This window comes from Electrophorus electricus, chromosome 21 (assembly GCF_013358815.1).
Source record: "Electrophorus electricus isolate fEleEle1 chromosome 21, fEleEle1.pri, whole genome shotgun sequence".
In the NCBI taxonomy this organism is placed as follows: Eukaryota; Metazoa; Chordata; class Actinopteri; order Gymnotiformes; family Gymnotidae; genus Electrophorus; species Electrophorus electricus.
The window spans coordinates 5,659,239-5,722,878 of NC_049555.1; the positions used below are offsets into that span (position 1 = coordinate 5,659,239).

The window sequence follows — 63,640 nt, forward strand, 5'->3', positions numbered from 1 at the left end:
TTGAAATAGCAATTTTTTAAAATAAATGTTATTCTAAAACTGCATCAGTGATATAAACAATTTCATTAAAATACAACATCAGATTAAGTACAGATATAGTATATCTGGAATTTTACACTTATGATAAGGAGTAATGCTACTCTTCCACATGTGTAATAATGTAAGCACACAGGTAAAGAACTGCAAAAATGTATCATTCTATTTAAAATAAAACACCACAGGAAGTAACAGCAAGGTTAGAAAGGCACTTTGAAGTTCTTTAAGAAATCAAATAATCTAAATATTAAGACACATATTATGCTGATTACAGTCTGATGGAGTCTGATGGAGTGGTTGAAATGTGTGACAGTGGGTGATGTTATAGGTGGAAGTGTTGGAGTGTGATGGTAGGTGATGTTATATGTGGAGTGGTTGGAGTGTGATAGTGGGTGATGTTATATCTTGAGGAGTTGGGGTCTGATGGTGGGTGATGTTATATCTGGAGGGGTTGGAGTCTGATGGTGGGTCATGTTATATCTGGAGAGGTTGGAGTCTGATGGTGGGTGATGTTATATCTGGACAGGTTGGAGTCTGATGGTGGGTGATGTTATATCTGGAGCGGTTGGAGTCTGATGGTGGGTGATGTTATATCTGGAGAGGTTGGAGTCTGATGGTGGGTGATGTTATATCTGGAAGTGTTGGAGTCTGAAGGTGGGTGAAGCTTTTCTCAGGTTCTTGGACTGTGCTGTAGATTGGAGTTTAGTCCTTGCTGGGCAATTTCACAAGACTAAGGTCATGTTATCCCCTGAGCAAATGTACTAACTCATGTAGCTTTACATGGATAAAAAAAACTGCATTCAGCACAAAAAACCCCCAACATATTTTCAAGACTTTAATTTTGAATAAAAAGTTTATGCTTACCATCTAAAGCCACATTAGGACATGTCAAGTTTTAAATGGGCAGCAGGAGTTCCTCAAATACTTTTGTTTTGATCAAATTCACAATGTCAGTTATTTTTACAGACTGCTGCCTCATCAATATTCTGGCACCTTTTACCTAAACTGACCAGTAGAAATAACACCAGGTTACTCTAATCCCATGGGAACAGCCATCAGTGGCGGATATAGAAAGTTTTACATGAGTTGGCAATGGAGTGGCAGAGAATATTAGGAGGGTGGAATGTATGGGGACTACAGATAAGTGAGTGAGGAATTTAGACCAAATTCAAGTCTCCTGTTTTATAAAGCACTAGACTGATAACAATATTTCATACAGCAGTAATGTTTTGTAGTTCTGATCAGTAAAAGCTACATGACAGCAATGTATAAAATGAGTAGCCATTATCATCTCTGTAATTTATATTGCAATTTCATATCCTGTACGAATTTATCATAAATATTACAAAAATTACAAAAATATTACAAAATATTACAAAGGTCTTGCAGTAAAGGATATATGACAGGAAGAATAATCCCAGTATTTAAAGCAAGCATTTACCAGTACAGTATAGACCATACTCACCTCATGAGAAAATAAAAATTCAGACTGAAAATCAAAATTACACCACTTTCAAATGCAACAATACAAACATACTTTATATATAGAATTATTTAAAGATGGATAATAACATTATTTGCTGTTGTTTTCAGATAATTTATGTTGTTTGCTAAAGAAGAACTTAGGAAAAGGGCTGTAATTATATTTATTTATTCAGTTGACTTTATTATATTATTTGCTTCAGAAATAACTTACACTCCATGTGTAACAGTGATACAGACATAATGAACTATGCCATTTGCATAGCCTACTGTGGGGAGACTTTTGTTTTGGTGATGTTCACTGTGGCGTACTCTACTTCCTCTCCTTGAATAAGAGCCTTTGGCAGTTGAACAGTGGAGTAGAGCACTTCCTGTGTGTGGGAGTGTGTGAAATGAACACTGGAGTAGTGAACTTCATCCTGATCATCTGAAGATACTGTGGAGTCACAGGTCTTAGCCAGGGCAGAGATATTATCATATACAGGAGCAGAGTCATGCTGAAGGAGAGAGAGAGAGAGAGAGAGAGAGAGAGAGAGAGAGAGAGAGAGAATGAAAAGGTTTCTCTGGAAGTAACAATAATCAACATAAGCACTAATGCTGGCTGCACAGTCCACTATGACATGAGACCCATTAAGAACAACTGCAGTGATCTGTTGAGTCCCTCATTTAAACTCACATTTGTGCTGGTCTCCTCACTCCTTCTGCTGACAGCTGCAGATCCCCTCCTGGTGGAGAACCACAGTAATAACATCACCAGCATCACACTCAATTCTCCTGCATTAATCTAAGCCCTCTACAGTTACTACAGTCTGGGGAAAGTGAATTTAATCCTGTTGATACTGTGTGACCCTATACTGTAAACATCAGAGCAAAGATTCTTTGGACTGAGCAGGAAACAGCCTAAAGCATTGGCAGGGTGTGTAATATCAATGTGGCTTCAGCTTCTTACCTCACCCATAGACAGACAGCAATGAGAGTCAGAAAGAAAACCACAGTGACTCCAGAAGCTGCGTATGTCCCAGCTGGGTTCCCTGCATCAGGAAGGAGAGGGCAGCATGTTACACAGACGTGTGAACATTCTCGCGATAGAGAGGTGAAAACAAACCAGAACAGATGCTCTATGAAACTGCTCATTAGTGTGCTAGTAACATTTCTTTCTTTAACCACTGTAGCCATTGAATTCGACCCATAATGTACCTGTTGGAACTGAATATTCTGATGAGTCCATTGATCCAAATTGGTTCTGAGCTGTGCAAAAGAAAAGTCCAACTGCTCCTGTAGCCAAAGTTAAATTGGTGCTGTTTCCCAACAGTATAACACCACTTCCTGTCTTCTTGTACCAGGAGTAATTACTGATGGGGTTGGAGTCACTGTAGCACAGCAGTGTCACCGAGTCACCAGACACACGGTCAGTAACAGACGGGACTCTGGGAGGGTCTGAGTAGGAGAACAGGAATTAAAATAAATACACTTAAAATGTCATTTAACTTATTATATTCATAACACAAGAGGATAACACAAAGCAAACTGCACCTACATAACACATCCAGCAGGGTGGTGGTGGAGTTGTGCTGTCCCAGCTGGTTGTGAGCGGTGCAGTAGTAGAGTCCACTGTGCTGGGAGCTGATGCTGGAGATGCTGTAATTCTGGCCTGTTGCCAGCAGTGTGTCTGCAGCTGCTCTCTGCTTAAACCAGGAGTAGGTGAGAACAGGAGGGTTTGCCTCACTGCTGCAGGTCAGAGTCACTGAATCTCCCTCCACTCTCTCTCCAGAGGAAACCATCAATGCTCTGGTGTTTCTAGGGGGATCTGAAAACAAACACTCAGTGTTAAAACTAAAGCTCAACTCTAAATCCAAACAAACCTTAATATCTGTAACTTTATATATACATATATATTAATGGCCCTATTTTTGGGGTGTTTATCAACTATCCTGATAAGTGTCATCTGTGTCATGAACTCGGGTCACCTTCCTAATGTGCAGATAGCCATACACCTACCTGGAAACTCACCAGCTTCTGATTCACACTCTATTCAACACACGCGATCCAGTTCTCCTGAATGATCACCTGTCCTACCTCTGCCCCGCCTTCCACCCTCTCTCCTCCAATCACCTTCCTCCCTTTCTCCTCCAATCAGCTTCCTCCCTCTCTCCTACAATGATGTTCCTCCCTCCCTCATCCAATCATCTTCCTTCCTCAGCTCTTCATATACCATTGGAAGGTTGCTGGTTCAAGCCCCACCACTGCCAGGCTTCAACTGTTGGGCCCCTGAGCAAAACCTTTAATCCTCAATTGCTCACGTTGTACTCAGTCATAATTGTAAGTTGCTTTGGATAAAAGCGTCAGCTAAATGTAAAATGAAAGAACATTCGACTATTCCGACTTGCTTTGTTGCAGCCGCACTGTTTACCTTTGTAGCTCATTTTCGTGTTTAGACTGCCGCTATTTGATCTCTCAGTGTCCTCAGGTTTTGTCTGCGTTACACTCTCTCTCTGTAGGGGGGCTTCTACTCTCTACAATTGTCCGTGTTTTTCGATGCAGCCTGTCTGTGTTTAATTAATGTCAGGGGTTTTATAGCATCAACTGTCATTCAGAACTCTGGTAATTCTCTATTTTATATTGATATCGAAGTGCTCATTGTCAGACTTATTTTACAGTGGGCATGTGTTACTAAATGGTGTTGAACCCAGTTTGAGTCAGTTGTAGTTGCTTCCAAAATTAAAGTCGCTTAATGTATTGGCTGTTTTTTCTAGCTTCTTTATAACACTAGACACTCTGACAGTGTTGTGACCTGTGCAGGGTATTTAAATATATAAACACAGCACATATACTGTGCATCCATACATATATACTTCACATGTACAGTATTAATCATACCTTATATGTATTTATATGTTACATTTAAAACATGTTGAATATGTTGTTTCATTAGGGTATAACCTGCACCTACATAACACATCCAGAAGGGTGGTGGTGGAGTTGTGCTGTCCCAGCTGGTTGTGAGCAGTGCAGTAGTAGAGTCCACTGTGCTGGGAGCTGATGTTGGAGATGCTGTAATTCTGGCCTGTTGGCAGCAGTGTGTCTGCAGCTGCTCTCTGCTTAAACCAGGAGTAGGTGAGAACAGGAGGGTTTGCCTCACTGCTGCAGGTCAGAGTCACTGAATCTCCCTCCACTCTCTCTCCAGAGGAAACCATCAATGCTCTGGTGTTTCTAGGGGCATCTGAACACAAACACACACTGTTAACATTAAAACTAAACTCTCATACAGAGTCTGGTTAAGAGATTCTTATAAATTCAGAAGTTATAGTTGATAACTGTGAAACTACAACAAAGAGCATCATCATCATGAGCTGTAGTAGTAAGTATTGATTGTAGTGATGTTTCTGGTTTATGATTAACTGACTTTATTAAATGCATCAAGCCATCATGATTTTCATATGTAAATTCTCCACTCACACACAGGAGGAGAGAGGAGGTTCTCATTGCCTTCAGTAGCACAGCTATAACTGACTGCATCCCTGACAGCAGATACAGAGCAGGAGACAGATGTGCAGTGAGACACACGCTGTCCGTTCTTGTACCAGATGTAGGTGGGGTTGTAGGGCAGAGTGCAGGTGGAGCTGCAGCTCAGTGTTACTGTCTGTCCCTCTGATCCTGGGACTGCTGGAGAGTCCACATTCACCTTCAGGCCTGTATGGGAGACTCTCATAAGTGTCTTCAGGGCTCAACACACAGATGGTGAACCATGTGACACTGCCAGACACAGAAGACTTATCTTACCTGTGACAGAGAGAGACACACCAGCAGAGCTGTCTGTTTGTATCATGTAGGGGGCTTTAAATCGGAGGAGATATTCTGCTGAGTCACTCTCTGTGAGATGTTTCAGTCTTAGTGTGTTCACATTAGCTCTGTGACTGAAAACCTCCACTCGGTCATCAGCATGACTCAGCTCTTTGACCTGTAGGTGGAGTCTGGCGTACCAGGCAGGTTGGGGGGTGGGCTGCTGATCCGGGAAGGTGTAGTAACCGTGTATGTCCACTGATGAACCAATCAGAGCACAGATGCTCTGGGTGACGTAAGTTACACTCCAGCAGCTGTCCTTTCCATAAACACCTGTAACACATAAACTGAGTAAATCATAGCTGAACAAACAGACTACCAGTTCTTTTAAAGTCAGTTGTATATAATCAGAAGCTGGGAGACAAGACTTGTCTTGTGTCACTTGTCTTGTTCTCAGGGAAGTTGTGCCAAGTTTCCAGTGGGCCCTTTCATGAATGACCTGTTTTTAAAAAGGGCAAGTAATGTCAGTATATTTTGTGCATGTTTATACAATTACATAGCAGGTTTTCTTGTGTTCCTAAGTGTCTGCATGAACACTACTTATAAGTGCAGTTACAGTATAGACCCCTCCTTTACGCCCTCATCCATGTGATGCCTCTCGCCATGTTTGATGTGTTGTTGTACTCGGTTAACGTGTCACCGTGTGTGTTGTGTTTACACTCCTTTCCTCACATGTTGCCATGTCCCCCTTTATTACTCATTAGTGTGTCTCCAGCCTCCCCTGTTCCTCATTTCCATCCCTGTGAATATTCCTTCTGTTTCCAGTTTTTATTTACTAAGTAATTTACTGTTTATTTACTAGGTTGTATTACCAGTTATGATTTACTATATGGATGATGATCAATGTGTAAAGGCTTTAGCATTTAGATGGTCCTCTTATTTTTACTTTTACTTTTATTCTTTTACTTAAATTTTTGCCATTAAAAGACTTTTGTGTCTTTGTTTGGTTGTTTGGTTGTTTTGAGACTCACGCCTGCATCCTGTCACAGTAAGAGTCTAATAAACAATGTAACACTTGCTCTTTCGTCAAAACCAGGTCACCCATGAAAGAGGCCAACAGAGGTTATTATTATTATTATTATTATTATTATTATTAGTTACATTTATATAGCACCTTTCTCAAACTCAAGGTTGCTTTACAAATATTGCTTTTTTTTCTTTTTTTTTCCAAGAACAGCAGTGGTTGATTAAAACTTCCAACTGCCAATAATATGTATGTAAACATAAACACAGTGGATTTAAAAATTAAACGCAGTGATTTATGGAAAAACATGTAAAAAAAATAAAAGATTCCAAAAATACCTTAAACACTTGAAAACTCTTAAATTGAAATATATCTAAAAATGCTGTAGTTGTCTTATGTCTTAGCCATATGTGACTCAGCATGAGTTCACTGTAATCTAGTAGAAGTTGCCAGTGACACAGAGTGAGTGCAGTTTAAAGTGAGGACAAGAGCAAGAGACAATGAGAACACAAACAAAACACACTGATGTAGTACTGCTGAACCAGCTAGCCAGTGCCCACAAATGTATAGAGCCCAAAACAGTGAAAGGTGCTTCCCAGCTACTTATAAACATGTAGGCAGAACCAGCAGCAAAAAACAGCAAAAACAAACAACAATCAAACAAACTTTTTATCTGATAGAAGCTGCCAGTGAGATGCGGACAGAGTGATAAGAGTTTAAAGTGAGGATCTTACAGACAGCAGGAGAGCGGAGCTCCTCATATCCTCTTACAGCACAGGAGTAGCTGCCTGCACCACTATAGTCATACATATACAGTTCATTAGTGTTCTGCTTATATACAGGCTGTCCATTCCTGTACCAGATGTAGGTGGGGTTGTTGGGCAGAGTGCAGGTGGAGCTGCAGTGCAGTTTGGTTGTCCATCTATATGTGTTTGGCCTCATAACCTTCAGATCTGCAAGTCATTTTAAATAAGAAGCTTTGGTGTTATATTTATAAATAGTATATAGTTAACTAATCTTATGTGATTACGTGTGACAGACAGAGATGCTCCAGGTTCACCAGTGTATTGACTGTATTAGTAATATTAGTAATGAAAATGTTAGCTTTTAATATTCATATTAGCTTTTAAACCAAGCCCAATAAATGTGTAGGAAATATGCATAAGATTTATTGATCATATATATATATATACTCACTGAGCTCTTTTTTAGAAACACCTGCTTTAGGTAAGTGTACAGTCAGAGACTATATATAACCCATCTGTGGTGATGCACAGTTGGTCTTAACCATCTTCATTATCAGTGGTTATTTTCTGACTGCAGAACCAGATGGATGGTGAACCAGTCTCAACTCAGCAATGACAATGACACATGTAAACCAGTAACACACCCATGTCTGATAAACTTGTACAAACGCAGCACAATCATAACTACATTTATGTCCATCAGTATTCAGTATTAGTCTAACTAAGATCCAACTGCAAGACACGTTTGCTTAGTAAGTTCAGACTATGCTGCTGTGAGTGTAGATGGTACAGTGAAGGGACTGGTGTTTGCTCAGCTCTTGTAAATGGTTTTGTCCAGTTTCTTACATGCACACTATTGTAAATGTAGTCAGTATCACTGCTCTGTTGAAACTGTTTCACCACCTTCCTTCTGTGTGTACTAGTAACAGAGAATCAGGTGAATTATCTCAGCATGAAATATCACACACTCTCATGTCAGCTCTGACCAGACTGGACTGGAAGGGATAAAGTGACTGAATAATTAAAAATGTAATAATATCCATATAAAAAGAATAACACACATGTGGCATGCAAATATGTAGCTTAAGATGGATTGTCTTATGGCGAATATTGAATAATACTGAACTTCTGTATTAGCATTGAGATTTCTTGCATACTTTGTGTGTGTGTGTGAGAGAGAGAGAGAGAGAGAGAGAGAGAGAGAGAGAGAGAGAGAAAGAGAGAGAGTGTGTGTGTGTGTTCTATGTTTTATGTTTGTTATTACCTGTAACAGTTAGAATAACTCCAGATGAAGCAGATATCCATTCACTACTCCATATTCTAAATCTGAAGTTATAAACTCCAGAGTCACTTACATTCACGTTGTTCATTGTCAGTGTACAGTCATTCCACCGAGTGCTTACAGACACTCGTCCTAAATATTGAGGGTCTTTACTCAGGTCTTGTGGTTCTCCATCAGGTCTCTGGACCTGATACCACTCTCTCGCTCTGACACTGGAGGAACTAGATGTATATTTGCAGGGGATTTTTACTGTAGATCCAGTAAGAGCACAGAGGCTCCGAGAGGAGAGAGTTACACTCTGCTGAGACTGAGCTCCTGGAACACACACACACACACCAGGATTATAGGGGGGAGTTTACACTCTTATCTTTATCTGAGTGTGACTGTCATGGTGTGAATGCTGCTGTTGCTGCTGCTGCTGCTGCTGATGATGATGATGATGATGATGATGATGATGATGAACACAAACACACATTGGCATTAGAACCACAAACAGGACTCTGCAGTTTAAAGAACATACAAAGCAGTGCACTGTTGCAACATAAACAAATAGATACTGGCGATGGAGGCATGCAATTTAAAGGTGCAAGGAGTTGGATTTTGTAACAAATCTTATATCCATTGTGATCTTTATATATTTATTATTTTCTCAATTTTTTCTGAAGTGATTTTTTAAAAGGCTCAATTCTGGTTGACGTGAATCAGATCTTATCTGAGGAAAATGTTAGAGAAAAATTAAATGGTGGCTTGAAAGGGCAGTGGTGATTTGCAGAGAGATCAGAGAGAAATATAAATAGAGATTTCACAAAAAGGTTTACCTGCCAGTAAGATGAGCAACACTGCTACTGAAATATTTCCTCCCATTACAAATATCACAGTATTCCCCTTTGGACAAAATGTATTTAAGTTTAGTTTTTATTTTTAATCTGTACTGTATTAATATGTAATTAATATATTCTCCAAACTAAGCTTGGTCCTCTGCTAAGACTAGAATGATGATACAGTTACAAATTTGTAAGAATATTTCTAAGAATAAGTCAGAGTTGGGGTTCATTTTAAGGTAAGGACTAATATCAGGGTTCACTTTTGTACTCTTTCTTACAACTTTATTCAAGCAGAATCTAATGACATCTCTCTCACTTGTTGTAATTCCCTGCAGGGTTTTGTGAGATCACGCTCACATCTGTTGGCATGTGCAGTCTGTCACTCCCTTCTACTCTGTTCATCACTGGTCAGTGTGTGACCACAAGACTACTGCTGACAGGAGATTATTGCAATGGCTCATTCTCAGCACAGCAGTTACACAGGCATGAAAGAGGCATGGAAGTGGTATCAGAATCAGAATCAGAATTTGCCAAGTACAAAGTGTACATAGAATTCTCTTGGTGTTTAAATAAGATTAAGTACACTAAGATAAATAAAAAAAGATAAACTTCATAAAAACAAAATCTAAACTATATATACACACTATATGTAACCTGTATATGCATGACTACATATAAACTATATATCTTATACATAAACTATGTATAACATAAAAGACAAGTGCACACACACACACACACACACACACACACAGACACAGTTTGTTCTGCAAAGCAATCTCCATTAATGGCCTTAATGTCACGCCCCCCTCCTCAGCTCTCTCTCTCACGTGATGGGACATTCCACGTGGCTTTGTGTTTGTTTTCCCTCGTGTAGGCGTGTCTCCACGTGCCCTTTGTTTACTTCCCTGTTCCCACATTTCCACACCACCCTTATTACCGATGTTCCTCGCTTTCATCTGTGTCTAGTTCCTTCCTAATCAAATACCACGCTGTTAGTATTTACCCTTGTCCATTATTATTGTCATGTTGTGTAACTGTTGTGTGTCCCTTTGTGTAAGTTCGTACTTGTATGTTGTGTTTTTTTCACGGTGTGCCCCGAGAGCCAAAGGGCGAGGTGCAGGACGCACAGACTCCATCGATGTGGACAAACATTTATTAACACACAAAGACAATGCACTCACATACAACATCAACGATGAACACGAAAACATTTAACAATGACGATGCTAACATTAACATCAACAACGACCAACAACTCTGCACACTATGAAGAGGGTTTAAATACATACAAACAAGGTGCAGGTATGTGCAGGCGTGGTTACAGACAAACAAAACCCTCCCACTGCACGCTGCGGGCCAAACCACGTGATTAGTGAGAGGCGAGCGTTCCGTTACAGTTCTCGACTTCTACTTTCGTTTACATTAAACATTGATTCGCTTGCATCCTGCCTCATCATACTTAAACAAGGTTAGGACCTATTTTATATTCTTTATCCAAGACCATCCAGGGTAATTGTCTTATTATATCAATATACAGTATAAAATATGTTGTTATATAATTCAGATTAGACATTTTGAGTTCATTTCAACGGTTACGCAAAAAAGGAGATTGACCATCAGCAGTTATGTATGTGCATATATGTAGGCTATTAATTTGTTTTAGCCTATTATTAGTAGAATATTAAAGCATATAAAAAATTCAGCAGACTGTGCATGCACATTAACAACACATTGTAGCCACCTCTAGACAACTCTTTGCTACCTCTGGGACTCCCCAGTTAAAACGTCCTAGAACCGCCAATGGCATGAAGGTGTGGTGTGCTGTGATAGCCACAAAGGAATACAATACACTTTAATACAATTAAAATATTCAGTATGGAACTTTGTACAATTTTGAATAGACAAACACACACACACACACACACACACACACACACACTAATATAAAAAATCTTCAGTTTAGATGTGCAGGTAGTGGGAATTTCCAGGTGCAGAAAGTTATTTGAGATCTCAAATTGTTTGCAGTTATTAAAAAATCTGGGATTTTTCTTAAGTAGCTTTTCACATATTTTGGCTATACCCACCTGTTAAAATTAATATAGTTTCTACCCTATTCAAGTTCCCACAAATGTACATCAATTGTGTGTATATATACACGGGATAACATGATGAATATCCGATGCCAATAGAACACCATTAGAGCTTCATATCTTTACTCTCTTCACTCCAGCTAACAACAACATCGCGAGCTCATCAGGTAGGCACCTCCCTTTGGTGGGGATCATTGAATTAAGCCCACGACACCTCCAGGAGGCTCAACAGTGAGATCTGGTGTCTCAGTCTCACCCCCTCTAAGTTCCCTTTAAACCAAGCTCTACCTCTTAAACACTGTGCCACTCACAAAGACACACACCTCTTAAACACTGTGCCACTCACAAAGACACACACGTCTTAAACACTGTGCCACTAATAAACACAGCTGCACTTCTTAAACACTGTGCTAATATTACTGTAAAAACCATGATGGCCTTTCCGGTGACTAAGGCCATACCCAGCCCCACTGGCACCATTAATGCGCGCTCAGTGCTGCCAGTTCCACTTGGCTATTACCTTTAAGCATTCTCTAACACCAATCCACCCTGGGCTGCCTGGTGACTAAAGCTGGCACCATCAATGCCTCCTCAATGCCACCAGTTCCATCTGGATCTACCACTTTACACCATGACATGACAGCCTCATCCATTCTGCCTTTATGGGGCATTACCCCAACCAGACTGAGCTCTCCTTATCCACAACCACTGACTAGCCCTTTCAGCTACTTCTGACAACTCCTTCACAGCTACTGCCAAATCTGTGCCGAACTGCACAAGTTATAATGTGGCAGACTTTGTGACAAATCCCCTAACACCTGTCTCTACTGGTCTTATATGTGCCTCCCACCTGCGTTCTCTCACCTCAGACACTGCATCTTCAAATGAAACTGTAAGCTCTCAAAATTAAAGCATCCAGGTTTTGTAAAAAAAAAAAATTATTATTATTATTTTTTTTTATGAGTACCACACCATGTCCAGCCTCAGCAAGGTTAACACAGTACATTGTGGGACCTGTAGTTTTTTATTTACATCAACAAATAATTTCCAGTCTCGTCCTTCGCCCCATCTACCAATATCTAAAGCCAGTGCTCATTCTCCAACACGCTCCACTTCTCATACAAACTCATACAAATCGCTTTATTAGATATTCCACTGAGCAATGTGTTAATCTCTAGACATTTACTATCAAACACTCTAACACTCTTAAGATCTTGATTGTGTCTCCACATGTGACAAACTAAACTTAGACGCTGATAAAATATGCTTCAGCGTGCCAAACCCCACACATAATTTACACTTAGGGTCTTGGCCTACCCACTGTCCATTGTCAAAGCAATATCATGCGTGCCCAAAAAACAAAGTAAAAAATAAAGGAAATATTCAAAGTTTACCTGCCAGTAACATGACGATTGTTGCTACTGTAATATTTCCTGATGTTCGGAAAGACATGTTTCACACACTGGTTCACACCGGTCACACAGAAGTGATACTTGGAGCTCCAATAAGTAATAACTTTAGGCTAAATACTAAATTTAAGCCTTAAATGAAGGTCTCGGCTACTTTCTTGTGTTCCTGAGTATAACGGCCGTGACCTCAGTCCTGCTCCTCCTCACCCATCCTACACTGGGAAGATGTTGTGATCTTGGTTACTGTCAAACAGCAAAGACACGGAAGGTGTGTTGTGCATTTAGCAGAGCGTTTGTTCATCACACCTCCCCCTTTTAGCTTATAACCTCTTCCTTTTTCTGTTCTCAAGACCACAAAACTCATTTAAGTGTGAGAAACCTTTTTTCCTTTTTGTTTTTCTACTCATTTGCTTTGTTTGTTTGTTTACTGGTAAGTTAAAGATGTACTAGTCTGCCCTGGTATCAGGCTTGGCCTCTCCTGTGTCCTGCATCATCTGTTACACCAGATGCCACATCTATTACTCCTGTCAAAGTCCCTGAGGTCAGGTTTGAGTTTGATCAGACTGACTGGTAATGGAATTCTGGGTATTTCTTCTACAGATTGACCATAAATTATATCTTTGGTCATCATGGCTGCCCAGAGCTCGTAGCCACATACATTAGTCCAGACTTTCGTATAGCAGAAGCTGTGAGTATATTTAGGTCAAATGTCATCAAACAGGAACTCAGCAGCCATATAGATGAGAGGGGAGAATGCAGTGTGAATACAGATTGACATTTGTACCACTTTAGTGTTAACCACATGCCCAACTCGTATCAGTCAAACACACAGCTGCTGTACTGAACATTTAGGTGAAGATACAAGAATTTTTATTTTATGTTATCTTCACTATGGTGAGTAAATAAAGTTTGAAACCACTTTTTCTATTGTAGCCACTTCATTTGATTAAATATAAAATAAAAATGAAATGTAAAATCCAGAGTTTGTTGTTTCCAGATTTTCTTTTGTAAACTGTTTTTGAAGTAAGTAGTAAAACAAGCAATATAAAGACCTTAATCAGCCACAGCGGGGCAACAGTGAACTCAGGAAACTGTACTGAACACTGGAAAGCAACACAGCACAATGAGTCACAGCAAGTGAAGTCAGAGCATTTCATGACAACAGAGTTTATGTTGAATTCATAGAGACAGAGAAACCCCAAAGAATTAATTAATTGTGTCAGGAATCGATATTTCTGAAAATAATCTTTTATAGCAGGTTAAAACACACATTCTTTGGAACTGTGTGACCATCCTTTTAGTCTCTCAATTTTGCTTAAAAATACAGTGATGCTGTAAACCTGTCAGAAATGCCAGTAGCCCACCCAGTGTGTACTGCAGGTAATGCATCATTTATTCATACGTCACTGTGTAGCCTTTAGTCCACAGGACAGGAAATGTGACAGTGATGTACTTCATCCCCAGTGTACTGGTGTAGTGATGCCTGTTGAAATTACATATAATTTGATTTAGTGGCTGTGTAATACTTTCTCATGTATTACTAAATTTGAATACGTTTTTTTCTCTGCTGGTTACACATGTGATAAACAAAACAAACAATAAAAAGTAGGCTCCAGTTAATGTATCTTTTTAACCCAACTTATTTCTATATATAGTTGTTACATTGAGTATTCAGTCTTTTTATATAAAATTACACAGTCACATGTTCTTTCTTCAGAAATATATGAAATATATATATTAATGCATTATAATTTCTTAGATGTCTCTGTACATCATATTCTATGAGAATACGTAAATAAACAAGAACCACGTGGTGGCCCAAACTACACTGACACTGACGAGGAGGACCGTTACACTTTGTAACAGTATGCGAGTAATTAATGAAGCAAACTGACTTTATTGATTTTAAGTTTGTCTGTGCTGGCAAACTCAGAAAACAAATATTGACTTGTCACTACCACAATCTTTAGCGGTTGCTTCACAATTAGATTTTATTTTTAATTATAAGGTTTTCATAAAAGAATTGTACTTAAAAATGTTGTTTCTAATGTTCTCTTTCTTTAAGGTAATGATTTTTATTCTGATTAAAACAATATGTAACGGTCAGGGCCACCTGCTAGACTGCCCTCGGTGGCCAGAAGAAGGCAGAGACTTCCGTAACGGTAATAACGGACAACCAGCAGCCCGAGTCTGATGTTCCTTAAGGGACGTGCTCCCTCTGCTGGGGGAGGAGAGGAACGTTCCTTGATTAATGGCTGGTGGATTCTGATTGGTTGTGCTGTCCTGTGTAAAGAAGCGCATTGTTTGGAAGTGGCTGCTTGCCCGCCCACTGACCAGACTAAACTCAGTTCCGCTATAATTTAGAAACGAATAGTCAGCAATCTAAAATCTGTTGTTAGCAAGTCTACCGCTGAGGGCCCAATTTTGTTTACCTCTCATTTTCTCTTTTTTTATGTTGGCTGTTATGTTAGATGTTATGGTATTTGTTGTCTTGATCTTGCAATTGGATGGCATCTTTTTTTTTAACCTAAAATTTAGTTTTTAATACATACTCCTTCTCTCTCTCTCTCTCTCTCTCTCTCTCTCTCTCTCTCTCTCTCTCTCTCTCTCTCTCTCTCTCTCTTATATTTGATTTGTAGTCTGCCACAATCAGAGCATTAGCTATAGACGTACACTAACCTACTGGAGAATAAAATTAACTTTATAGAACTAAAGACAAACAAACACAGGCGTAAGGAATATATATTGGAAAGTGACTATATTCAGTCGCCATCAAATAGAAATGATCCAGCAGTTTATTATTTGTGTGTAAAAAGAGCTACAGCTCTCAGTTTGTTTGGTAGTGAGATAAAATTTACAAAGTGAGCCTGAACAATTTTATTCCACTACATGTATTAGTACATTTGTTACAATTGGAATCAATTTTAGTATGTGTTAGAATTTGTATTAGATCTAGAATATGTTTGAAATCAGTCTTATAAGTGTACTATAGATATTTATTTGGGGTATAGATTTGTGTCAAGCTGTTCGATTATACCTTGTTTAGATTGTCCAGGATGAGCTGGTACAGTGAGGTTTTTATTTCCCTCTAAAATCACAAGCTGCATGTACCTCACATGATGAAGCGTACACCATGTATTACTGATATATGAAAGCAGCCTATCACAGATGGTGCTTCATATTTTTGATGGAGATTCTTCCTGGAAATAATTCCACACCACAGAATGGACTTTCTTAAGTGATCCTTCCATTATGTTATGGTTTGTCATTTTCCAACTTGGCTTATTATTTGCTGTTATCTCTCCACTCACTGAAACCCTTGAACTGGGATTCATTTATAATACTTTCAAACTATCTGGGAATTTGTAGGTGAACTATTCTGGTATTTGGGATCAGAGGATTAACTTGGTCTATGTAGCAATCACAGGTTGAAGCAGCAGGCTTCAGTAACATTTTTGACATGTTTTAACACCTTGTCTAAAACAGATCAGCCTTGATTTTGAGATTGATTCTGAGTGTGGTCCAGGGTTCTGAGTGTGCTTCAGGGCTGGACTCTGAGGAGTCTTACGGACCCACATCGGACTACCGTGACTGGTACAATGAAGTCCAGTATTTGGAGTCGGAGTCCGCAGGGTCCTACTACCCTTCCATGGACTACAACGAGGGCTACATGGATTATGAAAGGAATGAGTACAGCGACGTTAGTCTGCCGTCAGACTCTGAGTTCAACTGCGGAAATGATCCTTCGATGGAGGTGCAGGAGGTCCTCTATGGAGACGCTCCCTTGGACAGCGACACAACGTCTGCAGACTACCAGCGCGACGGGCCTCTGGTACCCAAGCTTCCCTCCAAGGCTCCGCCCAGGGCACGCCGCTCTGAGGCATGCAAGCTGCCTCATGTGACTTTCAGAGAGGTGTCGTCGTTGTCCGAGGAGGAAACTCCCGGAGACAAGCAAAGTAGCTGGTGCGCCTGCTGAAATGAGTGCGCAGAAGTCACCGCCCCTAAATCGGTGAGGGGCGATCTCCCACAGGTAGGTTGGACTTCAACAGGCTTGGGTTCTTGCCGGCTTCCCTGGACTCTCTAGCAATCCTCGATGTAGTTTAATACGTGTCCCTGTCAGTGTGTCTGTCCCCATCACATTGTCTGTGCCAATCACTTTGTCCCCCTTTGTGTCAGTGCCTGTACCTGTCAGTGTGTCTGTTCCCGTGTCTGTTGTTGTCCTGGTACATGTCCTTCGCCCCTCTGTCCTGTTCGCGCTGGCCTGTATCGGGTCGCTCGGTCCTCCGGCTTCGCCATTTGGCGTTGTTTTCGGGGCTGTAGCCCGATAGGCTGGCACGTTGCTGGCAAGACGCGCCATTGGGGAGGGGCTCTGTCACGGTATGGCCCCTCCTCCAAAACATCTCCCCGTGTGTGTTTGTGGGTGTGTGTGTATGTTTGTCCATGAGTCCACACGCTCCCTCTGTTCCACACCTGATCCTTCTTGGGTGTCATAAAAGTCTATCGTTTACGTGTTACTGTGTCAGTCTTTAACAATGATAGCGTGTGTGCTGTGTGTTCTCTGTTTTATGTGTTAATAAACATACACTGCAGATTAAAATTTGAGAACACACAATTTCCTAAATGTCAAGGTCACTGTGTAGTCCTATGTGAATTTATCCTAACAGGAGTAAAAGAGCAGTATTTTAGATAATTGAAAAAGAACAATAATCAAATTTAGAGAACACTTACACGCAAGCCTAGTTAAACTCTCTGTTTACACACCAGTGAATGAATGTGCATGTGTTTGTGTCAGTATATGCAAGTGTAAGTTATCACCCAAACCTCATCCAAACATGCAAATCCTCTCTCTCTCTCTCTCCCTCTCCCTCTCTCTCTCTCTCTGTGTTTGTGTGTGTGTTTAGGGGATCTCAGGTTGGACGTCCCTCACGGTGGAGCTCATGGTCTCTGCATCTAATGGACGGTTGCCTGTATTGAGAAGCTGTATTTGTTGCCTGTATTGAGAATAAAAATTGGGAACTGTATTGAGAAGCTTGGCTTATATTTACTGGGGTTTTTATAGGTTCCTCTGAATCATTATGAAACAGAACTTTCCTTCTGTTTATTTAAATAATGAGGAAGGAAACCAGTGACCTCCCCCTGAGAATTCAGGAGGTCTGATCAGATATTTTCATTCCCATGCAACCACATGACAGACAACAGCTTGTAAGTATGCTTGTGTGTTTTAACCGATATTACATTCAAGTACTCTGCATTTATAATTAGGCTGTTTGAAAAGCTTGTGATTTCTGGATTTTGTCATTAATTATGTAACAGTATGGAATAATCCAGTGTCTTTTATTGAGGCAGATTTAGCACTTCTTTATTTCCTTTCACTTCTAAAAATTGCAACATTAAAATATCCTTGAAACATTGTTTAGGAGTACACTTGCACAGGCATGCACAGTTTGGCAGGTTCAGCATCTTGCTAGTTTACCATCTCACACATCATCTCACAGATTCATCTCACATGTTCACAATCTTACATGCTTGCTATTTCACTGGTACGCCATCTCACATGTTCACCATCTCATAGGATCACTATCACAGGTTCATCTCTCAGGTTCACCATGTCTCATGCTCACCATCTCATAGGTTCACCATCTCTCATGTTCACAATGTCACAGGATCACCATCTCTCATGTTCACCGTCTCACAGGTTCACCATCTCACAGGTTCACCATCTCTCATGTTCACCATCTCACAGCTCCTCCACAGTGTTCTATTACTGACCACAGGGCTGCTGCTGTTGCAGTTATTTGAGTGACAGGATCTTCTCAGCCCAGTAGGGACATTGACAGCAACATCGCTGTGCTTGATACACTCTTCACCTCACAACATCCACTGCCATGCTACTGCAATACCTCTACCATACCTGGTCACACTATATGTGTAGCTCAGCACCCCAGTACTTGTCGTCTCGTCTGTACCTATCTCACACTGCACACACTTGCTGCTGTTTGCACACTTGTCTTTTATGTTTAGACATAGTTTATGTATAAGATATATAGTTTATATATATATATATATATATATATTACATATAGTTTATATTTTGTTTTTATGAAGTTTCTTTCTCTATTTATCTTATTGAAACACCAAGAGAATTCTTGTACTTGGCAAATTCTGATTCTGATACCACTTCCATGCCTCTATCATGGCTGTGTAACTGCTGTGCTGAGAATGAGCCATTGCAATAATGTCCTGTCAGCAGTAGTCTTGTGGTCACACACTGACCAGTGATGAACAGGGTAGAAGGGAGTGACAGACTGCGCATGCCAAGAGATGTGAGCGTGATCTCACAAAACCCTGCAGGGAATTACAACAAGTGAGAGAGATGTCATTAGATTCTGCTTGAATAAAGTTGTAAGAGAGTACAAAAGTGAACCCTGATATTAGTCCTGACCTTAAAATGAACCCTGATTCCAGTCCTTACCTTAAAATGAATCCCAACTCCAGTCCTTAAAGAACCCCAATTCTTACTTATTCTTACAAATATTCTTACACATTTGTAACTGTATCATCATTCTAGTCTTAGCAGAGGACCAAGCTTAGTTTGGAGAATATATTAATTACATATTAATACAATACATATCAAAAATAATAACGAAACTTAAATACATTTTGTCCAAAGGGGAATACTGTGATACTTGTAATGGGAGGAAATATTTCAGTAGCAGTGTTGCTCATCTTACTGGCTGGTAAACCTTTTTGTCAAATCTCTATTAATATTTTTCTATGATTGTGCCTGTGAGAGTTAAAGGTGCATTAAGGGGATCTCTACAAATCACCATGGCCATTTTAAGCCACCATTTTATATTTCCCTAACACTTACCTGAGAATTGAGTCTTGTAAAAAAATCACTTTATGGAAAAAGAGAAAATATGAAATACATGAAGACCACAACGGATTTAAGATTTGTCACTAAATCCACCTCCTTGCACCTTTAAATTGCATGCCTCCATCACCAGTATCTGTTTGTTTATGTTGCAACAGTGCACTGCTTTGTATGTTTTAAAACTGCAGAGTCCTGTTTGTGGTTCTAATGCCAATGTGTGTTTGTGTGGGTTTCATTAAGTTCAACTTCATCATCAGCGTCATTAGCATTCACACCATGACAGTCAGACTCAGTTAAAGAGAAGAGATATTGATAAGAGTGTACACACACACACACACACACACACACACACACACACACACACACACACACACACACACACACACACATTATAGGGGTGAGTTTTCTCAGAGCTTTTGTGTTATTGGATCTGAAGTAAAAATCCCCTGCAAATATACACCTGATTCCTCTAATGTCATAGAGGGAGAGTGGTATCATATCCAGAGATCTGATGGAGAACCACAACACCCTTGACGAGTTTCTATAAGCACATTGTGGAATGACTGTACACTGATAATGTACAATGTGAAAGTAAGTGACTCTGGAATTTATAACTTCAGATTTAAAACATGGAGTAGTGAATGGATATCTGCTTCATCTGGAGTTACTCTCACTGTTACAGGTAATATAAAGCAAACAACAACACCCCCCCCCCACACACACACACACATCAATACACACCCACTGACACACACACACACACACACACACACACACGCGCACACACACACACATCAATACACACACACACACACACACACACACACACACACACACACACACACACACACACACACACATCAATACACACCCACTCACACACACACAGTCACTGTCCTTTTTCAGCATGCAAGAGTTGGCCTTTACAGAACTCTGGTGTGGTGTCTACAGTGTAGTAAAAGGTGAATTAACTATATTATGTATATAGAGTTCAAGGAAGAGGATAAAACAAAGTTTTCATAATTGTATTCATATCAATAAATAAATGAAAACATTTAAAGTTACCATCAACTTCCTTCAAAGGAAGAGACGTAGATTGTTTAGGTAACTGCGCCCAAATTAAAGGGCCTTTTAGATTAGGGGCACTTTTGAAACAGAAACAGGGAGGGTTCAGTTGCAATTGTATACTCTTTGAAATGGGGGGCCAGGCTGGGGCCAGTGGCTATGTTAGAGGGGCCATGTGTTCATAAGAGCAAGGAAACTCACTCCTCATTTACTCCTCGTACTGTGAAAAAACAATACTGGAATACGTATAATAATGTTCAAATATATATATATATATATATATATATATATATATATATATATATATATATATATATATATATATATATATATATATATATATATATTCACAATTTGGGGAAACCAGTTATCCCAGAGAACGTGAATCTGTAAATAACATTTGTTACAGAACATAACATTTTTTTTTTTGTCAAATTTCTTGTGTGAGTTATACTAAGAATTCTAGTATCACACTTGATACATCCATGGTACATAATCATCTTGACTAATGTTGTAAAGTTCATTCCATTTATTGAGGAAATCAGTAGTATCTTTAAGGAAGGAAGGTAACTGGTAAACTAACTCCATATTGAGAGAGAGGCTCTGTTAGGAATAGACTGCCTGAAACAATGGGATGTCCTGGTGGATATTTATAGGCAGGTGTTTCTAAAATTGAGTTCAGTGAGTATATATACATGATGGATAAATATTATGCAGATTTCCTCTGCATTTATCTGGCTTGGTTTAAAAGCAAATATTAATATTAAAAGCTAACATAATTAATTATTAATATTCATTCATATTTTATGAATTACCAGAATTTATTTTTTCCTGAATGTGACTGTATCTGTGTTTTAGGGTGTGACATACACTTGTGTGCTCTGAAAGGCTCAAATGTTGATCTATCCTGCTCTTATAAATACCCTGGAGGACAAACGGTGACAGAATCATTCTGGTTCATTACAGAGCAGCAGGTTGGTGTTGAAGCTGTGGATGTGAGAGAGGAAGAGGAGTATGAGGGGAGAGTGCAGTATAGACAGAGCTCCCAGAATGACTGTAGTATGACAATCACTCACCTGAGAGAGAGTGATGCTCACTCTGTGTCACTGGCAACTTCTACTAGATTACAGTGAACTCATGCTGAGTCACATATGGCTAAGACATAAGACAACTACAGCATTTTTAGATATATTTCAATTTAAGAGTTTTCAGTGTTTAAGGTATTTTGGGAAATTTTTTTTTTTTTTCGTTTTTCCATAAATCACTGCGTTTAATTTTTAAATCCACTGTGTTTATGTTTACATACATATTATTGGCAGTTGGAAGTTTTAATCAACCACTGCTGTTCTTGGAAAAAAAAAGAAAAAAAAGCAATATTTGTAAAGCAACCTTGAGTTTGAGAAAGGTGCTATATAAATGCAACTAATAATAATAATAATAATAATAATAATAATAATAATAATAATAATAATAATAATAATAATAACCTCTGTTGGCCTCCTTCATGGGTGGCCTGGTTTTGACCAAAGAGCAAGTGTTACATTTTTTATTAGACTCTTACTGTGACAGGATGCAGGCGTGAGTCTCAAAACAACCAAACAATCAAACAAAGACACAAAAGTCTTTTAATGGCAAAAATTTAAGTAAAAGAATAAAAGTAAAAGTAAAAATAAGAGGACCATTTAAATGCTAAAGCCTTTACACATTGACCATCATCCACATAGTCAATTATAACTGGTAATAAAACCTAGTAAATAAACAGTAAATTACTTAGTAAATAAAAACTGGAAACAGAAGGAATATTCACAGGGATGGAAATGAGGAACAGGGGAGGCTGGAGACACACTAATGAGTAATAAAGGGGGACATGGCAACATGTGAGGAAAGGAGTGTAAACACAACACACACGGTGACACGTTAACCGAGGACAACAACACATCAAACATGGCGAGAGGCATCACATGGATGAGGGCGTAAAGGAGGGGTCTATACTGTAACTGCACTTATAAGTAGTGTTCATGCAGACACTTAGGAACACAATAAAGCCTGATATGTAATTGTATAAACATGCACAAAATATACTGACATTACTTGCCCTTTTTAAAAACAGGTCATTCATGAAAGGGCCCACTGGAAACTTGGCACAACTTCCCTGAGAACAAGACAAGTGACACAAGACAAGTCTTGTCTCCCAGCTTCTGATTATATACAACTGACTTTAAAAGAACTGGTAGTCTGCTTGTTCAGCTATGATTTACTCAGTTTATGTGTTACAGGTGTTTATGGAAAGGACAGCTGCTGGAGTGTAACTTACGTCACCCAGAGCATCTGTGCTCTGATTGGTTCATCAGTGGACATACGCGGTTACTACACCTTCCCGGATCAGCAGCCCACCCCCCAACCTGCCTGGTACGCCAGACTCCACCCACAGGTCAAAGAGCTGAGTCATGCTGATGACCGAGTGGAGGTTTTCAGTCACAGAGCTAATGTGAACACACTAAGCCTGAAACATCTCACAGAGAGTGACTCAGCAGAATATCTCCTCCGATTTAAAGCCCCCTACATGATACACACAGAGAGCTCTGCTGGTGTGTCTCTCTCTGTCACAGGTAAGATAAGTCTTCTGTGTCTGGCAGTGTCACATGGTTCACCATCTGTGTGTTGAGCCCTGAAGACACTTATGAGAGTCTCCCATACAGGCCTGAAGGTGAATGTGGACTCTCCAGCAGTCCCAGGATCAGAGGGACAGACAGTAAGACTGAGCTGCAGCTCCACCTGCACGCTGCCCAACAACCCCACCTACATCTGGTACAGGAATGGACAGCCTGTATATAACCAGAACACTAATGGACTGTATGTGTATGACAGTAGTGAGGATGCAGGCAGCTACTCCTGTGCTGTAAGAGGATATGAGGAGCTCCGCTCTACTGCTGTCTGTAAGATCCTCACATCTATTAGATTCTAGAAAAAAACATTTGTTTGTTTGAGTGTTGTTTGTTTGTTTTTGCTGCTGGTTCTGCCTACATGTTTATAAGTAGCTGGGAAGCACCTTTCACTGTTGAGGGCTCTATACATTTGTGGGCACTGGCTAGCTGGTTCAGCAGTACTACATCAGTGTGTTTTGTTTGTGTTCTCATTGTCTCTTGCTCTTGTCCTCACTTTAAACTGCACTCACTCTGTGTCACTGGCAACTTCTACTAGATTACAGTGAACTCATGCTGAGTCACATATGGCTAAGACATAAGACAACTACAGCATTTTTAGATATATTTCAATTTAAGAGTTTTCAGTGTTTAAGGTATTTTTGGAGTCTATTTTGTTGTTTTTTGTTTGTTTTTTAAATGTTTGCCCATAATTCACGTTTAATATTTAAATCTACTGGGTTTATGTTTAAATCCATGTTGTTATACTCAGTGCTAAGTCATTACACTGTGGCTATGCAACTGTTTTATTCATTTTACTGATAGTCTTACAAATATTCTTTTTACAGTTATTGTGTTCATTCAAGTTATATACTGAATGTTACTGTTTTCGTAAATATTTCTATAGTTGACTGATATTGGCTACTTTCAAACACGAACACTTAAAATAAAAAAAGATTAAGTGTATTAATTTTCATTCCTGCTCTCCTGTTCAGACCCTCCCAGAGTCCCGTCTGTTACTGACCGTGTGTCTGGTGACTCGGTGATACTGCTGTGCTACAGTGACTCCAACCCCATCAGTAATTACTCCTGGTACAAGAAGACAGGAAGTGATGTCTTACTGTTAGGAAATGGCACCAATTTAACTATATCTACAGGAACAAGTGGACGTTTCTACTGTGTGGTGCAGAATCAATTTGGATCATCTAACTCATCAGAATGGTCATTTACTTCAGGTACAGTCTGGGTTGAATTCACTGCCTTATTGTCTACATGGTGATTAAAGAAAGTGAGACAACTATCCTGCACTTCCAGTGTCAGTTTGATGAGATCATACAGCAAGACTTCTGTGACTGTTCACACGTCTGTGTAACATGCTGCCCTCTCCTTCCTGATGCAGGGAACCCAGCTGGGACATACGCAGCTTCTGGAGTCACTGTGGGTTTGTTTCTGACTCTCATTGCTGTCTGTCTATGGATGAGGTAAGAAGCTGAAGCCGCATTTATATGACACACCCTGCCAATGCTGTAGGCTGTTTACTGCTCAGTCCAGAGAGTCTTTGCTCTGATATTTACAGTATAGGGTCACAAAGTACCATCAGGTCACTGTACAAAAGAGCAAAGAAAATAAACAATGACAATTAGACTGAAGTAAAAAAACAAAACAAAACAACAACAAGAACAAATTGAAGATGCAATAAAATTTCAAAACATGAGATATGTTATTCTGGAATTGTTAAAAAAAGAGAAAAATAGAGTTGCAAAGGCATAGTAATTACATCACTCAGACAGCAAGCTGGTGGTTGGAAGAAAATATCAGTCAGGCAATCAACTAGGCTGAGAGGAGGCAGCCTGTATGAGAGGACTGGATGAGCAGAAAATTGCATATAATGCATACAGCAGTGAAACTGGAGACCATGCTGTCTAGTAATGATGCCAAGGTGGAGAATTATTAATAAAAAGTAGAGGACCAAGTATTCAGGCCTTGAGAACACCATGAGATAGGATTGATGGGTATGACTTTAACCTACCAAAGGAGATAAATTGCTGTCTGTCAGTGACATATGATTTAAACCACATAAGTATAATTTCAGTGATGTCAACAAGGTTTTAACACAAATCATTTTAACTAGAGTTTGATTAACACAGAAGCTATTGAGCCTATTGATGTTATTACTGTGGTTCACCACCAGGGGGCGAACCACAGCTGTCAGCAGCAGGAGTGAGGAGACCAGCGCAAAAGTGAGTTTGAAGAAGAGTCGACAGAGGATTGAGATTTCAGTCCAACTCAAAATCCCTGCAAAGTTTTCCTTAAAGGGTCCAATGACCAAAGTAACAGAGTTAAGCCTGTATTTTGATTATTAATTACATAAATCATTAATCACCATGTCCCAATTCTCTTTTTCAGCATGATTCTACTCCTGTAGATGATAACTTTTCAGCCTTGGACATGCCCTCTGACCCCACAAATCACGACGTTCACTACTCCAACATTAATTTCACACGCTGCCACACACAGGAAGTATCTCTCTACTCTACTGTCCAACTAACAATGGCTCTTAGTCAAGAAGAAGAAGTCGAGTATGCCAGAGTGAATTTCTCTGCCTGGTAGGCAATGCAAATGGTTTAGTTAACCATATTTCTGTCACACTTAGACACACCTTCACACATACACATGCACTCACAAAAACATGCATGCACACTAATGCTGATGAGATACCCCTCCCTCTAAAAATAAATAAAACTAAAAATCTTGACAGAGGCCAAAACTATTTTAATAGTTATAGAAAATGCTTATACCTATTGGCCAGCTATTTTAAATCCTAAAATTTTACATGCTTTATTCAATTTTAAAATTTGGTTTCATGTTAAGACTTAAAAAATTTAAAAAATAATTACTGCAAGTGTATAGGTTAAGTAAACTCAAAGATGAAGAATTCACTGTTTTGGAAAGCATGCATCAGTAAAACAATTGTTCGAAACATCAGTTTGTTAAATAAAATATCTCTCAATATATCAAAACCATAAAATTGCACTTTTTGGAAGGAAATGTCTAGTTGTCCTTTTAGCTAAAAGATTGCGCTATTCAAACAGGATTTACTCCTCTCCACTCCCATCACACATGGCTTACCTAAAGATTCAGTCTTGGGCTTGATTTTATTGTCTTTACACATGCATCCAGTAGTTACAATTTTTCCAGAAATAGAACTATATTAAAAATAAACTTTAAATAGCATTCCTCACACTTTATTTTGAGTAGTCCTTTGGAGATAACTAATAAACTCTCAAACTCTCTGAAGTGGCAGTAATGAATCATCTAAAACATTCAAGTTAATATCTTTATTGTCACGTTACAGCCCCGCCCCATCTTCAAACGTCTTGGTGTGTGTGTGTGTGTGTGTGTGTGTTCGTCTGCGTTGCCACGCCCTTTTGTGTCGTCCACCTGTTCTGTATTAGGTGTAATCCTCTTGTGTGTGTATGTGTGCATATGTCTCCTGTGTTGTAGTACGTGTTGTTGGTGTTTGAAAGGTGTTTACTCAGCTGTGCAGTGTTAGATGTGTCGTCTGTGCGTTAATAAAAACGTATGTTTGAACGTGCCCCTTCTCTGCATCCTGTTAAGCCTTGAAGCGTGCCCCACAGCGAGAAGCAGTTGCAGTTAACTGTGCTTTCACCAAGGTTTTGTTTTAGTTGTGTATTCATGCACATTGAAGCAGATCTACACTTAGATCTAATTAGCAGAAGCCTAACACTGACCCATAACCGCACATTTTTCACTCTGGAAAGGCATCAACATTTAAAACTTATTAAATAAACCTGTTTGGAGAATTCCACAAAACCTTTCCACAAAAATGTGCCTCACAGAAGGTTTACAAGCCACTTTGTAAGCAACTTTGTCCTTTTCTTAGTACAGGGAAACAAGTTAAAATGATCTGTGCTAATTGGCCATTCACTAACGACCACACACTAGACAGAGATTAGGTTAAAAACAATATAATTTTCCTGAAGAGTTACAGTAAATGATTTTTTATTTTAGATTATGTTCTTTGTGTTTTAAAATTTTGCAGCAAGGACGAAACCCACATCTACAGCACAATCTCAAGAACATGAGAAGAAAATCCTCCACCAACCATCAATCTCCAGTCCTGCGTGAAAATGAGAAAAGTGCCAACAGTCTTCCACCTCCTCCAAACACATATGAAATTGGTACAAACTACATTTAAAATCTTGCTGGTGATTTTGATTTATTTTAGGGATCAGTCAGACAGGGTATTATTACCAACTGGACCAAGATACACATTATAAAATGTTTATGACATTATTTTATGTATCATTTATTACATTTAGCCACAGATTGCTTACCACTGCAAGAAGGATGGTTAGAAACTCTGCATGTTATATACATATACAAACATGTCATAAACATGTATTTCATGTCATAGACATGTAGAATAATAATGATACACCAGCCCACAGTAACAGGACAGACTTTAATTCACTTCACTGCATTCAAGGATCTCGGTTCTCTTTGTAATATTACCACACATGAAGATGTTCTCTGCAGTGCAGTGACCAGTGTCCAGTGACCACTGTACATACACAGTACTGCATAATTCACTGTCCATGACATTATGATGATGTTTCCCTACCATTGTTTCATTCTCATTGATTAGTTTTTAGTACAATATGGTACCTTGAGAGGTGACTGGCTAGAATGAATGTCCTTGAAGGTTTTAATTTTAATTATTTATTCAGACAAATATTTTTAACACAGCATTCCCAGGTCACAGAGTAACATTCCCAGGTCCCAGGTCACAGAGCAGGGGGTCTAATAGCCTTCATTCTTGAATCCTGTACAACAAGTGACTGTTCCACTTATAGTTGTTGGGTAGCTGAACACTGTACTTTAAATTCAGAACGAGAGATCTAAATCGTCCTTTCGCCCAGTCGGCCCTGGAAACAGAACTCAGCACAGATGTAATGGCACGATCTACTCACTGGGTGGCAGCAGCGATGTGATAAGACCCTCAAAGCCGATTGTGCAGAGCGTGCCCCATATGGATAAGATTTAACATTTGCTTGTTTATATTACAGTACATTTTCCATGGCTACTCTGTATTTGCACCGAAGGCAAAGTTACATTATGCCTGAAATATTTCTGTTACATTTATCACAAAAGGCTTCACACTTCTTGCACTCAGTAAATGATTTAAAAATTGTAAAAATGACTTTTGTGGAATTCATTCTTTATTCTTGTTGGCTCCTTATCTGGTTCGCCAGCATGTTGCTTGCCCCAGAGCCATGATGATGTTTCCTCCAGACAATTAGTCGTCACTCCTAACATCTGAGTTACTGTTAAGAACTTTAGCCAAATATTTAGCAATTTTAGTCAGAATGAGACTACCAGAGCCCAGACTAAGAGCAAACGTGGCGGCTGACTTCCTGACTACAGAAAACACCTGCATTCATGTAAAAGGAAGTGCATCTCACCATCTGATTATCTATCAAAAGGTACTTACATGATGGACCGCCAGAGTCCATCTTTGCACATTATAGTTTCCTAATTTACCTCATACCTGGACATGCCTAATAATCTATTCTCTCGTTCTGCCGAGATACACCAACCCCTAAATCTCATGTTGTTACTGAGCCTCAACCCGTCTCAGCTGCCATGGCTCCTCCCACCACCCCCTGACGCCCCCTGCTGTAGCCCACCACACCTCCACACCAGCCAACTACTTCTCCGTTGCGCTTGATGGACGTTCTCATGCGGGATGGGTTTCGGACATGCGCATGCCGTCGTGATCAGACTTGGACTTCTAGAAAACTGGTCTAGAAATTGATTGCTCATTTCTTTATTTTTCTTATTTATTTGTTTTCTCTCTCTCACTCACTACTTACTTCACTCTTTACTGTTTATATTGTTACTATTGTAGTGTCTGTTACTGGTCAGAGGAGGACGGGCCCCCCTTTGAGTCTTAGTTCCTTTCAAAGATTCTTCCTCGTGCTCTAGGGAGTTTTTCAAATTATGAATTTGGATTTCTTTTTCCATTTTGATTTGATGAAGCAATGATTTCATACAAGGTAATGTAAGCCTATAAAATTTGTAAATTGCAAGGCAAACTTGGCCAACTGAATATTTGCTGTCTAACACTGAAGCTTGAATATTTCTACAGTTAACCAGGCTTGAATATCTCTACAGTTAACCAGGTCTTCCTTGCACTTGGTCTGCTTGGCTTACCACACATTATTGGCTTTCAAAGTTTTCTTCCAGTATATCATATAACAAATTGCACATTCTTGTTTATGTGTATAAGGTTGTATAAGGTTTCTTCTTCAGTGTCCAGACTGTCCTATTTCAACCATTGTATTAATTTCATCTACATTGTTCAGGTTTTAGACACAGGAGGATGTTTCCAGTATAGTTTATTCATATAAAGTATGAGCAACATCTGTTTACCGCATTTCTCCACCAAAACACCCGAACCGCCACCACTGCCAAAAAAATACCTGCAGCTCGTCTTACACCTCTCTCTCTCTCTCTCTCTCTCTCTCTCTCTCTCTCTCTAGCATGACCTTGGCTTCCAGTAGCTGCACACATCAGATTTAAAACCTTGATGTTCGCCAAAAGAGCCAAAAATGGACCAGCCCCTCCATACATGAGGTCAATGGTCAAACCCCGATCCGTAACTCGAGTACTTTGAACCTGAAGTATGGATCGGCTTGAAAAATCAAACTTCCAATCTCATGGAAGACAAGCATGGAGTCTATTTTCTGTCCTGGCTCCCAGATGGTGGAATGAACTTCCACTTGCTGTCTGGACAGCAGAGTCATTGTCTGAGATAGAACTCATGTATTTTGTACTTCTAGGCATTAGCACTGATCCCTATATTTCTATTCTAGTTCAGTATGCTAGTTTATTGGTATATTGGACTTTAATCTACTCTACTGGCTAGGATGTATTCTAGGGGTAAATGACAAAGCACTTTTGTAAGTCGATCTGGATAAGAGTGTCTGCTAAATACCATAAATGTAAATATAAATGCAAATGACCTGTTTACTGGACGTATGGATATATCTAGTAAAAGTGATCAGACATCCAAGTTCAGACACACACACACACACTCACCAAATCAAAAAGTACTTTCATCTTTGGCATGAAAATGAATCCCTGTGGATAAACACAAAATGTAACACTCTCAAGAAAAATGTTATAAATAACAACGGCAATGCTGGCATATTTTCATTTTAATGGCAAAATATTATTATTGTATAAACACATAAATGTGGCAGTTTCTTAGTTATGGATGAGGGCAGGTCAAATTACATCTGTGGTATTAATTTCAAATGAAAAGTTATTTTACAGTAACTGAGTATCTCAATTAATTGAAATCTTCGCCATCTAAGACAGCTGAAAGTACAAAGAATAGTCTCTTCTACATAGCTCTAACTGATGCTTCTTAGCTCATCTTTCTTAATGAAGTCTGTCAATTCTATATAAGAGGCAGACAGTTTACTTAATTAGTAATATAACCTGATATCACCCCCCTGTGGATGAAAAGGTGACGTGAAGAAGCTGCTGCTTGGGCTGTTGCTTCAGATTGAGGAGGCCAACAACAGGCTGTGTAAACATTTTTTGTATAATTCCACCCATAATGTTACATCTTATTTTAACAGAAATCATTCAAGAAAAATAAAACATAGTATATTTCATTTATTTAATTAGTCCTTAAATTATATTGATAGAACAATATGTGTGCATTCTTAAATATGTAGGCAAAATAGGTCAGTTTGGCCAGTAAGCTAAGTGTTTATTGTTGATGCGGAGAAACTTTGGAACAGCACTGTGCAGGCTTTCTGTACTTTGTTAGCTAGCTAGCTATAGTGAGTGGTAGATTCACCATTATTTGACATCCCGAATGCCCTCTGAAGCTGAAACTGAACGAGGTGAGAAGCAAACTAAGTGTGCGCAAAGCCTTCACTTTAAAGCTTTCAGAGGATGCCTCCTATGTCCTACAACACGCACTTCTACTACTCACAGATAATAAACCCACTATTCCAATATTCTGCTTGCACCCCTGCAGGATCAGGTTGTCGGCTATGAGGGCGAGATCTATTTGAGATGAAGTGGTCTAAGAACAGAGCAAGAGAACTGGAGTTCATGCTGGTGAGAGAGTTTGAGACAGAGAGGGGGGGTAATGAGTAAAGCAAGATATCCTGAAAGAAAAAAACAACTTACAATGTACTCAGATGACAACACTGTGTGTGTGTGTGTGTGTGTGTGTGTGTGTGTGTGTGTGTGTGTGTGTGTGTGTGTGTGTGTGTGTGTGTGTTCAAGCACACGTACAGAATTACATCTAAGTTAGTAAACTAATACGAGGCTTGTCCACGTGTGCATGTCTGTATAATGTTTACAGGTGTATGATTTTCCCACGACCTCTGTGAGCTGTGTTTATTACCCATTCCTGCACTGTAAATCTCACAGTTTCATGTTTACATAATTCTGGCTCCTAATACTGATTTATGGTGTGACAGGAAATAGAGCACATCATGCACAGAGCGCTGAGTCTCTTCAGGGCCGATGGGACAGGAATGGCGGATTACATGCTGGAGTTGCCAGGTGACGGACTGAAGATCTCAGACATCTGGGTTAACACTTCCTGGCTCCAACAGGCCTGGTTCAACCCACTATGGGTTTAGTACAAGAAGATTTTGGGAAGGACTTTGGTCAAAGGTTTGGTTAAAGGTTCGCAAATGCTTGGTGACAGTTAGGTAGGAATGAGTAAGGGTTTGGTAGAGGCCTATAAGGCTTTGGTAGAGATCTATAAGGGTTTGGTAGGTGCTTGTGGTGTAAACGCTTATCAGCTAATATTACTAATGAATAGACTAAAGCTATTCATCTTTCCAATATCTCTATTATGTCACATTTGAGACACAACACATTTAATAACACATCAAACGTACAGTGTAGCTACAAGTGTTTTTTATAAACATTTATAAACTACATTTCAATTGAAATAGCAATTTTTTAAAATAAATGTTATTCTAAAACTGCATCAGTGATATAAACAATTTCATTAAAATACAACATCAGATTAAGTACAGATATAGTATATCTGGAATTTTACACTTATGATAAGGAGTAATGCTACTCTTCCACATGTGTAATAATGTAAGCACACAGGTAAAGAACTGCAAAAATGTATCATTCTATTTAAAATAAAACATCACAGGAAGTAACAGCAAGGTTAGAAAGGCACTTTGAAGTTCTTTAAGAAATCAAATAATCTAAATATTAAGACACATATTATGCTGATTACAGTCTGATGGAGTCTGATGGAGTGGTTGAAATGTGTGACAGTGGGTGATGTTATAGGTGGAAGTGTTGGAGTGTGATGGTAGGTGATGTTATATGTGGAGTGGTTGGAGTGTGATAGTGGGTGATGTTATATCTTGAGGAGTTGGGGTCTGATGGTGGGTGATGTTATATCTGGAGGGGTTGGAGTCTGATGGTGGGTCATGTTATATCTGGAGAGGTTGGAGTCTGATGGTGGGTGATGTTATATCTGGACAGGTTGGAGTCTGATGGTGGGTGATGTTATATCTGGAGCAGTTGGAGTCTGATGGTGGGTGATGTTATATCTGGAGAGGTTGGAGTCTGATGGTGGGTGATGTTATATCTGGAAGTGTTGGAGTCTGAAGGTGGGTGAAGCTTTTCTCAGGTTCTTGGACTGTGCTGTAGATTGGAGTTTAGTCCTTGCTGGGCAATTTCACAAGACTAAGGTCATGTTATCCCCTGAGCAAATGTACTAACTCATGTAGCTTTACATGGATAAAAAAAACTGCATTCAGCACAAAAAACCCCCAACATATTTTCAAGACTTTAATTTTGAATAAAAAGTTTATGCTTACCATCTAAAGCCACATTAGGACATGTCAAGTTTTAAATGGGCAGCAGGAGTTCCTCAAATACTTTTGTTTTGATCAAATTCACAATGTCAGTTATTTTTACAGACTGCTGCCTCATCAATATTCTGGCACCTTTTACCTAAACTGACCAGTAGAAATAACACCAGGTTACTCTAATCCCATGGGAACAGCCATCAGTGGCGGATATAGAAAGTTTTACATGAGTTGGCAATGGAGTGGCAGAGAATATTAGGAGGGTGGAATGTATGGGGACTACAGATAAGTGAGTGAGGAATTTAGACCAAATTCAAGTCTCCTGTTTTATAAAGCACTAGACTGATAACAATATTTCATACAGCAGTAATGTTTTGTAGTTCTGATCAGTAAAAGCTACATGACAGCAATGTATAAAATGAGTAGCCATTATCATCTCTGTAATTTATATTGCAATTTCATATCCTGTACGAATTTATCATAAATATTACAAAAATTACAAAAATATTACAAAATATTACAAAGGTCTTGCAGTAAAGGATATATGACAGGAAGAATAATCCCAGTATTTAAAGCAAGCATTTACCAGTACAGTATAGACCATACTCACCTCATGAGAAAATAAAAATTCAGACTGAAAATCAAAATTACACCACTTTCAAATGCAACAATACAAACATACTTTATATATAGAATTATTTAAAGATGGATAATAACATTATTTGCTGTTGTTTTCAGATAATTTATGTTGTTTGCTAAAGAAGAACTTAGGAAAAGGGCTGTAATTATATTTATTTATTCAGTTGACTTTATTATATTATTTGCTTCAGAAATAACTTACACTCCATGTGTAACAGTGATACAGACATAATGAACTATGCCATTTGCATAGCCTACTGTGGGGAGACTTTTGTTTTGGTGATGTTCACTGTGGCGTACTCTACTTCCTCTCCTTGAATAAGAGCCTTTGGCAGTTGAACAGTGGAGTAGAGCACTTCCTGTGTGTGGGAGTGTGTGAAATGAACACTGGAGTAGTGAACTTCATCCTGATCATCTGAAGATACTGTGGAGTCACAGGTCTTAGCCAGGGCAGAGATATTATCATATACAGGAGCAGAGTCATGCTGAAGGAGAGAGAGAGAGAGAGAGAGAGAGAGAGAGAGAGAGAGAGAGAGAGAGAGAATGAAAAGGTTTCTCTGGAAGTAACAATAATCAACATAAGCACTAATGCTGGCTGCACAGTCCACTATGACATGAGACCCATTAAGAACAACTGCAGTGATCTGTTGAGTCCCTCATTTAAACTCACATTTGTGCTGGTCTCCTCACTCCTTCTGCTGACAGCTGCAGATCCCCTCCTGGTGGAGAACCACAGTAATAACATCACCAGCATCACACTCAATTCTCCTGCATTAATCTAAGCCCTCTACAGTTACTACAGTCTGGGGAAAGTGAATTTAATCCTGTTGATACTGTGTGACCCTATACTGTAAACATCAGAGCAAAGATTCTCTGGACTGAGCAGGAAACAGCCTAAAGCATTGGCAGGGTGTGTAATATCAATGTGGCTTCAGCTTCTTACCTCACCCATAGACAGACAGCAATGAGAGTCAGAAAGAAAACCACAGTGACTCCAGAAGCTGCGTATGTCCCAGCTGGGTTCCCTGCATCAGGAAGGAGAGGGCAGCATGTTACACAGACGTGTGAACATTCTCGCGATAGAGAGGTGAAAACAAACCAGAACAGATGCTCTATGAAACTGCTCATTAGTGTGCTAGTAACATTTCTTTCTTTAACCACTGTAGCCATTGAATTCGACCCATAATGTACCTGTTGGAACTGAATATTCTGATGAGTCCATTGATCCAAATTGGTTCTGAGCTGTGCAAAAGAAAAGTCCAACTGCTCCTGTAGCCAAAGTTAAATTGGTGCTGTTTCCCAACAGTATAACACCACTTCCTGTCTTCTTGTACCAGGAGTAATTACTGATGGGGTTGGAGTCACTGTAGCACAGCAGTGTCACCGAGTCACCAGACACACGGTCAGTAACAGACGGGACTCTGGGAGGGTCTGAGTAGGAGAACAGGAATTAAAATAAATACACTTAAAATGTCATTTAACTTATTATATTCATAACACAAGAGGATAACACAAAGCAAACTGCACCTACATAACACATCCAGCAGGGTGGTGGTGGAGTTGTGCTGTCCCAGCTGGTTGTGAGCGGTGCAGTAGTAGAGTCCACTGTGCTGGGAGCTGATGCTGGAGATGCTGTAATTCTGGCCTGTTGGCAGCAGTGTGTCTGCAGCTGCTCTCTGCTTAAACCAGGAGTAGGTGAGAACAGGAGGGTTTGCCTCACTGCTGCAGGTCAGAGTCACTGAATCTCCCTCCACTCTCTCTCCAGAGGAAACCATCAATGCTCTGGTGTTTCTAGGGGGATCTGAAAACAAACACTCAGTGTTAAAACTAAAGCTCAACTCTAAATCCAAACAAACCTTAATATCTGTAACTTTATATATACATATATATTAATGGCCCTATTTTTGGGGTGTTTATCAACTATCCTGATAAGTGTCATCTGTGTCATGAACTCGGGTCACCTTCCTAATGTGCAGATAGCCATACACCTACCTGGAAACTCACCAGCTTCTGATTCACACTCTATTCAACACACGCGATCCAGTTCTCCTGAATGATCACCTGTCCTACCTCTGCCCCGCCTTCCACCCTCTCTCCTCCAATCACCTTCCTCCCTTTCTCCTCCAATCAGCTTCCTCCCTCTCTCCTACAATGATGTTCCTCCCTCCCTCATCCAATCATCTTCCTTCCTCAGCTCTTCATATACCATTGGAAGGTTGCTGGTTCAAGCCCCACCACTGCCAGGCTTCAACTGTTGGGCCCCTGAGCAAAACCTTTAATCCTCAATTGCTCACGTTGTACTCAGTCATAATTGTAAGTTGCTTTGGATAAAAGCGTCAGCTAAATGTAAAATGAAAGAACATTCGACTATTCCGACTTGCTTTGTTGCAGCCGCACTGTTTACCTTTGTAGCTCATTTTCGTGTTTAGACTGCCGCTATTTGATCTCTCAGTGTCCTCAGGTTTTGTCTGCGTTACACTCTCTCTCTGTAGGGGGGCTTCTACTCTCTACAATTGTCCGTGTTTTTCGATGCAGCCTGTCTGTGTTTAATTAATGTCAGGGGTTTTATAGCATCAACTGTCATTCAGAACTCTGGTAATTCTCTATTTTATATTGATATCGAAGTGCTCATTGTCAGACTTATTTTACAGTGGGCATGTGTTACTAAATGGTGTTGAACCCAGTTTGAGTCAGTTGTAGTTGCTTCCAAAATTAAAGTCGCTTAATGTATTGGCTGTTTTTTCTAGCCTCTTTATAACACTAGACACTCTGACAGTGTTGTGACCTGTGCAGGGTATTTAAATATATAAACACAGCACATATACTGTGCATCCATACATATATACTTCACATGTACAGTATTAATCATACCTTATATGTATTTATATGTTACATTTAAAACATGTTGAATATGTTGTTTCATTAGGGTATAACCTGCACCTACATAACACATCCAGAAGGGTGGTGGTGGAGTTGTGCTGTCCCAGCTGGTTGTGAGCAGTGCAGTAGTAGAGTCCACTGTGCTGGGAGCTGATGTTGGAGATGCTGTAATTCTGGCCTGTTGGCAGCAGTGTGTCTGCAGCTGCTCTCTGCTTAAACCAGGAGTAGATGAGAACAGGAGGGTTTGCCTCACTGCTGCAGGTCAGAGTCACTGAATCTCCCTCCACTCTCTCTCCAGAGGAAACCATCAATGCTCTGGTGTTTCTAGGGGCATCTGAACACAAACACACACTGTTAACATTAAAACTAAACTCTCATACACAGTCTGGTTAAGAGATTCTTATAAATTCAGAAGTTATAGTTGATAACTGTGAAACTACAACAAAGAGCATCATCATCATGAGCTGTAGTAGTAAGTATTGATTGTAGTGATGTTTCTGGTTTATGATTAACTGACTTTATTAAATGCATCAAGCCATCATGATTTTCATATGTAAATTCTCCACTCACACACAGGAGGAGAGAGGAGGTTCTCATTGCCTTCAGTAGCACAGCTATAACTGACTGCATCCCTGACTGCAGATACAGAGCAGGAGACAGATGTGCAGTGAGACACACGCTGTCCGTTCTTGTACCAGATGTAGGTGGGGTTGTAGGGCAGAGTGCAGGTGGAGCTGCAGCTCAGTGTTACTGTCTGTCCCTCTGATCCTGGGACTGCTGGAGAGTCCACATTCACCTTCAGGCCTGTATGGGAGACTCTCATAAGTGTCTTCAGGGCTCAACACACAGATGGTGAACCATGTGACACTGCCAGACACAGAAGACTTATCTTACCTGTGACAGAGAGAGACACACCAGCAGAGCTGTCTGTTTGTATCATGTAGGGGGCTTTAAATCGGAGGAGATATTCTGCTGAGTCACTCTCTGTGAGATGTTTCAGTCTTAGTGTGTTCACATTAGCTCTGTGACTGAAAACCTCCACTCGGTCATCAGCATGACTCAGCTCTTTGACCTGTAGGTGGAGTCTGGCGTACCAGGCAGGTTGGGGGGTGGGCTGCTGATCCGGGAAGGTGTAGTAACCGTGTATGTCCACTGATGAACCAATCAGAGCACAGATGCTCTGGGTGACGTAAGTTACACTCCAGCAGCTGTCCTTTCCATAAACACCTGTAACACATAAACTGAGTAAATCATAGCTGAACAAACAGACTACCAGTTCTTTTAAAGTCAGTTGTATATAATCAGAAGCTGGGAGACAAGACTTGTCTTGTGTCACTTGTCTTGTTCTCAGGGAAGTTGTGCCAAGTTTCCAGTGGGCCCTTTCATGAATGACCTGTTTTTAAAAAGGGCAAGTAATGTCAGTATATTTTGTGCATGTTTATACAATTACATAGCAGGTTTTCTTGTGTTCCTAAGTGTCTGCATGAACACTACTTATAAGTGCAGTTACAGTATAGACCCCTCCTTTACGCCCTCATCCATGTGATGCCTCTCGCCATGTTTGATGTGTTGTTGTACTCGGTTAACGTGTCACCGTGTGTGTTGTGTTTACACTCCTTTCCTCACATGTTGCCATGTCCCCCTTTATTACTCATTAGTGTGTCTCCAGCCTCCCCTGTTCCTCATTTCCATCCCTGTGAATATTCCTTCTGTTTCCAGTTTTTATTTACTAAGTAATTTACTGTTTATTTACTAGGTTTTATTACCAGTTATGATTTACTATATGGATGATGATCAATGTGTAAAGGCTTTAGCATTTAGATGGTCCTCTTATTTTTACTTTTACTTTTATTCTTTTACTTAAATTTTTGCCATTAAAAGACTTTTGTGTCTTTGTTTGGTTGTTTGGTTGTTTTGAGACTCACGCCTGCATCCTGTCACAGTAAGAGTCTAATAAACAATGTAACACTTGCTCTTTCGTCAAAACCAGGTCACCCATGAAAGAGGCCAACAGAGGTTATTATTATTATTATTATTATTATTATTAGTTACATTTATATAGCACCTTTCTCAAACTCAAGGTTGCTTTACAAATATTGCTTTTTTTTCTTTTTTTTTCCAAGAACAGCAGTGGTTGATTAAAACTTCCAACTGCCAATAATATGTATGTAAACATAAACACAGTGGATTTAAAAATTAAACGCAGTGATTTATGGAAAAACATGTAAAAAAAATAAAAGATTCCAAAAATACCTTAAACACTTGAAAACTCTTAAATTGAAATATATCTAAAAATGCTGTAGTTGTCTTATGTCTTAGCCATATGTGACTCAGCATGAGTTCACTGTAATCTAGTAGAAGTTGCCAGTGACACAGAGTGAGTGCAGTTTAAAGTGAGGACAAGAGCAAGAGACAATGAGAACACAAACAAAACACACTGATGTAGTACTGCTGAACCAGCTAGCCAGTGCCCACAAATGTATAGAGCCCTCAACAGTGAAAGGTGCTTCCCAGCTACTTATAAACATGTAGGCAGAACCAGCAGCAAAAAACAGCAAAAACAAACAACAATCAAACAAACTTTTTATCTGATAGAAGCTGCCAGTGAGATGCGGACAGAGTGATGAGAGTTTAAAGTGAGGATCTTACAGACAGCAGGAGAGCGGAGCTCCTCATATCCTCTTACAGCACAGGAGTAGCTGCCTGCATCCTCACTACTAACATACACATACAGTCCATTAGTGTTCTGGTTATATACAGGCTGTCCATTCCTGTACCAGATGTAGGTGGGGTTGTTGGGCAGCGTGCAGGTGGAGCTGCAGATCAGGTGCTTTCGACTACTTCTGTCTGATACTGTAATCTTCAGATCTGCAAGTGATTATAAAAAATGTCTGGTGCTATTTTTAATCAAAAGACAATTATTATAGCTTACTAAACTTATTTTTAAATTATACAACATTACCTGTGACAGAGAGAGATACTCCAGGACGTCCAGTGTATTTCCCTGCAGTACTATCAGTGTGGAATCTGAACCTGTATGTGTGAGCGTCACTCTCTCTCAGGTGAGTGACTGTCATACTACAGTCATTCTGGGAGCTCTGTCTATACTGCACTCTCCCCTCATACTCCTCTTCCTCTCTCACATCCACAGGTTCAACACCAACCTGCTGCTCTGTAATGAACCAGAATGATTTTGTGACCTTCTGGTTATTAGGGTAGGTATAGTAACAGTGCAGTTCCACAGATGAGCCAATCAGAGAGCAGATTTTCTGGCTATAGTAAGTCACACTCCAGCATCTCCAATTATCTGTAGAAACACCTGAAACAGAAACACTAAATGAAAAACAACTGAAACACATCAGTGTTATAGCAATAATACTCTGAAACCAGTACCAGTCAGCAATGTACCATATAAGTGTTTCCTCTAATCAGATACTGTTAGTGAGACAATGAGAATGCAGTTTAAAATAAGGCCCAGAATTCATAAGTATTTTCCTAAGAAGTATTTATAAGAGCATATACAGCATAAAAATCTTATAAAAGTGTGTTACTAACAACTGCTCTTTGATCAAAACCAGGTCACCCATGAAAGAGGCCAGTAGAGGTTGACTAAATGTACACAGGGAACAGGATTGTAGTACAGTCAGTCAGCTGGCCTAAGAGAACAGTAGCAATACCAGCAGTGATACATTATAGCTAACTGACTGTGAAATGTTAGGTACAGATATGCAGTAGATGTATTTAATAAAGTGATCATTTAGTGTGTAAATAAAACATACATACATGACTGAAATATACTTACCGACACCTGCAAAACAGAAACTAAAATATATCAGCAATTAAGTAGCATCAAGGTCTCCCAGCCATTGTTAATCTAACAGTAGATGCTAGTGAGTTTCTGACAGAGTGATGAGAGTTTAAAGTGAGGATCTTACAGACAGCAGGAGAGCGGAGCTCCTCATATCCTCTTACAGCACAGGAGTAGCTGCCTGCATCCTCACTACTGACATACACATACAGTCCATTAGTGTTCTGGTTATATACAGGCTGTCCATTCCTGTACCAGATGTAGGTGGGGTTGTTGGGCAGTGTGCAGGTGGAGCTGCAGATCAGGTGCTTTCGACTACTTCTGTCTGATACTGTAATCTTCAGATCTGCAAGTGATTATAAAAAATGTCTGGTGCTATTTTTAATCAAAAGACAATTATTATAGCTTACTAAACTTATTTTTAAATTATACAACATTACCTGTGACAGAGAGAGATACTCCAGGACGTCCAGTGTATTTCCCTGCAGTACTATCAGTGTGGAATCTGAACCTGTATGTGTGAGCGTCACTCTCTCTCAGGTGAGTGACTGTCATACTACAGTCATTCTGGGAGCTCTGTCTATACTGCACTCTCCCCTCATACTCCTCTTCCTCTCTCACATCCACAGGTTCAACACCAACCTGCTGCTCTGTAATGAACCAGAATGATTTTGTGACCTTCTGGTTATTAGGGTAGGTATAGTAACAGTGCAGTTCCACAGATGAGCCAATCAGAGAGCAGATTTTCTGACTATAGTAAGTCACACTCCAGCATCTCCAATTATCTGTAGAAACACCTGAAACAGAAACACTAAATGAAAAACAACTGAAACACATCAGTGTTATAGCAATAATACTCTGAAACCAGTACCAGTCAGCAATGTACCATATAAGTGTTTCCTCTAATCAGATACTGTTAGTGAGACAATGAGAATGCAGTTTAAAATAAGGCCCAGAATTCATAAGTATTTTCCTAAGAAGTATTTATAAGAGCATATACAGCATAAAAATCTTATAAAAGTGTGTTACTAACAACTGCTCTTTGATCAAAACCAGGTCACCCATGAAAGAGGCCAGTAGAGGTTGACTAAATGTACACAGGGAACAGGATTGTAGTACAGTCAGTCAGCTGGCCTAAGAGAACAGTAGCAATACCAGCAGTGATACATTATAGCTAACTGACTGTGAAATGTTAGGTACAGATATGCAGTAGATGTATTTAATAAAGTGATCATTTAGTGTGTAAATAAAACATACATACATGACTGAAATATACTTACCGACACCTGCAAAACAGAAACTAAAATATATCAGCAATTAAGTAGCATCAAGGTCTCCCAGCCATTGTTAATCTAACAGTAGATGCTAGTGAGTTTCTGACAGAGTGATGAGAGTTTAAAGTGAGGATCTTACAGACAGCAGGAGAGCGGAGCTCCTCATATCCTCTTACAGCACAGGAGTAGCTGCCTGCATCCTCACTACTGTCATACACATACAGTTCATAAGTGTTCTGGTTATATACAGGCTGTCCATTCCTGTACCAGATGTAGGTGGGGTTGTTGGGCAGCGTGCAGGTGGAGCTGCAGATCAGGTGCTTTCGACTACTTCTGTCTGATACTGTAATCTTCAGATCTGCAAGTGATTATAAAAAATGTATGGTGCTATTTTTAATCAAAAGAAAATTATTATAGCTTACTAAACTTATTTTTAAATTATACAACATTACCTGTGACAGAGAGAGATACTCCAGGACGTCCAGTGTATTTCCCCGCAGTACTATCAGTGTGGAATCTGAACCTGTATGTGTGAGCGTCACTCTCTCTCAGGTGAGTGACTGTCATACTACAGTCATTCTGGGAGCTCTGTCTATACTGCACTCTCCCCTCATACTCCTCTTCCACTCTCACATCCACAGGTTCAACACCAACCTGCTGCTCTGTAATGAACCAGAATGATTTTGTGACCTTCTGGTTATTAGGGTAGGTATAGTAACAGTGCAGGTCCACAGATGAGCCAATCAGAGAGCAGATTTTCTGGCTATAGTAAGTCACACTCCAGCAGCTCCAATTATCTGTAGAAACACCTGAAACGGAAACACTAAATGAAAAACAACTGAAACACATCAGTGTTATAGCAATAATACTCTGAAACCAGTACCAGTCAGCAATATACCACATGAGTGTTTCCTCTAATCAGATACTTTTAGTGAGACAATGAGAATGCAGTTTAAAGTAAGGCCCAGAATTCATAAGTTTAAAGTGAGGCTCTTACAGACAGCAGGAGAGCGGAGCTCCTCATATCCTCTTACAGCACAGGAGTAGCTGCCTGCACCACTATAGTCATACATATACAGTTCATTAGTGTCCTGGTTATATACAGGCTGTCCATTCCTGTACCAGATGTAGGTGGGGTTGTTGGGCAGCGTGCAGGTGGAGCTGCAGTTCAGTGTGGTTCTCCATCTATATGTGTTTGGTCTCGTAACCTTCAGATCTGCAAGTCATTTTAATTAAGAAGCTTTGGTGTTATATTTATAAATAGTATATAGTCAACTAATCTTATGTGATTACGTGTGACAGACAGAGATGCTCCAGGTTCACCAGTGTATTGACTGTATTAGTAATATTAGTAATGAAAATGTTAGCTTTTAATATTCATATTAGCTTTTAAACCAAGCCCAATAAATGTGTAGGAAATATGCATAAGATTTATTGATCATATATATATATACTCACTGAGCTCTTTTTTAGAAACACCTGCTTTAGGTAAGTGTACAGTCAGAGACTATATATAACCCATCTGTGGTGATGCACAGTTGGTCTTAACCATCTTCATTATCAGTGGTTATTTTCTGACTGCAGAACCAGATGGATAGTGAACCAGTCTCAACTCAGCAATGACAATGACACATGTAAACCAGTAACACAGCCATGTCTGATAAACTTGTACAAACGCAGCACAATCATAACTACATTTATGTCCATCAGTATTCAGTATTAGTCTAACTAAGATCCAACTGCAAGACACGTTTGCTTAGTAAGTTCAGACTATGCTGCTGTGAGTGCAGATGGTACAGTGAAGGGACTGGTGTTTGCTCAGCTCTTGTAAATGGTTCTGTCCAGTTTCTTACATACACACTATTGTAAATGTAGTCAGTATCACTGCTCTGTTGAAACTGTTTCACCACCTTCCTTCTGTGTGTACTAGTAACAGAGAATCAGGTGAATTATCCGAGCATGAAATATCACACAATCTCATGTCAGCTCTGACCAGACTAGACTGGAAGGGATAAAATGACTGAATAATTAAAAATGTAATAATATCCATATAAAAAGAATAACACACTTGTGGCATGCAAATATGTAGTTTAAGATGGATTGTCTTAATATGGCGAATATTGAATAATACTGAACTTCTGTATTAGCATTGAGATTTCTTGCATACTTTGTGTGTGTGTGTGTGTGTGTGTGTGTGTGTGTGTGTGTGTGTGTGTGTGTGTGTGTGTGAGTGAGTGAGAGAGAGAGAGAGAGAGAGAGAGAGAGAGAGAGAGAGAGAGAAAGAGAGAGAGTGTGTGTGTGTGTGTGTGTTCTATGTTTTATGTTTGTTATTACCTGTAACAGTTAGAGTAATTCCAGATGAAGCAGATATCCATTCACTACTCCATGTTCTAAATCTGAAGTTATAAACTCCAGAGTCACTTACATTCACGTTGTTCATTGTCAGTGTACAGTCATTCCACCAAGTGCTTACAGACACTCGTCCTAAATATTGAGGATCTTTACTCAGGTCTTGCGGTTCTCCATCAGATCTCTGGACCTGATACCACTCTCTCGCTCTGACACTGGAAGAACTAGATGTATATTTGCAGGGGATTTTTACTGTAGATCCAGTAAGAGCACAGAGGCTCCGAGAGGAGAGAGCTACACTGTGCTGAGACTGAGCTCCTGAAACACACACACACACACACACCAGGATTATAGGGGTGAGTTTACACTCTTATCTTTATCTGAGTGTGACTGTCATGGTGTGAATGCTGCTGCTGCTGCTGCTGCTGCTGCTGCTGCTGCTGCTGATGATGATGATGATGATGATGAACACAAACACACATTGGCATTAGAACCACAAACAGGACTCTGCAGTTTAAAGAACATACAAAGCAGTGCACTGTTGCAACATAAACAAATAGATACTGGCGATGGAGGCATGCAATTTAAAGGTGCAAGGAGTTGGATTTTGTAACAAATCTTATATCCATTGTGATCTTTATATATTTATTATTTTCTCAATTTTTTCTGAAGTGATTTTTTAAAAGGCTCAATTCTGGTTGACGTGAATCAGATCTTATCTGAGGAAAATGTTAGAGAAAAATTAAATGGTGGCTTGAAAGGGCAGTGGTGATTTGCAGAGAGATCAGAGAGAAATATAAATAGAGATTTGACCAAAAGGTTTACCTGCCAGTAAGATGAGCAACACTGCTACTGAAATATTTCCTCCCATTACAAATATCACAGTATTCCCCTTTGGACAAAATGTATTTAAGTTTAGTTTTTATTTTTAATCTGTACTGTATTAATATGTAATGAATATATTCTCCAAACTAAGCTTGGTCCTCTGCTAAGACTAGAATGATGATACAGTTACAAATTTGTAAGAATATTTGCAAGAATAAGTAAGAATTGGGGTTCAATTTAAGGTAAGGACTAATATCAGGGTTCACTTTTGTACTCTTTCTTACAACTTTATTCAAGCAGAATCTAATGACATCTCTCTCACTTGTTGTAATTCCCTGCAGGGTTTTGTGAGATCACGCTCACATCTGTTGGCATGTGCAGTCTGTCACTCCCTTCTACTCTGTTCATCACTGGTCAGTGTGTGACCACAAGACTACTGCTGACAGGACATTATTGCAATGGCTCATTCGCAGCACAGCAGTTACACAGGCATGAAAGAGGCATGGAAGTGGTATCAGAATCAGAATCAGAATTTGCCAAGTACAAAGTGTACATAGAATTCTCTTGGTGTTTAAATAAGATTAAGTACACTAAGATAAATAAAAAAAGATAAACTTCATAAAAACAAAATCTAAACTATATATACACACTATATGTAACCTGTATATGCATGACTACATATAAACTATATATCTTATACATAAACTATGTATAACATAAAAGACAAGTGCACACACACACACACACACACACACACACACACACACACACGCACACACACATGCCCACACACACAATTTGTTCTGCAAAGCAATCTCCATTAATGGCCTTAATGTCACGCCCCCCTCCTCAGCTCTCTCTCTCACGTGATGGGACATTCCACGTGGCTTTGTGTTTGTTTTCCCTCGTGTAGGCGTGTCTCCACGTGCCCTTTGTTTACTTCCCTGTTCCCACATTTCCACGCCCCCTTATTAGTGATTTTCCCCGCTTTCATCTGTGTCTAGTTCCTTCCTAATCAAATACCACGCTGTTAGTATTTACCCTTGTCCATTATTATTGTCATGTTGTGTAACTGTTGTGTGTCCCTTTGTGTAAGTTCGTACTTGTATGTTGTGTTTTTTTCACGGTGTGCCCCGAGAGCCAAAGGGCGAGGTGCAGGACGCACAGACTCCATCGACGTGGACAAACATTTATTAACACACAAAAACAATGCACTCACATACAACATCAACGATGAACACGAAAACATTTAACAATGACGATGCTAACATTAACATCAACAACGACCAACGATTCTGCACACTATGAAGAGGGTTTAAATACATACAAACAAGGTGCAGGTATGTGCAGGCGTGGTTACAGACAAACAAAACCCTCCCACTGCACGCTGCGGGCCAAACCACGTGATTAGTGAGAGGCGAGCGTTCCGTTACAGTTCTCGACTTCTACTTTCGTTTACATTAAACAATAATTCGCTTGCATCCTACCTCATCACACTTAAACATAGTTAGGACCTATTTTATATTCTTTATCCAAGACCATCCAGGGTAATTGTCTTATTATATCAATATACAGTATAAAATATGTTGTTATATAATTCAGATTAGACATTTTGTGTTCATTTCAACGGTTACGCAAAAAAGGAGATTGACCATCAGCAGTTATGTATGTGCATACATGTGGAGTATTAATTTGTTTTAGCCTATTATTAGTAGAATATTAAAGCATATAAAAAATTCAGCAGACTGTGCATGGGCATTAACAACACATTGTAGCCACCTCTAGACAACTTTTTGCTACCTCTGGGACTCCCCAGTTAAAACGTCCTAGAACCGCCTCTGCATGAAGCTGTGGTGTGCTGTGATAGCCACAAAGGAATACAATACACTTTAATACAATTAAAATATTCAGTATGGAACTTTGTACAATTTTGAATAGACACACACACACAAACACACATACATGCACACACACACACAGTAATATTAAAATCTTCAGTTTAGATGTGCAGGTAGTGGGAATTTCCAGGTGCAGAAAGTTTTGAGATCTCAAATTGTTTGCAATTATTAAAAAATCTGGGATTTTTCTTAAGTAGCTTTTCACATATTTTAGCTATACCCACCTGTTAAAATTAATAAAGTTTCTACCCTATTCAAGTTCCCACAAATGTACATCAATTGTGTGTATATATACACGGGATAACATGATGAATATCCGATGCCAATAGAACACCATTAGAGCTTCATATCTTTACTCTCTTCACTCCAGCCAACCACAACATCGCGAGCTCATCAGGTAGGCACCTCCCTTTGGTGGGGATCATTGAATTAAGCCCACGACACCTCCAGGAGGCTCAACAGTGAGATCTGGTGTCCCTCCAAGCTCATTTTAAACCAAGCTGCACCTCTTAAACACTGTGCGACTAATAAACACAACTGCACCTCTTAAACACTGTGCTAATATTACTGTAAAAACCATGATGGCCTTTCCGGTGACTAAGGCCATACCCAGCCCCACTGGCACCATTAATGCGTGCTCAGTGCTGCCAGTTCCACTTGGCTATTACCTTTAAGCATTCTCTAACACCAATCCACCCTGGGCTGCCTAGTGACTAAAGCTGGCACCATCAATGCCTCCTCAATGCCACCAGTTCCATCTGGATCTACCACTTTACACCATGACATGACAGCCTCATCCATTCTGCCTTTATGGGGCATTACCCCAACCAGACTGAGCTCTCCTTATCCACAACCACTGACTAGCCCTTTCAGCTACTTCTGACAACTCCTTCACAGCTACTGCCAAATCTGTGCCGAACTGCACAAGTTATAATGTGGCAGACTTTGTGACAAATCCCCTAACACCTGTCTCTACTGGTCTTATATGTGCCTCCCACCTGCGTTCTCTCACCTCAGACACTGCATCTTCAAATGAAACTGTAAGCTCTCAAAATTAATGCATCCGGGGGTTTTTTTGTTTTTGTTTTTTTTTATGAGTACCACACCATGTCCAGCCTCAGCGAGGTTAACACAGTACATTGTGGGACCTGTAGTTTTTTTATTTACATCAACAAACAATTTCCAGTCTCGTCCTTCACCCCAACTACCAATATTTAAAGCCAATGCTCATTCTCCAACACGCTCAACTTCTCATCCAAACCTAATCACTTTATTAGAAATTCCACACTAATAAAGCAATGCGTTAATCTCTAGACATTTACTATCAAACACTCTAACACTCTTAAGATCTTGATTGTGTCTCCACATGTGACAAACTAAACTTAGACGCTGATAAAATATGCTTCAGCGTGCCAAACCCCACACATAATTTACACTTAGGGTCTTGGCCTACCCACTGTCAAAGCAATATCATGCGTGCCCAAAAAACAAAGTAAAAAATAAAGGAAATATTCAAAGTTTACCTGCCAGTAACATGACGATTGTTGCTACTGTAATATTTCCTGATGTTCGGAAAGACATGTTTCACACACTGGTTCACACCGGTCACACAGAAGTGATACTTGGAGCTCCAATAAGTAATAACTTTAGGCTAAATACTAAATTTAAGCCTTAAATGAAGGTCTCTGCTACTTTCTTGTGTTCCTGAGTATAACGGCCGTGACCTCAGTCCTGCTCCTCCTCACCCATCCTACACTGGGAAGATGTTGTGATCTTGGTTACTGTCAAACAGCAAAGACACGGAAAGTGTGTTGTGCATTTAGCAGAGCGTTTGTTCATCACACACCCCCCCCCTATTTTTAGCTTATAACTTCTTCCTTTTTCTGTTCTCAAGACCACAAAACTCATTCAAGTGTGAGAAACCTTTTTTCCTTCTTGTTTTTCTACTCATTTGCTTTGTTTGTTTGTTTACTGATAAGTTAAAGATGTACTAGTCTGCCCTGGTATCAGGCTTGGCCTCTCCTGTGTCCTGCATCATCTGTTACACCAGATGCCACATCTATCACTTCTGTCAAAGTCCCTGAGGTCAGGTTTGAGTTTGATCAGACTGACTGGTAATGGAATTCTGGGTATTTCTTCTACCGATTGACCATAAATTATGTCTTTGGTCATCATGGCTGCCAGGAGCTCGTAGTCACATACGTTAGTCCAGACTTTCCTATAGCAGAAGCTGTGAATATATTTAGGTCAAATGTCTTCAAACAGGAACTCAGCAGCCATATAGATGAGAGGTGGGCTTATCTTACACTATCAGACAGTAGAGTGTGAATACAGACTATTTATACCACTTTAGTCTTAACCACATGCCCAACTCATACCAGTGAAACACACGGCTGCTGTACTGAACATTTATGTGAAGATACAAGAATTTTTATTTTGTTATGTTTACTATGGTGAGTAAATAAAGTTTGAAACCACTTTTTCTATTGTAGCCACTTAATTTGAAGAAATAGGAGATGAAATATAAAATAGAAATGAAATATAAAATCCAGAGTTTGTTGTTTCCAGATTTTCTTTTGTAAACTGTTTTTGAAGTAAATAGTAAAGCAAGCAATATAAAGACATTAATCAGCTTCAGGGGGGCGACAGTGAACTCAGGAAACTGTTAATGTACTGAACACTAGAAAGCAGCACAGCACAATGAGTCACAGCAAGTGAAGTCAGAGCATTTCATGACAACAGAGTTTATGTTGAATTCATAGAGACAGAGAAACCCCAAAGAATTAATTAATTGTGTCAGGAAACAATATTTCTGAAAATAATATTTTATAGCGGATTAAAACACACATTCTTTGGAACTGTGCGACCATCCTTTTAGTCTCTCAATTTTGCTTAAAAATACAGTGATGCTGTAAACCTGTCAGAAATGCCAGTAGCCCACCCAGTGTGTACTGCAGGTAATGCATCATTTATTCATACGTCACTGTGTAGCCTTTAGCCCACAGGACAGGAAATGTGACAGTGATGTACTTCATCCCCAGTGTACTGGTGTAGTGATGCCTGTTGAAATTACATTATAATTTGATTTAGTGGCTGTGTAATACTTTCTCATGTATTACTAAATTTGAATACGTTTATTTCTCTGCTGGTTACACATGTGATAAACAAAATAAAAAACTTATATCTATATATAGTTGTTACATCGTGTATTGAGACTTTTTATATAGAATTACACATTCACATGTGCTTTCTTTAGAAATATATGAAATATATATATATATATATATATATTAATGTATTATAATTTCTTACACGTCTCTGTACATCATATTCTATGAGAATACGTAAATAAACAAGAACCACGTAGTGGCCCAAACTACACGGACACTGATGAGGGGGACCGTTACACTTTGTAACAGTATACGAGTAATTAATGAAGCAAACTGACTTTATTGACTTTAAGTTTGTCTGTGCTGGCAAACTCAGGAAACAAATATTGACTTGTCACTACCACAATCTTTAGCGGTTGCTTCACAATTAGATTTTATTTTTAATTATAAGGTTTTCATAAAAGAATTGTACATTAACATGTTTTTTCTAATGTTCTCTTTCTTTAAGGTAATGATTTTTATTCTGATTAAAACAATATGTAACGGTCAGGGCCACCTGCTAGACTGCCCTCGGTGGCCAATAGAAGGCAGAGACTTCCGTAACGGTAATCACGCACAACCAGCAGCCCGAGTCTGATGTTCCTTAAGGGAAGTGCTCCCTCTGCTGGGGGAGGAGAGGAACGTTCCTTGATTAATGGCTGGTTATTTGATTTGTAGTCCGCCACAGAGCATTAGCTCAGGACAGACATTAACCTACTGCAGAATAAAATTAACTTTATAGAACTAAAGACAAACAAACACAGGCATAAGGAATATACATTGGAAAGTGACTATATTTGGTGTGCATCAAATAGAAATGATCAAGCAGTTTATTATTTCAGTGTAAAAAGAGCTACAGCTCTCAGTTTGTTTGGTAGTGAGATAAAATTTACAAAGTGAGCCTGAACAATTTTATTCACTGCATGTATTAGTACATTTGTTACAATTGGAATCAATTTTAGTATGTGTTAGAATTTTTATTAGATCTAGAATTTGTTTGAAATCAGTCTTATAAGTGTACTATAGATATTTATTTGGGGTATAGATTTGTGTCAAGCTGTTCTATTATACCTTGTTTAGATTGTCTAAAATTACAGGCTGCGTGTACCTCACATGACGAAGCGTACACCATGTATTACTGATATATGAAAGTAGCCTATCACAGATGGTGCTTCATATTTTTGATGGAGATTCTTCCTGGAAATAATTCTACACCACAGAATGGATTTTCTTAAGTGATCCTTCCATTATGTTATGGTTTGTGATTTTCCAACTTGGCTTATTATGTGCTGTTATCTCTCCACTCACTGAAACCCTTGAACTGGGATGCATTTATAATACTTTCAAACTATCTGGGAATTTGTAGGTGAACTATTCTGGTATTTGGGAAAAGAGGATTAACTTGGTATATGTAGCAATCACAGGTTGAAGCAGCAGGTTTCAATAACATTTTGACATGTTTTAAGACCTTGTCTAAAACAGATCAGCCTTGATTTTGAGATTGATTCTGAGTGTGGTCCAGGGTTCTGAGTGTGCTTCAGGGCTGGACTCTGAGGAGTCTTACGGAACCACGTCGGACTACCGGGACTGGTACAATGAAGTCCAGTATTTGGAGTCGGAGTCCGCAGGGTCCTACTACCCTTCCATGGACTACAATGAGGGCTACATGGATTATGAAAGGAATGAGTACAGCGACGTTAGTCTGCCGTAAGACTCTGAGTTCAACTGCGGGAAGGATCCTTCGATGGAGGTGGAGGAGGTCCTTTATGGAGACGCTCCCTTGGACAGCGACACAACGTCTGCAGACTACCAGCGCGACGGGCCTCTGGTACTCAAGCTTCCGTCCAAGGCTCCGCCCAGGGCACGCCGCTCTGAGGCATGCAAGATGCCTCATGTGACTTTCAGAGAGGTGTCGTCGTTGTCCGAGGAGGAAACTCCCGGAGACAGGCAAAGTAGCTGGTGCGCCTCCTGAAATGAGTGCGCAGAAGTCACCGCCCCCTAAATCGGCGAGGGGCGATCTCCCACAGGCAGATTGGACTTCAGCCCAGCCGACGACTGGGGAACAGGCTGGGTTTCTTGCCGGCTTCCCTGGACTCTCTAGCAATCCTCGATGTAGTTTAATACGTGTCCCTGTCACTGTGTCTGTCCCCATCACATTGTCTGTGCCAATCACTTTGTCCCCCTTTGTGTCAGTGCCTGTACCGGTCAGTATGTCTGTTCCCGTGTCTGTTGTTGTCCTGGTACATGTCCTCCGCTCCTCTGTCCTGTTCGCGCTGGACTGTATCGGGTCGCTCGGTCCTCTGGCTTCGCCATTTGGCGTTGTTTTCGGGGCTGTAGCCCGATAGGCTGGCACGTTGCTGGCAAGTCGCGCCATTGGGGAGGGGCTCTGTCACGGTATGGCCCCTCCTCCAAAACATCTCCCCGTGTGTGTTTGTGGGTGTGTGTGCATGTTTGTCCATGAGTCCACACCCTCCCTCTGTTCTACACCTGATCCTTCTTATGTGCCATAAAAATCTATTGTTTACGTGTTACTGTCAGTCTTTAACAATGATAGCGTGTGTGCTGTGTCTCCTGTGTTTTATGTGTTAATAACCATACACTGCAGATTAAAATTTGAGAACACACAATTTCCTTAATGTCAAGGTCACTGTGAAGTGCTATTTAACTTATTTAATGTTGTAATTCTTACTTTGTACTATATATAGCTAGACAAACAATTTCACTCAAAATGTCACATTTTGCATTTACTTCATGACATGCTCTAGTAAAAAGTGTTACATATTCTTCCAAAAAGTGATTTTTTTGGTTTTAATATATTGAGGCATTTTATTTAACAAAATTCTGTTTTGAACAATTTTTTTTTACTGATGCATGCTTTCCAAAACAGTGAATTCTTCTTCTTTGATTTTACTTAACATATACACTGCAGTAATTATTTTTTCAAGTCTTAACATGAAACCAAATTTTAAGATTAAATAAAAGATGTAAAATTTTAGGATTTAAAATAGCTGGCCAGTAGGTATAAGCATTTTCTATAACTAGTAAAATTGCTTTGGCCTCTGTCAAGATTTTTAGTTTTATTTATTTATTTATTTTTAGAGGGAGGGGTATCTCGTCAGCTTTAGTGTGTGCGCATGTTTGTGTGAGTGCATGTGTATGTGGGAAGGTGTGTCTAAGTGTGACAGAAATATGGTTAACTAAACAGTTTGCATTGCCTAACAGGCAGAGAATTTCACTCTGGCATGCTCTACTTCCTCTTGTTGATTAAGAGCCATTGGCGGTTGGACAGTAGAGTAGAGAGGTACTTCCTGTGAGTGGGAGTGTGTGAAATTAATGTTGGAGTAGAGAATGTCGTCATTTGTGGGGTCAGAGGGCATGTCTAGGGCTGAGACATTATCATATACAGGAATAGAATCACGCTGAAAGAAAGAGAGAGGGAGATGAATTTCGACATGGTGATTAATGATTTTTGTAGTTAATAATCAAAATACAGGCTGAACTCTGTTACTTTGGTCATTGGACCCTTTATGGAAAACTTTGCAGGGATTTTGAGTTGGACTGAAATCTCAATCCTCTGTCGACTCTTCTTCAAACTCACTTTTGCGCTGGTCTCCTCACTCCTGCTGCTGACAGCTGCGGTTCACCCCCTGGTGGTGAGCCACAGTATTAACAGCACCAGGCTCAATAGCTTCTGTGTTAATCAAACTCTAGTTAAAATGATTTGTGTTAAAACCTGGTTGACATCACTGGCATGATAATTATGTGGTTTAAATCATATGTCACTGACAGACAGCAATTTACCTCCTTTGGTGGGTTAGTCATACCCATCAATCCGATGTCATGGTGTTCTTAAGGCCTAAATACTTGGTCCTCTACTTTTTATTAATTATTCTCCACCTTGGCAACATTACTAGACAACATGGTCTCCAGTTTCACTACTGTATGCATTATATGCAATTTTCTGCTCATCCAGTCCCCTCATACAGGCTGCCTCCTCTCAGCCTAGTTGATTGCCTGACTGATATTTTCTTCCAACCACCAGCTTGCTGTCTGAGTGATGTAATTACTATGCCTTTGCAACTCTACTTTTTTCTTTTTTTTTTAACAATTACTGAATAACATCTCATGTTTTAAAATTTTCTTGCATCTTCAATTTGTTTTTTTGTTTGTTTGTTTTTTTAATTTATTTACTTATTTATTTACTTCAGTCTAATTGTCATTGTTTATTGTCTTTGCTCGTTTGTATAGTGATCTTGGGGACTGGGTAGTAAACAGCCTACAGCATTGGCAGGGTGTGTAATATCAATGTGGCTTCAGCTTCTTACCTCATCCATAGACAGACAGCAATGAGAGTCAGAAACAAAACTCCCGTGACTCCAGAAACTGCGTATGTCCCAGCTGGGTTCCCTGCATCAGGAAGGAGAGGGCAGCATGTTACACAGACGTGTGAACAGTCACAGAAGTCTTGCTGTATGACCTCATCAAACTGACACTGGAAGTGCAAGATAGTTGTCTCACTTTCTTTAATCACCATGTAGACAATAAGGCAGTGAATTCAACCCAGACTGTACCTGAAGTAAATGACCATTCTGATGAGTTAGATGATCCAAATCGATTCTGCACCACACAGTAGAAAAGTCCACTTGTTCCTGTAGCTATAGTTAAATTGGTGCCATTTCCAAACAGTAAGACATCACTTCCTGTCTTCTTATACCAGGAGTAATTACTGACGGGGTTGGAGTCACTGTAGCACAGCAGTGTCACCGAGTCACCAGACACACGGTCAGTAACAAACGGGACTCTGGGAGGGTCTGAGCAGGAGAGCAAGAATTGAAATAATACATTTAATGTCTTTTTATTTGACTGTTCATGTTTGAAAGTGGTCCATATCAGCCATCTATGGAAATATTTCAGAAAACAGTAACATTCAGTGCACAACCTGCATGAACACAATAACTTTAAAGAGTGATATTTATAAGACTATCATTAAAATGAATAAAACAGTTGCATAGCCACAGTGTAATGCTTCATTTGCTGCTGACTGTTCATCAGCTCACTGTTCATGGACTGTGGATGTGGGACCACCTGTTCTGTGTGTATACACATCACTTTAGGACACATTCTTAACACATCTCACAATAGTGAACCTACATAACACATCCAGAAGGGTGGTGGTGGAGTTGTGCTGTCCCAGCTGGTTGTGAGCGGTGCAGTAGTAGAGTCCACTGTGCTGGGAGCTGATGTTGGAGATGCTGTAATTCTGGTCTGTTGGCAGCAGTGTGTCTGCAGCTGCTCTCTGCTTAAACCAGGAGTAGGTGAGAACAGGAGGGTTTGAATCACTGCTGCAGGTCAGAGTCACTGAATCTCCCTCCACTCTCTCTCCAGAGGAAACCATCAATGCTCTGGTGTTTCTAGGGGCATCTGAACACAAACACACACTGTTAACATTAAAACTAAACTCTCATACACAGTCTGGTTAAGAGATTCTTATAAATTCAGAAGTTATAGTTGATAACTGTGAAACTACAACAAAGAGCATCATCATCATCATGAGCTGTAGTAGTAAGTATTGATTGTAGTGATGTTTCTGGTTTATGATTAACTGACTTTATTAAATGCATCAAGACATCATGATTTTCATATGTAAATTCTCCACTCACACACAGGAGGAGAGCGGAGGTTCTCATGGCCTTCAGTAGCACAGCTATAACTGACTACATCCCTGACTGCAGATACAGAGCAGGAGACAGATGTGCAGTGAGACAGACGCTGTCCGTTCTTGTACCAGATGTAGGTGGGGTTGTAGGGCAGAGTGCAGGTGGAGCTGCAGCTCAGTGTTACTGTCTGTCCCTCTGATCCTGGGACTGCTGGAGAGTCCACATTCACCTTCAGGCCTGTATGGGAGACTCTCATAAGTGTTTTCAGGGCTCAACACACAGATGGTGAACCATGTGACACTGCCAGACACAGAACACTTATCTTACCTGTGACAGAGAGAGACACACCAGCAGAGCTGTCTGTGTGTATCATGTAGGGGGCTTTAAATCGGAGGAGATATTCTGTTGAGTCACTCTCTGTGAGATGTTTCAGGCTTAGTATGTTCACATTAGCTCTGTGACTGAAAACCTCCACTTGGTCATCAGCATGACTCAGCTCTTTGACCTGTGGGTGGAGTTTGGCGTACCAGGCAGGTTGGGGGGTGGGCTGCTGATCCAGGAAGGTGTAGTAACCGTGTATGTCCACTGATGAACCAATCAGAGCACAGATGCTCTGGGTGACGTAAGTTACACTCCAGCAGCCGTCCTTTCCATAAACACCTGTAACACATAAACTGAGTAAATCATAGCTGAACAAACAGACTACCAGTTCTTTTAAAGTCAGTTGTATATAATCAGAAGCTGGGCGACAAGACTTGTCTTGTGTCACTTGTCTTGTTCTCAGGGAAGTTGTGCCAAGTTTCCAGTGGGCCCTTTCATGAATGACCTGTTTTTAAAAAGGGCAAGTAATGTCAGTATATTTTGTGCATGTTTATACAATTACATAGCAGGTTTTATTGTGTTCCTAAGTGTCTGCATGAACACTACTTATAAGTACAGTTACAGTATAGACCCCTCCTTTACGCCCTCATCCATGTGATGCCTCTCGCCATGTTTGATGTGTTGTTGTCCTCGGTTAACGTGTCACCGTGTGTGTTGTGTTTACACTCCTTTCCTCACATGTTGCCATGTCCCCCTTTATTACTCATTAGTGTGTCTCCAGCCTCACCTGTTCCTCATTTCCATCCCTGTGAATATTCCTTCTGTTTCCAGTTTTTATTTACTAAGTAATTTACTGTTTATTTACTAGGTTTTATTACCAGTTATGATTTACTATATGGATGATGATCAATGTGTAAAGGCTTTAGCATTTAGATGGTCCTCTTATTTTTACTTTTACTTTTATTCTTTTACTTAAATTTTTGCCATTAAAAGACTTTTGTGTCTTTGTTTGGTTGTTTGGTTGTTTTGAGACTCACGCCTGCATCCTGTCACAGTAAGAGTCTAATAAAAAATGTAACACTTGCTCTTTGGTCAAAACCAGGCCACCCATGAAGGAGGCCAACAGAGGTTATTATTATTATTATTATTATTATTATTATTATTATTATTATTAGTTGCATTTATATAGCACCTTTCTCAAACTCAAGGTTGCTTTACAAATATTGCTTTTTTTTTTTCTTTTTTTTACCAAGAACAGCAGTGGTTGATTAAAACTTCCAACTGCCAATAATATGTATGTAAACATAAACACAGTGGACTTAAAAATTAAACGCAGTGATTTATGGAAAAACGAAAAAAAAAAATTTTTTTCAAAAAATACCTTAAACACTGAAAACTCTTAAATTGAAATATATCTAAAAATGCTGTAGTTGTCTTATGTCTTAGCCATATGTGACTCAGCATGAGTTCACTGTAATCTAGTAGAAGTTGCCAGTGACACAGAGTGAGTGCAGTTTAAAGTGAGGACAAGAGCAAGAGACAATGAGAACACAAACAAAACACACTGATGTAGTACTGCTGAACCAGCTAGCCAGTGCCCACAAATGTATAGAGCCCTCAACAGTGAAAGGTTCTTCCCAGCTACTTATAAACATGTAGGCAGAACCAGCAGCAAAAAACAGCAAAAACAAACAACAATCAAACAAAAAACTTTTTATCTCATAGAAGCTGCCAGTGAGATGCGGATAGAATGATGAGAGTTTAAAGTGAGGATCTTACAGACAGCAGGAGAGCAGAGCTCCTCATATCCTCTTACAGCACAGGTGTAGCTGCCTGCATCCTCACTACTGTCATACACATACATTCCATTAGTGTTCTGGTTATATACAGGCTGTCCATTCCTGTACCAGATGTAGGTGGGGTTGTTGGGCAGCATGCAGGTGGAGCTGCAGGTCAGTTTGATATTCCCTCTATATGTGTTTGACATCATAACCTTCAGATCTGCAAATCATTTTAAGAAAGAAGCTTTGGTGTTAATTTTATAAATAGCATATTTTTATAGTTAACTAGTCTTATGTGATTACCTGTGACAGACAGAGATACTCCAGGATCACCAGTGTATGGACCCCAAGGACCATCAGTGTGGAATCTGAACCTGTATGTGTGAGCGTCACTCTCTCTCTCTCTCTCTCTCTCTCTCTCTCTCAGGTGAGTGACTGTCATACTACAGTCATTCTGGGAGCTCTGTCTATACTGCACTCTCCCCTCATACTCCTCTTCCTCTCTCACATCCACAGCTTCAACACCAACCTGCTGCACTTTAATAAACCAGAATGATTCTGTCACCGTTTGTCCTCCAGGGTATTTATAAGAGTAGGATAGATCAACATTTGAGCCTTTCAGAGCACACAAGTGTATGTCACACCCTAAAACACCTGAAAGACAGATACAGTCACATTCAGGAAAAAATAAATTCTGGTAATTCATAAAACATGAATGAATATTAATAATTAATATGTTAGCTTTTAATATTAATATTTGCTTTTAAACCAAGCCAGATAAATGCAGAAGAAATCTACATAATATTTATCCATCATGTATATATACTCACTGAACTCAATTTTAGAAACACCTGCCTATAAATATCCACCAGGACATCCCATTGTTTCAGGCAGTCTATTCCTAACAGAGCCTCTCTCTCAATATGGAGTTAGTTTACCAGTTACCTTCCTTCCTTAAAGATACTACTGATTTCCTCATTAAATGGAATGAACTTTACAACATTAGTCAAGATGATTTATTATGTACCATGGATGTATCAAGTGTGATACTAGAATTCTTAGTATAACTCACACAAGAAATTTGACCAAAAAAAAAAAAAAAAGTTATGTTCTGTAACAAATGTTATTTACAGATTCAAGTTCTCTGGGATAACTGGTTTCCCCAAATTGTGAATATATATATATATTTGAACATTATTATACATATTTCAGTAATGTTTTTTCACAGTACGAGGAGTAAATGAGGAGTGAGTTTCCTTGCTCTTATGAACACATGGCCCCTCTAACATAGCCACTGGCCCCAGCCTGGCCCCCCATTTCAAAGAGTATAGAATTTCAACTGAACCCTCCCTCTTTCTGTTTCAAAAGAGCCCCTAATCTAAAAGACCCTTTAATTTGGGCGCAGTTACCTAAACAATCTACGTCTCTTCCTTTGAAGGAAGTTGATAGTAACTTTAAATGTTTTCATTTATTTATTGATGTGAATACAATTATGAAAACTTTGTTTTATCCTCTTCCTTGAACTCTATATACATAATATAGGTAATTCACCTTTTACTACACTGTAGATATTAATTTGTTACATGGATACTGACATCAAATACTTGTGACATTTTGATGAAGTATCCAAGGGAGAGGCCTCTTTTCTGCATATAAGTGGGATGAGATGTTAGAAACACGCTGATGAAGACCTAAGGGCTGAAACGTTCGTGTCTTTGAAACTGTGTCTTCAGTCACTTAAACTATTGCATTATATAAGAGTGCTGTCCAACCACATTCACTCATTAATTTCTTCCATGGATCCATCCTGTCAGAAATATTTCTTCAAAGAGTAAAGGGAGTGGCCTGTTTAATTAATTCTTCTTAGTGTACACTCAGAGTTTTTGTATAGCCAAACTGTGGTGATGCACATGTAAAACAGCAACACAGCTGTGTCTTATAAACTTGTACCAATAAAGCACCTACAATCATAAGTACATTTATGTCCATCAGTATTCAGTATTAGTCTGACTAAGATCCGACTGTAAGACACGCTTGCTTAGTAAGTTCAGACTATGCTGCTGTGAGTGTAGATGGTACAGTGAAGGGACTGGTGTTTGCTCAGCTCTTGTAAATGGTTCTGTCCAGTTTCTTACATGTACACTATTGTAAATGTAATCAGTATCACTGCTCTGTTTCTGAGTGTATCAGTGACAGAGAGTCAGGTGAATTCTCTCATCATGAAATATCACACACTCTCATGTCAGATCTGACCAGACTGGATTGGAAGGGATCAAGTGACTGAATAATTACTAATTGAATAATATCCGTTGTATAAAAAGAATAAAACACATGTGGCATGCAAATATGTAGAGTAAAATGGATTGTGCAAATATGTCAAATATTGAATAATACTGAAGTTCAGAGTTAGTCTTGAGATTTAGTTCAAATCCAACACTTACACACTGCAGGAGAGTGCTGTCTGCTGCCATACACACTACAGGAGTAGCTGCCCTCATCAGATACACTGGTGGAGTGGAGCATAATGGAGGCATCATTTCTATATGACCTGTACTGTCCATTCCTGTACCAGTAGTGCTGAGGGGTCTTACTGAAGCTGCAGGTGGAGCTACAGGTGAGTTTCACCTCTCTCTGTCCTACAGTCTCAGGATTCACCTTCAGGTCTACACACACATCACATCATGCACATCAGAATGTTTTCTGTGTGAGAAAAACATGGTGTGCATGTGTATGGAACAGAGAAAGTGTAGATATGGATGTGTGGGAGAGAAAGAGATACATTTTGTAAGTGTCCATAAACTACCTATGGTTATACAAAATTGTTCCTACTAAGTTAACAAGTATGGTTCAGTGTGAAAATCTGAGTTCTAAAATTCAAAATTAGTTAATTATAGACTTAAATGTCTTTACTGTTAGGGACACTAATTTGTACAAACAGTAAAATCAGTTGGTCAGAGACCCAGTCACAAATGTGGTAATATTGAAAACTTTGTAATGTCCTCTTTAAAGCAGCACAGAGTTTAAAGTGCAGTGTTTTTGTTATGGGAAAGTCTGTTAAAAGTAGAAATCCACCAGAGTGACAATAATGAAGTGTGAAATATGTAAGTCCCCATGTCCCAACAATGTATAATGTGTGTATGGCAGTGTAGGTGTGTGTGTGTGTGTGTGTGTGTGTGTGTGTGTGTGTGTGTGTGTGTGTGTGTGTGTGTGTGAGAGAGAGAGAGAGAGAGAGAGAGAGAGTGTGTGTGTGTTCTATGTTTTAAGTTTGTTATTACCTGTAACAGTGAGAGTAACTCCAGATGAAGCAGATATCCATTAATTCCTCCATGTTCTAAATCTGAAGTTATAAACTCCAGAGTCACTTACATTCACGTTGTTCATTGTCAGTGTACAGTCATTCCACCGTGTGCTTATAGAAACTCGTCCTAAGTATTGAGGGTCTTTACTCAGGTCTTGTGGTTCTCCATCAGATCTCTGGACCTGATACCACTCTCTCGCTCTGACACTGGAGGAACTAGATGTATATTTGCAGGGGATTTTTACTGTAGATCCATTAGGAGCACAGAGGCTCCGAGAGGAGAGAGCTACACTGTGCTGAGACTGAGTTTCTGGCAAACACACACACACAAATGTACGCACACATGCGCACACACACACACACACACACACACACACACACAAACGTACGCACACATACACACACACACACACACACACACACACACACACAAACGTACGCACACATGCACACACACACACACACACACACACACACACACACACACACACACACACACACACACACATAGGTGCATGAAGTTATTATAAATTGTTTGCAGTTCAAGTAACTCCATATATTTTTGTTATATCCAACTCTTACCAAGTGTGTAAAATGTTTTGAAGTTTCTGATCTGTAATATAACCATAGTACACATTCAAATCTTTACCATCCCATTTAAGTTACTACAAATGGATTACAAAGCAGTATCATGAATACACATAAAACAGAGTAGAAAATAAGAAAAAAAATCTAAAGTTTACCTGCCAGTAACACGAGGATTGCTGCTATAATAATATTTCTTGATGTTCAGAAAGACATGGTGACATCACTGTTCATGAAGAACCCATACTTGAAGCTCCAGTAAGTCGTGACTTTAGGCTAAATGTTTCTGATAAATGATCAGAGAAAAAGCCTTAAGAATAAGAAGAATAAGCAGCCTGTGCTACTGTCTTGTGTTCCTGAGTATAACGGCCGTGACCTCAGTCCTGCTCCTCCTCACCCATCCTACACTGGGAAGATGTTGTGATCTTGGTTACTGTCAAACAGCAAAGACACGGAAGGTGTGTTGTGCATTTAGCGCAGTGTTCTGTCATCATACCTCCCCCCTTTATCTTATAATGTCTTCCTTTTTCTGGACTCAAGATTCTTAAAAATGCAGAAAACTGCTCTCAAAAGCTCAGACTGTTGAGACTCCCGAGCTTTTTCGGTCCCCTGAATCCTTCTGATAGTCACCAGGTATTCTGATTTGATGACATCTTACTTCACCTGACTTTACACACACCGACCAATTTGATGCCATCTTAATATGTGCAGGTCCATGTTAGTATTGCCTAGGGTAGAATGTGGGCTGGTGTACGTAGATTTTAGGGTTGTACATTTTAATCAGTCAAGAATGTTGTGCAACAGTCTAGGATTCTTGGAATTGGTCCAGTTTATGACCCTGTTTGCTTATGCAGGATTTTCATTTGAAGGTAGTGACAATAGTATTTGAAGTTAATGTTATGTCAACTCCATGTACCAAACTCCTTATTCTACTATGCCAAGGTAAATACAATTTACCAATCCCCCCCTCCCCCCACACACATACACTATTCATTAGATGTCTTTTCCCAAAATGTCTGAGCAGAAAATACCACTATATGTGACTGGATATTTGTGTGCTGTAACTGTCTTTAAAAAACTGTTTAGAAACATATTTTACTGAGCATGTCAGTAACATATGAATATGTAAAATTTTGACTGTTCATTGAAATTTCCCTTAACATGATGATAAACTATGCATGTGTTCAGCTGAATTTTTACTTAAAGTATTATTTAAATGTATTTCAATTTAAAGTATAATTTACATTTATTTAAAATATTTAAAATACTTTATTCCATTCTTTCTGTTTTTCCATAATTTGACTTGATGATTTCCTTGATAAGGCTAAAGATGTGTATGTCTTTTCTTTTTATATGTTGTCTACACAAGTGTGTGAGAAGACCTAGACATTAAATATATAACAATATCTTTAAGAAAGCCTATATGATCCTACCAGACTCATTTCGCTTTCATTGGATCATCACATTGTCTCCATCTAGTGTCTGATATCTTTAATTGATTCTAGTGTCTAGTTGATGTACTTGATTCCAGGAGCTCCACTAAGGTCTACATAGGTAAAGGTCTTTGTCACTTTTTTTTCTAAATTACTAAACAGTACAAATGCACTATAAAACTAACATTTTATTTTACTATTTACCCATTATACATTTAAGTACCCGCCTACAACAGTACCAATCAACAACAAGTGCAATATTAGTACCAAGCAATACATTTCAAACATTAAAAACCCTGATAACATACTGTTGAATTTAAGACATAATGTATAAACCATACATTTATTTCCAAGTAGTATCTTACTGTTCTTCCTTGTGCCAGTCTGAGACAGAGCTCATATGAAGTGCATAGATTTAACTGTATACCTAGCAATCCAATGCTACTTGATAACATACTTATTATTACTATTAGCTGCATTTATATAGCACCTCTCTTAAACTCAAGGCCGCTTTTATAAATATCGTGTTTTTTTATTTTTTTATTTTTTTACATTTTATTTTTACATTTTTTTACACACTCACACAC

General features: G+C 39.5%; 3 protein-coding genes and 1 pseudogene across 3 annotated transcripts; 1 reads left to right on the forward strand and 3 right to left on the reverse strand.

Annotated features, from left to right (window-relative positions):
• Positions 1-614: 614 nt before the first annotated feature.
• LOC113568638 (sialoadhesin-like) lies at positions 615-12,921 on the reverse strand. The gene is made up of 11 exons (XM_035520757.1): positions 12,662-12,921; positions 8,333-8,665; positions 7,057-7,275; positions 5,299-5,631; positions 4,975-5,208; positions 4,469-4,738; positions 3,056-3,325; positions 2,716-2,955; positions 2,468-2,549; positions 2,195-2,243; positions 615-2,015 (listed from the first exon to the last, which is right to left on the reverse strand). Exons 1-11 carry the CDS (start codon positions 12,717-12,719, stop codon positions 1,785-1,787), a joined length of 2,319 nt encoding a protein of 772 aa, XP_035376650.1. The 5' UTR covers positions 12,720-12,921; the 3' UTR covers positions 615-1,784.
• A 4,950-nt stretch (positions 12,922-17,871) lies between these two features.
• LOC118240431 lies at positions 17,872-28,398 on the forward strand. The gene is made up of 10 exons (XM_035520763.1): positions 17,872-17,878; positions 20,171-20,232; positions 22,892-23,224; positions 23,315-23,551; positions 24,253-24,336; positions 24,415-24,492; positions 24,657-24,738; positions 25,449-25,497; positions 25,664-25,863; positions 27,321-28,398. Exons 3-10 carry the CDS (start codon positions 23,179-23,181, stop codon positions 27,361-27,363), a joined length of 819 nt encoding a protein of 272 aa, XP_035376656.1. The 5' UTR covers positions 17,872-17,878; positions 20,171-20,232; positions 22,892-23,178; the 3' UTR covers positions 27,364-28,398.
• A 4,481-nt stretch (positions 28,399-32,879) lies between these two features.
• Positions 32,880-48,612, reverse strand: LOC118240427 (sialoadhesin-like). The gene is made up of 11 exons (XM_035520756.1): positions 48,353-48,612; positions 44,092-44,424; positions 42,755-42,973; positions 37,570-37,902; positions 37,246-37,479; positions 36,740-37,009; positions 35,327-35,596; positions 34,987-35,226; positions 34,739-34,820; positions 34,466-34,514; positions 32,880-34,280 (listed from the first exon to the last, which is right to left on the reverse strand). The coding sequence occupies exons 1-11, from the start codon at positions 48,408-48,410 to the stop codon at positions 34,050-34,052; spliced, it is 2,319 nt and encodes a 772-aa protein (XP_035376649.1). The 5' UTR covers positions 48,411-48,612; the 3' UTR covers positions 32,880-34,049.
• A 4,980-nt stretch (positions 48,613-53,592) lies between these two features.
• LOC118240408 lies at positions 53,593-62,091 on the reverse strand (annotated as a pseudogene).
• Between the last annotated feature and the right edge of the window lie 1,549 nt (positions 62,092-63,640).

Bases quoted from the DNA above. Each gene is read 5' to 3' on its own strand.
- LOC113568638 (XM_035520757.1), bottom strand. From the start codon at position 12,719: ATGTCTTTCCGAACATCAGGAAATATTACAGTAGCAACAATCGTCATG. The intron at 7,276-8,332 runs GTAATAACAAAC...AATGACTTGCAG, and splicing joins AGTTATTCTAACTGTTACAG to ATCTGAAGGTTATGAGGCCA. The intron at 2,956-3,055 runs GTAGGTGCAGTT...TCTCCTACTCAG, and splicing joins CACCCTGCTGGATGTGTTAT to ACCCTCCCAGAGTCCCGTCT.
- LOC118240431 (XM_035520763.1), top strand. From the start codon at position 23,179: ATGATACACACAGAGAGCTCTGCTGGTGTGTCTCTCTCTGTCACAG. The intron at 24,337-24,414 runs GTAATTACTCCT...CTATATCTACAG, and splicing joins CAGTGACTCCAACCCCATCA to GAACAAGTGGACGTTTCTAC. The intron at 25,498-25,663 runs GTGAGTTTGAAG...TCTCTTTTTCAG, and splicing joins GTGAGGAGACCAGCGCAAAA to CATGATTCTACTCCTGTAGA.
- LOC118240427 (XM_035520756.1), bottom strand. From the start codon at position 48,410: ATGTCTTTCCGAACATCAGGAAATATTACAGTAGCAACAATCGTCATG. The intron at 42,974-44,091 runs GTAATAACAAAC...AATGACTTGCAG, and splicing joins AATTACTCTAACTGTTACAG to ATCTGAAGGTTACGAGACCA. The intron at 35,597-36,739 runs GTAGGTGCAGGT...GTTTGTTTTCAG, and splicing joins CACCCTTCTGGATGTGTTAT to ATCCCCCTAGAAACACCAGA.